General features: G+C 39.7%; 3 protein-coding genes across 3 annotated transcripts; 1 reads left to right on the top strand and 2 right to left on the bottom strand.

Annotated features, from left to right (window-relative positions):
- Positions 1–446: 446 nt before the first annotated feature.
- LOC129113647 (ankyrin repeat domain-containing protein SOWAHA-like) lies at positions 447–2,644 on the bottom strand. The gene has a single exon (XM_054626057.1). It carries the CDS (start codon positions 2,512–2,514, stop codon positions 1,075–1,077), a length of 1,440 nt encoding a protein of 479 aa, XP_054482032.1. The 5' UTR covers positions 2,515–2,644; the 3' UTR covers positions 447–1,074.
- Positions 2,645–4,245: 1,601 nt separating this feature from the next.
- septin8a (septin 8a) lies at positions 4,246–35,085 on the top strand. The gene is made up of 10 exons (XM_054626054.1): positions 4,246–4,465; positions 13,969–14,083; positions 14,296–14,491; positions 17,309–17,495; positions 22,416–22,577; positions 23,952–24,048; positions 30,875–31,043; positions 31,185–31,317; positions 31,952–32,121; positions 33,905–35,085. The coding sequence occupies exons 1-10, from the start codon at positions 4,436–4,438 to the stop codon at positions 33,906–33,908; spliced, it is 1,263 nt and encodes a 420-aa protein (XP_054482029.1). The 5' UTR covers positions 4,246–4,435; the 3' UTR covers positions 33,909–35,085.
- Positions 35,086–38,511: 3,426 nt separating this feature from the next.
- On the bottom strand, positions 38,512–46,416 carry ccni2 (cyclin I family, member 2). Its single transcript, XM_054626055.1, has 7 exons — positions 46,110–46,416; positions 45,265–45,421; positions 44,930–45,064; positions 44,460–44,534; positions 44,163–44,303; positions 40,529–40,828; positions 38,512–39,574 (listed from the first exon to the last, which is right to left on the bottom strand). The coding sequence occupies exons 2-7, from the start codon at positions 45,376–45,378 to the stop codon at positions 39,248–39,250; spliced, it is 1,092 nt and encodes a 363-aa protein (XP_054482030.1). The 5' UTR covers positions 45,379–45,421; positions 46,110–46,416; the 3' UTR covers positions 38,512–39,247.
- Positions 46,417–60,948: the final 14,532 nt, after the last annotated feature.

Here is a 60,948-nt window from a genome sequence, read left to right as displayed (position 1 = left end):
GTACCAGGAACCATGACAGACAGGAAACAAGGCAACACATGATAATACTTTTTCAGCCACCCACATGCAAACATATGCTCATTCCTAGTCAGCTGCTCTTGTGTCTGAATCACAGCTGTCTCAACAAGCCAGAGGACGGATTCAAGCCACAAGTTTTGGCACGCAAGAGCGATCTGAAATGATTGATGGAGCACCTGCACACCCTTTCTATGAACGACACACCCTTTGCTTTTTCAGATAAAACACATTGTAATTCAGAGAAATCCAATGTTTGCCTTCTGCCAGGGAATTTGATTGGGATGTTTGCTTTTCTTAAATGCCTCTAAGCGTTTAATAATTAATCCATGACAAAAGAGACAAGTCCTCGAAATCCTCCACTAGGCATACATTTTAATTCATTTATGAAATAATTATGTTACTTCCAGAAGTTTGAATTACCTCATTTTTTTAATTGTGCATGTTTGCCTCTGGGAATCAAGAGGATGACCACTTTATTACTCAACGTCATCTCAATTACTCAGATATGGAAACACACAAGTCCAGTCTTGATTCCTCTGCTACTTCAGAAACAGAAGGTATTTGTCTTATTGATTCATTTTGATTAAAAATAGATAAAGAGAGAACATTTACATTTTTATATCAAGTCACGTGTGTGTTTCTCAATCTAGAAAAACGGGACTTCATTGAACACAAACATAAAATAAACATATTGTCTGTTATATTTGTAAACTCAGTTACTAATTTCCCAGCAAGCCTCTCCTGAAGGTGAACTGCAAGAAAAGCAGAATGATGACGAGGCCTTTCAGAGACCACAGACGTTGTGTAATAAGACGACTCACAGGACCCGCTAGAATATTCCATGAGTCATGTTTTAATTAACACCTGTAAAAGATGCAACTCGTACAGGTGACATCGCCCACAAAAACTGTCTCAGTCAACCATGGCTCAAGAGAATTTTATGTCATCTGGCTAAATGTCAGATAATATATGAAGCATAAAAGCAAGAAAGAAGTCGTCGATTTCTTTGAGAGATGTTTTGTCATTGTTGAAGAAAGGCCTGTGAATCCTCTGACTTTACATGAAAACATCTGATACGACCCTGTGTCTGAGGCTACTGTCTTCTCGTTCCTCGCTGGGCTCTTCGCTCAGGGAGTAAAATCCCAGCCTCTGCTTGTGCTTCTTCTTGTGGCCCGTCGCGTGGGGCTGGAAGAGACGGCTTATGGAATACAGGCCCTTGGAGAGATCCGGGAACAGGTCCAGCTCCTCTTTCTCCTCCGCGCCCTGGTCCTGAGCCTCCGGGGCTTTTGTTACGCCCAGCATCTCCTTCAGCGTCTCAGAAACGCCTTTGCGCAGATAGTGGTAGGCCTTCTTCCCGCAGTTGTCCCTGACGCTCGGATCGGCCCCCAGCTCCCCCACCAGCATGGCCATGATGTACTCTTGGTGGTGCAGGGCCGCGATGTGCAGAGGAGTGTACCCGCCGTGTGTTTTGGCGTTTACGTCGATGTCAACCCCACCTTGCCTGGATAGGTCGACAATCTTCACAAGCATTTCGCTGTTCCCACACTTGGCTGCCCAGTGCAGAGCGGTGAACCCTGACATGAAGTCCCTCTTCTCTGCCAGCTGGTTGTCTCTCAGCAGCAGGCCGTAGACTTGGCTCCAGTGGCCGGCGGCGCACTTGACCAGCCATTCGTGCTCTGAATGCTCCAGGGGAACCGCGGAGGGGGCCCTCGTCTCTCCGGGCTCCTCCGACTCCTTGCTGCTCTTCACTGACCTTCTCAGCTGGGGTGAGCTGACTTTCGTCTCCCCTGAAGAGGGCCGTCTCTTGCTCCGGAAGGAGTCCAGTTTGGGGCTTTCAGGCGGGTCTTCCGGGGCCGCTTTCAGTTTGCGGATCTCCACTTGGGTGGTGCTGGCTGGCACCCTCAGAGGTAAGGCGTACGGTTTGCTCTTTGTGGCGGTGGGCGCATTCGGGGCACCCCTTCTTGAACCGTTATCTCCATGTGCGTCCTGCCTTTTGATCTCAACACTCAGCATTCTCTTAACTCTAACATCTGGATATTTGCTCCTTTGCAACGCCAGCTGTATAGGAGAAAGTAGTTCTGCAGGATTGTCTCTGCTTTCACCTGCCTGCTCCTGATCTGGCTCTGAAACAGCTGATCTGTCCCCATCTGCACCATCACAGCCTCCGGTCTTCTCAGTCCTCGCAGGTGGGCGCTGCTGCTCACCTGTCAGCGGGGTCTCTTTAACGTCGGGCTCTTGCACACGGCTCTCCGCAGTCCTGGCTCCTTCCAGTAAATGCTGATGCGTTTTCCTGACGACCACGTACCTGACGCCGTCGATTTCTTTCACGACTGCGACATTGTTGACATAGGTCTTGAAAAGCTCCCTGTTCCGTTCTTTCTCCGCAGGATCCTCGCAGTCTATTGAGTCTTTGAATTTCCCCACCAAGTCGGATTTTTTTACTTTCCCCCCCTCCGCTATCAGCAGAGACAGGACGGATTCTTGCGTCAAAACCATTGTTACAATAGAAAAAGGTGTTCAAAGTGATACTTTAAGCCCAGGAGCCGCTCTGTAGCCCTGCTCCCTTTGTCCCGGTGAGAGTGCAGCAGCCTCACCTGGCCGCTCACTCCTCTCCTCCCCACCTGGAGGAGGCTTTTCCGGGGCAGAACGCCGACGTGGACACAATTTGAATAATATATGCATATTGTTTTCTTACAGGCAGAGTGAAAGTTAAAACAAATTTTAAACTGAAGACGATTAAAACTTTGTTTATTATTTTTTTTCACAATAAAATAAAATACTTTTTTTTCCTTTTTTATTAATAGAAATAAAGTAAATGTATGTTTTAACAGACCAAATAGCCTACTCCAAAACACCACAGAAACTATTACCCTAGTCTCATTCCCATTTAGAGGCTACTAACCCTTTGACATATAACATATTTAGTGCATTTGTATCTACATATGGAACACTTATACTTTAAGTATTTATGGGTTATATTAAGGGCTATGTCCATAACTTATCAAATAAAATAAAAAAACGTGTGAAAGGCTAATAATTACCAGTTTTTCGAAACTTTAAAATATCGCCTATACACTCTCAAAATCCAGTATGATGAGATAAAATAAAATAATCCTTTATTAGTCCCGCAGCGGGGACAATGTACAGGATTACAGCAGCATAGGTTATAGTGCAAACATAGACATAGTAAAATAAAAACAAGATAAAATAAAATAGTATTATAAATAAGCAATAAAAAACAGTGAATAATCCACAATAACTGAAATATTATATGTACAGATAGAAAAACTATTATAGCTATAATTGCACAGTGTATTTGTATTGCACTGGTTTTTTCTACTGGGAGCAGAGTTGGTGGTGCAACCTATGGGTCAGGCCCTTAAGACACACAGCACAGCACAATGAACAGCAATCCTACAGTTAATTAGAAGGAATATCAGATGGCTTTCTCTGATTGGCTGGGCAGCACACCCCAGCAATCTGTGACCTAATTAACTCATTTAAATATTAATGACAAAGACACACACACACACACACACACACACACACACACACACACACACACACACACACACACACACACTGTTAGATACACTGAAGTGGTGATTAGGTGTTAACTCTAGCACACATATTTGTGCTCCCCTCTGTCATCCTGCGGTGCCTCTCTGTCCTGTCCTGGCTTGTAGTGTGTTTAACATGACATTCCTGGACTGAATGGGAGTTCCCGAGAAGCGGCCATATTGGATCGTATCTGTCACGCCCAAAGATATAACCCGAATGTCAAGATAGTTCCCTTCCTACATTAACGTACATATAAACGTTGAACATTACCCAGGAAACGCCATTAATCGACTTAAACTGCTCCTTAAATTGAAAATACATCAAATAGTATTATATTATATATTAATAATATATTATTAGCTTCAATAAAACCAGAAGCTAATTCAAAACGTGGCAAATATTCTTTAAATGTATGACATCCGCATTTCTACGCATGCGCATAACACTAGTATATTAAAACAACTATTAGGGGATGTTTACTGATGTATTTATCTGCTGTCCCGTGCTACATAGTTAACATACAAGTCAAAGAAGCTCTTTTAGCACAGTAACCGACTCGCAGCCAGTGTGGAAACGACGAAAAAGACAAGATTTAGCCTGACAAAGCGAAACAGGGGCCGGAGCAGCAGGGAGTCATCTCAACGCCAAGATAGTAGCCTCCCTGCCCAGCTAAAGCAGCTCGTCTCCGTGTTGTGCCCATGTGTGTGTGTCCCTCTCCCTCTCCTCTCTCTCTCTCTCTCTCTCTCTTCCTGTGTCTCTCTGTCAGCTCGGCTCACTAGTTTCCAGCAGGCTTGCACGGAGAGACGAGGGCTGCTCCCTTTCGCCTCTGCACAGCAACACCATACATCCCCGCACCATGGCCGCCACGGACGTAGACGTGTTTGCGGTAAGGAGAAAAAACCAACATATTATTATTTTTTTTTTAATTCATTCAGCCCTTTGCAATCCAAAAAATTTGATTTGCTTGGTTGTGATTCGTAGAAGTGTTTGGTGAATAGCCTCCCCCGCCTGTATAATGTGGCTTCAGCAGAGAGGGTGGTGGAGCAGATCTCTGTGGATGGTCACTGAGGTTTAACACACATTTAGATCACCCTGATGTGTGTTGATTATGTTTAAATGTCGTGTGTTTAGTCCCCTAATTGCGTTTTTTTTTATCAATGAACGCGTTGCTGCTCATATGGGTGCAGCACATGACACCATTGGACTGTTTACTGTTGACAAGTGGCTGTAAACAACAAAAAAACCCATCTGTAATGTTACTGTATCATATACATATGTACATTGGCTACATACCAGGTACAAATACTACAAAGTATGACACTCAGTTGATCCACTGTAGTGTGTGTTACTTCCTGTCCAGTTGTGTTGTATTATTACACGTAGATTGCAGTAACTCAAGTGTGATGAGTTTCTGTCCTACATGTGGTTTCATTGTAACTTCCTGTTCAAGGGGCTGCAACATTACACTTGTGGTCCACTTTTCAGGTTTCCTGCATGTCCGCTTTTAACCAGCCGTGTATGCCAAACAAGTTGTGCCCACATTGCTGATGGCCTTTGTGTCTCTATACAGTGTTAGGTTGGGCAGAACAGAGAGAGAGAGAGAGAGAGAGAGAGAGGGAGGTAGAATTAGTGGGAGGCAGAATGCATCCTGCATTGTTTTCCTTGTGGCAAACCCTGTTATCATTCAGGTGTGACCCTGTGCAGTTTGGTGATGCAATACGAGCTATAGAAAATGCCACTGACACAAACTTGATAGTCAGCTCTCAAGCATGTCAAGAATTTACACAGTCGCACCAAAAAAAAGCCATTTGGAAAACCAGTATTCTAGTGACAGGGCGAATACACACAAGGGGATTTGAAGACGGTGATTAACTTTTTGGCAGATGCTTAAAGAGATCTTTCGCGGTAGTGAATTGGACAGTAATCGGCACCGAGTTTCAGGGATAAAGAGATTAAGAACACACTCCAGGGCCACTCCTATCACTTCTTAGGGCAACACGCGTCTGGTATTAAGGAAAGGATTTCCAAAGAAGAAGGCTTAGGGGGATATTGCACACTTGGCATTTCTTAAACGAGGTAGGTGTTTAAGAGTGTGGGCAGGTTGCAGAAGATATTGACCACTTGTGACTTCTAAAGTGTCTTTTTTCTTTGGAATATAAAATTAGAGAATTGATTAGAAAAATGCTGAGAATGCAGGGAACCAGGCCAGTGGAACAACAGACTGTCTGTCCGACTTCCTGTCTAACTTTCAAGAACTAAGTGAGACCATATTGAACAAACTGTCAGGCTTGCAGGGCAGTGTGTGAGTGTGAGTGTGAGTGTGAGTGTGTGTGTGTGTGTGTGTGTGTGTGTGTGTGTGTGTGTGTGTGTGTGTGTAAAGGCCAATGCTGTTAATTATGTGCAGCTATTGATAGGGATGTGTGGTCGGTTGCATTGTTGGCCCCCATCAATCCAATCCAACAGACATCCTAGTATTGGGATAACTTATGTAGGCCAGAGCAATATGAGGCGATCAATGGAGCCAACTACCCATCTATTGTTTTCACTCATTGATTGCTTCAGAGTCTGTAGCATATAGAGAAGGATGTATTTAAAATGGTTATGTAATGAAATGCGCTCCAACATATTCATCGTGTACAGTGCTTACTGACCCTGACGAGTATTGTCTCATCCCGTGAGGCCCGCATGCATAAAATGAAATTAGCTTCACAAAGTGCTTAAAGGCAAGAGACAAGGAGTCAGGAATAACAGGCAAGGCGCTTGCACTTTAAAACTGCAGCTTTGCCTTTTTATTTTGTGCAGAAAGTGAGTGATATTAACTTGCAAATACATAATCTACATATTTTTGCTTTATTCTTTGTACATTTTAAACACATTCCTTCAAACCTCAGCCAGTGTTTCTTCCGTGTGGTTCCACTTTGTGTTGCTCACGACAGATTGCACTGATGTTAGCTGTATATAGAACATGCAGAGAACTGCCCGGAGGCAAACCTGTCAAATCGGATGTTGTAGATTAATCTTGACAGCCGAACTGCTCTCTGTGTTGATGAGTCAATATCCATCTATAGAATGGGTCAAAATTCCTGTCCAGAGCCCAAATTGTGATCCTCTAAGATTAAAAAAGCTTTTTGTAAGCAAAAGCTGAAAGTCATTTTTATTTAGATGTTGAAATACCATTTGCATTTTCTCTGTTTGAACAAGGGAAGGAAAGTTCACCATAAAGCATAGTCCACATTCAACAGCTGTCGACAGGATGGCCTGGAAGTTGGAGACTGTTTCATAACCTCATAAGTTTAATACTTGCAGCACCAAGCAGTCATGTGTGTTGTTAAAAGGCTCTACAGCTTAAAATTCCCTAATTCTAATGTTTATCTGCTTCACATGGGAATTGGATGTATTTTATTTTGATCAGCTGTTCAAAGGGCTGAACAGAGTCCCAGTTTTTTTTAACTCCGATTTCGATTCTGAACCATGCAACTTGCATGAGCCCTGTGAATGCTGACATGGCAGCTACAGCTGTAGCAGGGCTGACAACGGCACAAAACAGAAAATAATAATACATAAAAAACAGTGGCTTATTGTTTTCTCAAGTCCAAACTACATGTATTTGTGCATGATGCAAGAAATCTCTCTTGATTTTTCTCTGACTAATCACTCGTATCAAAACAAAACGAAAACAGGATTTGTTGCATCCAAAAAGGGCACAAAATATTAAATGTTTTTGTAGGTATCCATCATTCAACAGCAATCAATGACATGCATAACAAGTCTAGCTCTTGAATACTTAGCACATGTGACTGTTTTTCATGCATTTGAGATAAAAGCACACCAAGTTTTACCTCTAATCCAAAGAGAAATCATAAAAATGTGTGGCTAGTAACATAACTGACAAAACTATAAAAAATATTTTGTGATAACACATTTTTATCTCAGTGATAGTAAGGAAACTGTAAATATGAGTGAGCTGTCCCGTCTGTCTCGTAAAATGGTTCCTGTCTCCTCTCCTGTCTGTCTCACTGCTTTTCTTTTGGTCTTTCCTGTTGGGCATAGATGAGTGATGAGGCTGAGCAGCAATGGGGCCGTCCATTTTTTGTGCATGACTGTGAGACTAGAGATAGATAGAGATAGATAGAGAGAGAGAGAGAATAGGCATTTTAAGGGTTAATAAACAGAAAGCTTGTTTCATATCTGTGCTCGTAAATTCCTGATGGCACACACGTCATCCAAATCTCAACCATCAACATTTCTACGGTTAAAACATTTCCACTAGCTAGCACAAGTAGCAGCAGGAGAACAACTATTGCAGTACACACAATCTGTAGGTGTGGTACTCAGTGCTGTCAGTATTGCAAAAAACATCATACCCAGGTATATACCTCTGGTTTGATGACATCGGATGAGACGTAAAATCCTTTGTGCTGCAATTCATAATCCAAAAAACAAAAACTTTCAGATCTCAAAAGCATGATATGCTAGTCCACTCAAAATTTTATTATAATTCAAAGGTCGTCAGGCACTTTCATAAATCTGCATGACCGTCATTGGACGCCTCATCTGAAGAGGACTGAATGTGCGTGTGGGTTTGTCATTGATGTTATCATGTGGTCTCCTCCAAACGGCCCCCAAACGGATATTTTCTCTGAACACAAATAAAGTTTTGTTGCTTGTAGTGGGCACACTGAGCCAATCACAACCAATGAGAAGACTTATTCTTTAAAAAACAACTGAGTATTTGTCATTGAAAAATATGTCATTTATATGTCATGCTCCTAAAAAGCAAACTTGTATGCTTACATTTTTATTATAAGTTCTTTAGGAACCTTTCTGAGTGTATATATAGGCCTTAAGATATTGAACATTAATAATAGATATAGAATGCAGAAAATGCCTGAATATATATATATAGATGGTATTCTATATATATACATATAGAATACCATCTAGCAGTTGATCTGTCCTCTTTAAAATTTAACGTGAAAACAAGACTTCTAAGGGAATCTGGTTGCACACAAAGTGCACCTAAAGTTATTGTAAAAATTTGAAGCCTTTACAAAGGCCTCCCCTCAGTGTGTGTGTCGCCCCCGCCCCCCAGCTACAGCAGTGTGTGTCAGGTTGCTGCTGTCCGTCAGGTGGAGGCTCACTGAGGCAGAAACAGGCTGAAAACACAATTTAGACACAAGTCAGGTGGGAAAGAAGGCCAGAAGGCAAGAAGGAAGCTGAAGAGGGGATAGAAACACAGCAGGAGGGGGGGATCTGAAGCAGGAGGGTCATATAAGGACTGTTTGCCCCCAAATAATGATTGGCTGCAGTGAACATCTTGGTTTTGCCCTCAGTTTATGTCCGGTTGGATCTGCAACATATTTATTTAACTTTGGGTAAGTTGATGTCAGAGATGATGCCCTTTGTCTTGCCTTCTGCCAGGGTATTCACTCCATGTTTGAAACGCTTCTGTTTGTTGCATTGAGTTGCAGTTTAAAGACAGAACTAAAACAAATCGTTTTGATCAGAGGTTTTTCAAACTGCGAGATGTGACGGAGAGGTCAAAAATGGGGAAGTGCAGGGAGATTTTATGATGCACAGATACTTCATGAGGTGAAGGGACAGGTGAATACCGGAAGTTATATTTCTTTATTCATTTTCACTTGCGCTTCCCAGAGGAGATCATTATCTCCAATGTTCAATGTGAAGAAACATCCACAAATCTGCCTAATAATCATAGAAAAAGAGGCTCCCTTTAATACAAAAACTGAGAATGTGTGTGCTTTATTAAATTCCAAACAGGAATAACCAATAGCTAATGTTGCTAGTGTTTCAAAATGTAAACAAATATAGGTTAAAAAAAGGCATGTATGTTTTTTTGTCTGAGGCGTGGTGATGGACAGTGTCAGGCCCTCGAAAACCTCTGTTTTAGATTAAAAACATTCATCATATTAAAGTCATTGATTTATCATAAAATGTTTCAATTTGCTCCAAAAATTGTGATTTTCACATTCGTTTTATAGACTTAAACAACCATTTAACCAGCAACTAAATTAAAAAAAAAAAACCTAAAATGAAAATAATTATTACATTTATCCATTTACTGAACGGTCTACAATGACAGCTGACACTGTAATAGTCCTTAAGAGCGTGGGAGTATTAATACACTGTGTAGCTCAGTAGAAAGACATACTGTGACCACACTATGTTTGGTTAATTCATATAAATGTAGTGTTTTTGCTCTGTATACCTGGATATATGGTTAAAAAAAAACGTCATTTGCACTGTAAAAATATATTTTCAGCTCTTTATCTGTCATTGAGGGGCCTTTTCACTGCAGACATTTTGACTTGTCATAGTAGGAAAAGCACAGGTGTTACTAATAACATTAACGACGGGCTCTGTTCCATTCAAGTGTCCCAGTAAGCCGTGACAGTGTGACAGCGAGCCAGCATGCACAGTACCATGAAAGTGAGAGGACTGTGTGAAAAAAAAAAAAAAAAAAAAAAGCCTTCTGGTGACAGGAAAAGCAGTTCCCATCAGCCATCTACAAACACGCAGCACTGTGAGCTATAGCGTGCAGCTTAAATGGTTTGCGCCTCATTTCACTTTTGACCCACCTGGGGCCCCTCTGTGAGGCCACTTCCTGTTGGCCCCGGTGATACCGCGGCCCGAGAGCTGACTGCTGTTTCCTCGCCGAGACAGTTCAGCAGAAGCTTTTCATTCCTGTCATACTTTACGCTGCTGCTCATCTCCTCCCGGAAGTAGCTTTCGGAGGGTGGACACATGCCTCGCGGTTTCCCTTAAAGCTGCTGCTTATATAACTAAAGCTAATGTGTGTTGTTAGGCTGTTGTCTTGAAATGTAAATGTTTCGGGTTTATTTTTAGATTCGTCATGCATGGTTCATGTATCCGGTTGGTCTTGGCAGGGACTTCATAAGATGGAAAAGTACTTTCTTTTTTCTTATAGTGAGCTATGTAATCATTCAGCCAAAGTACAAACGAGTAAATGACCAAACATGGAGATGTTTTCACATGACAATGATCACAGACTGTATCTGCATGAAAACATAGACTTACATGCAACCTAAGTCTGCTCAGTGTTTCATTTTCCTACTACCATATACCTCCGCTCTGCTACATTTGAAAGGCAAATATTGTACTTTGTACTTCACTCACATTTTTTGTTGACACAAGTTCCTGGATATTTTGCAGTATAGGATTTTTCAAACCAAACACATGATCTACTTCTTCCTTCTCTTCTTCTGCAAATCTTGTTTTTATTTTAATGCGTGAAGAAATCTGCCAGTAAAGCCAGAATATTGCGACTAGTTTTTTAAAGCAAAGTCAACTTTTGTCAAGTATTTTCTAATAATCCAGTTTAATTATTTTTAAAACTACATTATTAATTTTATACAAGCAGATTTGAAGGAAGAATCAGAAAATTCTACTTTTCTTTTTTTTAGGAAAACATGTTTAGGACTCTACCACTATATTTTCTAGATTAAAATAAGCATTTCTTTCAGCATAATGAGTAGCCCACTCTTTCTTTCCATACTGATTATATTTTTGTGTCTGGTAATACCTGTATTTGTTTGTTGTACTGCTACAACTTCAGTAAAGGATCTAAGTACTTCCTTTCCCACACTCACACTTTCAGTCTTAGCTTTTGTGTCCACGTCTGCAGTTTTCTGTCTGATCTGTAAAGATAACACTGTTGGTCAGGTCTGCGTGCTCTTTTTCTAGCCCTCAGTCACTGACCCATCTGCCTCGCTCATGATTTACACACAAAGATTACGCGCTACTGACAGCTCGGTCTGGTTCAGTGTAGGAGGTCAACCTAGAATTATCTCATGAGTCAGGAAATTTGTTATTTTTCTGAGAGTTTCACCAATGTGGTTAGATAAATTTGGAGCAAAGTCCAAAAAAATCTAAAAAAGTATCACAGAAGCTTGCTCCTTTTTACTTTGGCCAATGCTTATCTGAAAGCAAAGATATGTATTGAAAAGGCACATTTAGTTTCCAGAAGTAAGCCTGTGTGATCCGTGGTGTAAATTCCCAGGCTTGTGGTGTTCTTCGAAAAAAAAAAATCCCCTCTTGCACAAAAAATGTTGTCAAGGTGCCCTCTAGCAAGACGCCTAATCACCAACTGTGTGCAGGTAGGCAGCTTCCACGCGTGAAACTGTAAACGAAACAGGGTGTTGATGGGAAAAAGAGCAAGCAGGCCTTTATTTATCTTTCCCTGGATAAATAAAGGCTAATATAAATTGCCAACTTCTGCTATTTTAAACACAACTCACGAATCCAGTGAGTCACTGCTCCGGTTTCCTTCCAGAGATCACACCCTCCCCCCCGCCAGCAATCTGTCCCAATATCTCACAAGCTTCATTCAGCAAACTGAATACCAGAGGGAAGCATTAATGTTGTTTGACAAGCTCTGAGTTTCATTAACAAACAAAGAAATGGCCACTGCCTCTTCCTCACCCCTAACCTACTCCTACCGAGAACCAGAAATGTACCCTGATTTGGTCGATGATTTTTGTTTAAAGCGACTCACAATATGTTCATTCAGACTCAAAGGGGACAAAAGAAGCTGTATGCACTCCATTGTTCCATTTTATATAGCTTATAGCATTTAGACGGCTGCAATGTTTTTGTAGAACAACACGGGAAGTTGGCATCGCACTGGTTGTTCCCTCGACAAAAAGAAAAAAAAATTCAAGTGGATTTTGGATTATTATTAAAAAAACTCAAGTTCATCATACTTGATCATTTTCAAAAACACCACTGTTATGATTTTTGACGAGTGGATGCAATCGGCAGTAGTAAGACGCTAACGTTAGGCTATAATCCAACTATACAACCGTCGCATGAGTTCCAGTTTACACAATGAGGCTGTAAACGCCATTAGTCCGCATGATTTTGTAGTCTCATTTAGTCAATTGTTAGCAACTGCCTTTTTTAAGACACGTAAAAGCTTCAAAATTATTTAGAATTTTATAATTATATTTCATAGAACAAAAGATAAAATATCTTGAGCTTGTCTTGACTTCGAGACGGAGAAGCGGAAGTGCAAAAATTCTTACTTATTTCTGCGCTTTAGGACTTATTCCTGCATTAACTATTTAAAGCTTGTATAGATTTCTTTACAATTGAACACAGATGTCAATGTAATGTAATAAACCCACAGCGTGCTTCATCTCAGTATTGCCTAGCTCAGCTCACGTCACGTCAGATTACTCCAGTGGTGTTTCCTGACACATTAAGCCCCAATTCTCTTTTTTTTTCCACACACAAACACACACACACACACAGACACACACACACACACACACACACACACACACACACACACACACACAAACACACACACACACACACACACACACACACACATCCTTTTATTGTGCAGTTCAGTCAGGTTTACAACAGATGCAGAGCCTGCCTCCACCTCTTAGTTCAGTATAGTCTGGTTGCATTCAGCTGGTCTCAGCTCTGCTCTCTGGCTGCCTGTGTGTTCAGTGACATCAGCCTTCAAATATGCAGTCCTTCGTGGCTGAGCCAGCCGAGCTCGGGTGGCCCCATTCATCTCAAGGTGCTGTCTGTCTGCTCCTCTCCGGCTCTGACACGCTCTCTCTTGTCACCAACTGCCTCTCCTTCAGATGGGTTAGATAAGGGAGATCAAAGGGGAAAACGCTGACAACCCAATAGTTCTGTCTGTCTATCTTTAGTTGGTTGTGTATCGGCAATCTTTGAGCATTTAGTTCCAGGAAGTTCTTTCCTAAATGCAGATTGATTATAGAGTAGTTGTGCGGGGATTTCTGGAATAATTTCCTGTTGCAGTGGTGATTTGAGATAATTTTAAAGTTTTGTTGGAGAGCTGCAGCTTGTTGCATTTAATGTCAATGCCCTGGAAAACATGATGATAATGTGGCTAAATGAAGATGGATGGTTTTATATCGTCTATTCACATTACTTGTGCTATGTGGCTGTGCCTCATCTGTGCTGAAGTAATAGAAAGGAGAAGCTTTGAAATGTTTATGTTGTAATTGTTCCAAAGACCTGCTAAACTTACACCCTGCAACTCTAAGCGACTTTCCACACTCCGTATCAAATGTCTGAATGAGTTAATTTGTCTAATCTTTTTTCTGTGTGGAAATGTCTTTAGTTCCTCATTCTTGTGAAGGATTATTCATGAAGCTCATCCTTTCAGGCCCTGCTTATGTATACCTTATAATGTTAAGCGATGAGTTTCACATCTGCAGAATGCAAGCAGGGTCTTTCATTTGCATAGGAATGTGATTGCTTCAACTTCAGCTCTTCCTACCTCTGACTAATGTCCTCCCCATGTGGGTATTCCATCTCATGCAGCCAGACTTTTAATGTTTTTGTTTTGTTTGTGTCACTCAGAACGAACTGAAGCGTAACCTGAATTTGGGCGGACATGTTGGATTTGACAGCCTCCCTGACCAACTGGTCAGTAAATCGGTCACACAGGGATTTTGTTTCAACATTCTCTGTGTAGGTGAGTACCAAACGGCAGCGTGTGAGCATTCCTCTAAAGTCATTTTCCCTCAAGGTTTAATTGATTGGTTTTCCTCCAGACAGCGTGTTTAACTACAACAGTACAGCAGCAGCGTTCTGTTGTTTCTCCTCACATGACAGAATGAGTAATTTAACTCTCTCTCTCTCTCTCTCTCTCTCTCTCTCTCTCTCTCTACTTCCTACCATCCACAGGGGAGACCGGTATCGGCAAGTCGACGTTAATGAACACGCTCTTCAACACCATGTTTGAGAACGAAGAGGCGAGCCATTACCAGAATGGCGTGTATCTGCGGCCGCGAACGTACGACCTGCAAGAAAGCAACGTCCACCTCAAACTGACCATCGTTGACACCGTTGGCTTCGGTGATCAGATCAACAAAGAGGACAGGTGAGGATGGTGAAATGATAATCGATGATGTGAAGACGGCGACATGATGGGATGGTTGACACTGATTTACAGGTCTAAAGCTGCATAAATGCCAGGATGTGAATAATGTGTTTAAACAGCGACTATATCTCAATGTGAAGCTGCTCCTAAGTACATGTTGAATGCTGACACACTCAGAGATCCCTTTGTAAATAAAAGTACAAATACTGCAATGTAAAAATACTCCATTAGAAGTAGAAGTCCTTAAAAGAACAGAAGTATTTTCAGCTAAAGTACTTCTTCGCAGAAACCTAGCGGTCAGGCCCCTCCAAATTGTCTCAAGGTACATCTGAAAGATCGTGGGATGATTAATGGGAGAGGAAAGAACAATAAACAGTTCTGCTACACTACTTGTATATAATTAATGGATTGATATACAACACTTTTGTACAGAATTTAGCCCAGTTTTCAAGCCAACCGTACAGTCCGTAGTTTAAATGAAGCCAGTGCTGAATTTAGATGACAGTGTGTATAAAATAAAATAAAATGTAGTAAATCTGTTTTCCATTTGACTCCTGAATGTGCAATGACAGATTTTTCCTATCAGTCCTTATCCAAACCTGCCTTTCCATTTTCAAAACAACATAGATTTGTCAAGATTAGGTCCATGAAGCTTTGGGATACAAATGAGAGAAAAGGACACAAACTGATATCAGTCCAGGTCTGGCTTTTCTCTGTAGGATGGAAAAAAGACGAGGAGGGATAGCAATAAAGAGGAAATAGCAGATTTTTTTTTTTTTTTTAACATGCAGCTGTGGAATGGAGTGGTCTTGTTGTGACCTAGCCAGCGAGCAGCACTCTCACGCCCTTTTGATAGCAGCTTTCTCTGTGGGCCGTATAAACCAACATGCTGAAGGACAGACCCTGCAGTGGACTGTAAATGCACAGTGAGAGAGCCTCAAAAGGTCAGAGTTGGTGCATTCCTCAGAGAAGATTTACGAGAGATGTGAAGGAAGAGGACAGATGACTGTAAACATGCTGCTGGCTGAGGATACGCAATATATATTTGGACTTATGTCTCACTTTGAGCTGTAAAATGTGGAAAGACTGCTATTGAATGTATTAAGCTCACAAAGAAACAGCTTGCACTTCTTGTAGATTTGATCTTATCGGATGCACTTCAGTCTCTCTGAAGCATCAGGGATTCCCTGTGACTGATGGGAGGTTGATATAGAAGGTGTTTCAAATATATGACATTGCTCAATTTAAAATTGCCTTTAAACACGTTTGATGGTCAGTCTTGCCAGTGAGAGCCGGAGGAAACGTGAAAGCAGAGGCTAAGGTGGTCGTGTGTGGTGGAATTATAGAAATGCATTGAGCATTATATGTAGTACCGAATGCCTCGTTATGTTGTGAGAACTAAAGTATGCCTGTGAAACTGGTATCTATGGCGACTGATGAACCACAACATTTCTCAGAAATGACGTGCATTTCAGGCAACTATGTTACAGTTTAGCTGCACGGTGGTGTAGTGGTTAGCACTGTCGCCTCACAGCAAGACGGGCCCGGGTTCAACTCCCGGGCTGGACAACCTTCTGTGTGGAGTTTGCATGTTCTCCCCGTGTCAGCGTGGGTTCTCTCCGGGTTCTCCGGCTTCCTCCCACAGTCCAAAGACATGCAGCTTAGGTGCATTGAAGACTCTAAATTGCCCGTAGGTGTGGATGTGAGTGTGAATGGTTGTTTGTCTCTATATGTCAGCCCTGTGATAGGCTGGCGACCTGTCCAGGGTGTACCCTGCCTTCACCCATTGACAGCTGAGATCGGCTCCAGCACCCCTGCGACCCTTAACTGGATAAGCAGGTTACGGAAAATGGATGGATGGATGGATGTTACAGTTTAATAAATATGTGGCCGGCTGCTAATAGTTTTGTTCTCACCTCTCCAAATGAACTGAACTAAATGAGTTAAAGTTGCAGACTCAAATAATAACTGCTCAATACAAACTTTATTCATTTTCTGTATCATTTTCTGTACTGTATCATGACCTCACATTTCAAGCTCGTGACCGATTTAGGATTAAAAGACATTAAAGACAGTTTACAGAGACAAACTGTTCTGCTGCATTTGGCTCAACAGGGCTACACGATGTATATTATAGTGCAGCTGAAAATATTTTTCATAAAACATGACTGCTACTGTAGTGGCAATGTGTTAAAGTCATGTTAAAACCAAGGATTGTATTGTATTGATAATGGTTTCCATGCTGCCATCCAGATTTGCGTCTGTAAGGTGAATTTTTAATAAAAGATCTGGAGAATTAGACAAATCAGATGTCACATCCAAATAACAATCTATTATTGGTTCATGTCAGAGTTAGTTTCCTCTCGCAATGCGTTGAATTCGACCTTCCTTTCTGGTCTTGTTTGTTTAGCTGCACATGCAAGATGCTCATAAGCAAATGCTACAAAACTTTGATGTTTTCCCACCGCTTTATTCCTGATTGCTGTGATTTACCGGTGACACTGTAGGCTTAAAAAAACCATCAGATCACTGTGAGAGAGGACGGGATGTTTTGCATCCTCTGTGATTTGTTTCAATCAGACTCCCATAAGAGCACACATTTCATGCATTACTAAGCTTGTACAGCTCTAATCCGAGATCTTGGCATTGAATCGGATCACACAGTTACTGAAAACATAACTGTCTTGGTTCATTTCCCCAGTGACAAGTCCATATTTCCTCTCACATTCATTACAAGCGCATGAATAAGAAGACAAATATTTATGGTTTCACCCACAGACGTAAATCATCACTGTTTTTGTTTTGCTGTCCCCACAGTTACAAGCCCATCGTTGACTACATCGACACCCAGTTTGAAAACTATCTCCAGGAAGAGCTGAAGATCAAACGCTCGCTGTTTAACTACCACGACACCAGGATCCACATCTGCCTTTATTTCATCGCCCCGACAGGACATTCCCTCAAGTCTCTGGATCTCGTCACTATGAAAAAACTGGACAGCAAGGTACGCACAATCGACACACAAAAAACCCCTTCATATGCTGTGGCCTTGCCCCTTTAGAATAAAAGCACACTCACAAACCGCTGATCCTTTCCCATTGTCTGAATGACTGAAATCCGACCTCCCTTTCACTGTCACCGGTGTGCATTTCACTGAGATGTAGGGATCGCTGATCTTTTTTGTTGGCGCTGGAGAGGATTTCAAGAAAAGTTCACAAGACCTTCCCTATATGAGTTTTCACACTTAAAAAGCCATTTTGTTGCATATTTTTGCAAGTAAAAATGTTTGATTTGCTGTGTTAAGGTCCAGCCCACTTTCTGAATTGCCATATAATACAAAACTGTATATATGATTTAAAAAAAAAAATCAGTTAATTCTTGTGAAGCAGTGATATACTGATGTAAATAGATACATAGAAATTCCTAAAATGCATCCTCCTAATACTGAGTTCCAGTTTGGCATATATTTTGCAGTAGTACAGCAGTCAATAATCACATTCAGAGCCACATTGATTTGTGAGTTTTCGATTGCTCTAGTGTGAGTATTTCTACACAGATTATTGGTCAGTGGATCTGTGTTTTTTGATTTGCATCCGATGAGTGCAGCTCAGCAGAGGTGCAAATCACTGGCTTGGCCTCAATTAGAAAACTGGTGGGGAAAAAAAAAATCTCATCACAGCAGTGCTTGGAGCGTAAAAGAAGGGGAGGGGGGAGAGAGTGAGTTTTATTGGGGGAGGACAGTGTCAGAAAGGGCAAGAAAGCCACTTCTAAGGCCTAAGTTGGAGGCATGTTGAATATGTTGGGTTTGTATTGTAATATTGGGGCTTTCTTTTTCTTTTTCAGACGTTTTCTTTGAATTTTTTCTTGTGGCTATTGCTACTTATGCTACCCACCTGTCTCTCTTCTTTGTAATCCAAATAAATATATAGGCATGAATATTTAACAACAGTCTTTTTTTCAGATGACTGCTTTCTGCTCGGTAACGATTAAATTCTCTCTTGCTGACATTTTGATAACATGTTTTGCAAAACGGCTCAGCGATAAACACAGCTGAAACCGTCGAATGTTTTTTTTTTAATCCTAAATTTTGGTTCCAGTGTGTGGGAAGTGTGGAATTTCAAGAAGGAAAAAGTGCCTCAAAACATTTTTAAGCACATGTTCACAAAGCCCAAAAGAGGAGAAACAACAGAGAAAGAGGCAGTTAAAATGCAAGAGTGAATGATTTGTGCGTCTTCAAGTCTGTCTGTGCTTGTGCTTGTTCGACCTAAGGGCGAGAAGGGTTTCACTGACGTTTTGGATATCTACGAACGCTAACCTGAGAAAGGTTCATACACATAACAGACAAAGTGTATACAACTACTGATCACACTGGTGTATAAATGGCAGCTTCAGCTCTACTTGTGCCTGCTGATGCAATGATAATGAATCCAGAACAAAGCAGATGGTCAGCTTGTGATCAAAACCTGCTGGCTTACCTCTGCCAACTTTCAATGCATGGCTGCGCTTCTCTGCCAACTTTCTCCTCGTACTTAACAAAAAACGATGAGCGGATACTACAGCCAACTGTCCCTCTCAAGGGTTTTTTATGAGGACTTCAGTAAAAAAGATGCTGTCATTGTAACTCATTAACTTTTGTAGGTCTCAATGACGTTTACAGTCACTAAACATAACATGTTGATTTAATATTTAATTTAATTTAAAGCAGTTCAAGCTTAAGACATTTTCTATACTTTAAAATATTCCAATTTGAGCCATCTTTACTACTTAGGACACCCACGTTTCTCCTGAGGACCACCTCTATTTCTAAGGCCAAAGTTACAGACCAGTATATCTTTCAGCAGAGAGGACTTCATATAGAAAGGGCCAAGATCCAAATTATGCACTTTTCTTGCTATGAGGTGCCAGCACTGACCACTAAGCCTCTGTGCTGTCTTTACCAGCCAATAGAGTGATCAAACCTGGCACCCTGCGCTGGCCAACTGTCTCCTGATGCCATCCAAACCACCACCGCCAACTCTCTGTATCGTCCTTACCTGAGCTAAATAGATTATCCTTATATGAACATGAGCTGAATGTGTTTGCTGTCGTATAGCAGAGTGCAAACAAAGCATCTTACCTCGGCTAAATCTCCCCATCCGTTCACGTGAACCAAACCTTCTTTCTTGTGAACCCCCTGTATGTCTGTGAGGAACATTTTGGTTCTGCACAGGCCTTTTTTTAGTTCCACAATGCCAGGAAATGTTGAAAGTGTGAAATAACAGCAATGATGGCGACAGGAGCTTTTATCCAAAAATGATTTACAGCATTGAGAGTGCCGTAGTGGGTTGTAAGGCTGAGTGGGTGGCCACGGTGAACACCACTCTCCGACCCATGTGGCTCCGTCCTAGCAATCTTTCCACGATGTGAAATATGATCACTGCTTTGTCTGAAAGCAAGCCAGTGTTGAGGGACCACAGTGGCAATGTGATGCTGTTTTTATTTTCACAGGTTTGATAGGGTGTTTTATGCAGTGGTCTCCTCCGACATGAAATAATAATGTCGCAGGGAATATTTGCAGCTACTCACCACATACTGTCCGTCTTTGCACATTTCTACAAGATCTAGAAGGCTACAGGTCGACCACAAAAGTACCTGCTTTGCTTCTATAGACCTAGAGAAAAGCCGTCGCAAATTAACTAGGGCTTTTACTAATGATTATGTTCATCATACTAGTTATCTTTCCATGAACTGATTCACTGTTTAGTATGTAAAATGTTGAAAATACTGAAAATGTGTTTTTACGTTAACACTTTTACATTCTGCTTACAATAGATGTATATTTTATTTCCACGAGAGGCATAGTTATGCTCCCATTGATGTGAATATATGTAAAAACTACTCTGATGAAGATTTAGCCACTATTAACTAAATGTGAAAATGAACGTTTATCTGGAAACTAAAGATAAATGAACAGCTCTGTCTACCAGATAGCTCTGACACAGGAAAACCAGGAAAGCAGACCGGAGACAACTGTTCCCTCAGTCTGTAGAGTTTGTTGTCGAGGCTAGACAATGGTGTTTTTCTAGTAAATGGGGTCCGATCCAACCCTCCCTACAGAGGATGGTTGAAGGCACATTAGAGTGAGTGTGGTTTGTGGTGGATGAAGGCAGGAAGAGAGATAATGGTCTGAAGGAGGTGTCCTTTCGTTTTTAAATATTTTTTTCTTAAGAAGGAGGAAATCCTTTCTAGTTAATTATCTTATAGTAGGATGTAGACCATTCAGTTTGTAGAGGTCATTTGACAAACATGGATTGATATTTCCCTCTAACCTTTTAACATGTCTCATAATATGCACTATAATCAGTTTAAATGCTTTTTTGGTTAGATTGTTTTGCCTGTTTGCACCAGATCAGAAGTTTTGAAGTGTGAGTTGATAAGGAGGCCTTGAGGGCAAATATACTGTGTGAGGTGAAAGAGAGTTGTGTTCTAAAAGCATAGAGAAGTTAGTTTTTGTAGTTTTGCAGTTGGAGCTGCTTTAAATTCCACCAGTGCCCAATTGTCGCACTTTGCATCAAACTTCGTACTTATTCTCAGAGTCATAACTCAGTCATCTATAACTGATATCCATTGCGAGTAACTGTGACGTCCATAAATCTGCTTAAAAATCATCAAGTTTTTAAGCTTTCTTTAGTATCAAAATAATCCATTGGTAGTTGTCTATACACCCATAGTTTATTGCAAACATTAACTACTACTAATAGCTAATTTGGCTTACTTTGAATGGTGCCAATTTTCAATTAGAGCTGAGCAGCTGATGATCATCTAAGTTGAAGTCATCATTAAAGCTCAGAATGTATCAGCATGGTTCCTATATCCCTTGAACTCTGACACACTCCTCTTCCTGTTCATATTTAGATATTTTACCTAATCAAGATAAAAAAAAAAAAAAAAGAAGCCAGAAATATCAGGATATGTGATTTTTTTCTTCAATGATAATCTCACAACAAACCTGCTTTGATGTGGTTACAGTTACCCATCGCGTGCTCCCAGTTGTTCTGAACAAACACTGAGAACTATTTGGGAATACTCTTTGTCCAGCTGGGAAACCGACGGTTGTGGGAAATGAAGAAACCTAAATGTCCCCTCCGATTCTTCCGTCAGCAATGGATCACCATTAGTGAACTGGGTTTGTTAATAAGGGTTAAATCACTATACTGGCTGCCCTGCTGTAAATTAATGATCCCATAAAGTATGATGAGCCTGTAATTTGACTCCTAACAAGCTCTGGCTCTGAGGCGCACTATGGAATTGATGAGTGAATCCGCGGGGATCCTTCTCATCCTCCTCATCCTCCCGGTTAGTGGTCGGGGTAATGCAGCCGTACAGAGGAATGCAGACAAACTGTGTGTTTATCTCTGCACATCTGCTGCTGATTGGAGATGGAGCCGAGTTTGTTTTCATAATCACTGTTTGTTTTATGTATCTGTTGGGGATCTGACTGAGCTCCTTCACTGTACAGTGTTGCCGCATATGGTCTTGTAGGCCTTCTCAGCCATAAATAGCAATGTGCTGAGTTAGTTTTTTGTTTTCAATTCAGTCTTCAATATGTTCATCGAGTGTTTGGTTCATGACCCTCTGACATAAGGAGGTTAGTTGCTCTAATCTGAAATTTGCTGAAGACATTGTGTTGATGATCTGTGCGTCTGCTCTGATCCTATTGAGCTTGACATCTGCATCGTGTCTTGTCATGAAGATGCATGTCAGACAAAAAACAATATATATATATATAATGTATTCCACGTATTTGCTTTAACACAAAGCAGCTTTCAATACATAAATGCATGTATATTTTTGGCAACCAACCATAAAAACAAGGACGATGCTCTACACATTCAATAACTTTGATTATTAACCCCCCCCTCTCTTTTTCTCATCCTTTCCTCAGGTCAACATTATTCCCATCATTGCCAAAGCGGACACAATCTCCAAGAGTGAGCTCCATAAATTCAAGATTAAGATTATGAGTGAGCTGGTGAGCAACGGCGTCCAGATATATCAGTTCCCAACAGACGACGAAGCCGTCAGCGAGATCAACTCCTCCATGAACGTAAGTCGCGCTGTGATGCTAGCAAAGTTCTCTTACAATCAGTCGTTCATTCATTTTACTTTTTACAACAAATGTCAGATGTGTTTTTGTTCGCACGTGAATGTGTTGACTGATGACACTTCTCAACATTGTTGGATTTAAATGGATCATGTTTGTGCCTACTCACTAGTAACATCTTGTCTTTAGCACCACATGTGTTAAACATCTGGTAACAGCAGCATATGTTGACACCATTTAATTGCTTTTTAACACGTGCTGGAAAGTGAGTTTGTTTCTCTTATTTAGACACATTACACAAATCTCTGAGTGTATAGAGGGAAAACAGTAAAAAGATGTGCAAATACCAGCTGACCCAGGGCATGTGCTTGGACATACCGTATATGCAAACATTATATAGGGTTTTACACAAAACTGTATGAATACTAGCTCTGTTTGATTGCACCAGTTGCCCATTTCTCAGTTCTTTCCATTATAAAAAAGGTTTTATGAGCTCAATAGCAGGATGCTTTCCTACGATTGGCTTTATGTCTGTTTGTACATTTTCCATTGTCAAAATAAAGCAGTTATATAGAAATAATAATAATAATATGCATTTAGCAATAAAACTGAATATACACTTTTAACTTCTTCCCATGAAGCCAGCACTGTTTTAGCCTTTTTAAAGTTCAGACTTTATAATGAGGATGATGCATATAATCACACTTTGCTTAAGCACACACCCACACAGATCCACTCATGGATAAATAAGACTTCATTTGCTTTGCCCAGACACAGTCCTGGTACAGTTTTCCTATCTATTATTAGTCGGTTACATCAGTGCCCACACTCACCAGCTTGTTCCTCTGGCTTGTTCCAGCCAGCTGGTTTCAACTCGCCACCTAATTTTTGAGGTTGCATATCGGGCATGTTTTCCCCCATGATGCTTCACTGTCGATCCTTAACGAGGCGTAGTAGCTCTGAGAGCAATAAGAAAGTGAGTGTGTGTTTTATCACTTAAAACAAAATAGGCCTCAGTTGAGCCACATGTTAAACTTAAAACCCAGGTCTGGTGCAGCTCACATGTCAACGCGGTTACACTTCTCTCTGCTGTGGTCTGGTTGTGAACAATAACAGAGACAACAGCCACATTAGAGCTAGATTTATTTGAAAGTAAACACTTGATTTTCATTGATCCTGTTTGCTGTGTTATTTGTACATCACAACATGTTTGTGTCTAGTGAAATGATTGTAGTCCTACAAAGGATATCAGCATGAAGGAACTCTTTAAAAATAGAAAGAGAGAGCTGGGACTCAGCCCCTTGTTAATGGCTCCAGTTACATCTGTCTCCCTGTTGACCTTTTTAACACGCATCTTTTTTATTTTTTTCTGTGTAGGCTCATCTGCCCTTTGCCGTGGTGGGCAGCGTGGAAGAGGTCAAAGTGGGTAACAAAACAGTGAGGGCCAGACAGTACCCCTGGGGTATCGTGCAAGGTGAGAACCATTTTCAAGCAAGTTGATCTGTGTGTGTGTGTGTGTGTGTGCGTGTGCGTGTGTGTGTGTGTGTGTGTGTGTGTGTGTGTGTGTGTGTGTGTGTGTGTGTGTGTGTGTGTGTGTGTGTGTGTGTGTGTGTGTGTGTGTGTGTGTGTGTGTGTGTGTGTGTCAAGCAAACCCAACAGTGAGTACATGAAGGAGTCAGTGGAGGTTTAACTCCTTTTATATACAGTAGACTGCCTCAATATGAATATTTTAAGCAATAAGACGGAAGGAGTGCCAAACTGTGATAAGTGTCTATTTGTTATTATAATACAGTTCTTTTAAAAAAAATCCTAAATTGATTGGACATCTATGTAAAAAGACTTTACTTTAAGATGACAGATAAATAGTTCTATTAAAAAAGCTTGATTCCATAAAGTGCCAGTTAACTATTGCTCAACCACCATTTTTGCTGATCACTGACCAGCTCACCCACGACTTCCCTTGTCTGTAATTAAGCAACAGAAAGGCCTAAACAGTAGTTGCCTGTGTCTTTGTTTGACAGCCAAACACCATTTCACAAACACAAATCATTTGATTGGTCGTCATAAATAGCTCAAATTTATTTTTACCTTTCATAAACCTGCGGGTTAGTTTTTGTATCCACTAGCTGTTGTCTGGTTGTTAGGTTGCTAGGTTACAGGTATTAAGGTATATGAGAGTAGAAATGCGGTAGGAGTGCTATATCATGAGATATTGGCAGTCATTCGAATGCAATCTCAACAAATCAAGACACAGTGTCAGTACTCAAACTGTGGTACAGTCTTTTTTTTATGGCATAAAATGAGTGTGCATGCATAATGGTCATTCAGGGATTTTATTGCATTGTGAATGCATCGGAAAGTGGTCATGGGTGTATCATTTTTGAGGAAGTACATGGCTCAGTCTCTTTCCGGCCCCCGAAGCCTTTCTCTGTTCACTCCGCCTCTCTTTGGAGAGCTAGTGCTATGTTTAGGGCCACCTCAAAGCAGAACATTTGGATTGAAAGTGGACAATAAAAACTAGAGCTGCAACAATTAAGATGAGATACATTTTTTTATTGATTCCCAGCAGGGGGACATTCTGGATTTGCAGCAGCACATGCAACCGCAATGATTAAACTTTTATATTTCACAGACCAAACAACCTATCAAGGAGATAATCGGCAGATAAATCGATTATGAAAATAATCGTTAGTTGCAGTCCTTATACAACTATCTAATAGCAATATGCACCAGTTAAAGATTTACCAAACAACACTGAACCCGACACGGAAGTGCACATGTGGGATAATTGAGGAAACATGCGAATAACTTCCACCTTTCTACATAGCAAACGTCATTTTGCCCTTATGGAGAAACGGCATGCAATAAAACTCCGCAGCTGCAAAAGCAATGCATCTATCAGTATCCACGGTGACAGATGTTTTCCTGCTCGCAGCAGGGTGGCGAGTGCGCCCCACAGTTTGCCCGTTTTAAATATACCCTCCCTCTTAATGCGGAGTGCCCTCCACAGCTGCGAGTGTGACTTCATGCAGAGTGACACTGCAAAATGAAGGACGTGTGGGTAGATGTTGTTTTGGGAGCATGTGCGTCATATGTCTCCCTATATATTTCTGCCTCGGTGTTAGTCTGTATGTGTGGCGTGCATATATGCCTTTATGTTTGCACGCATGCATAGCCCCATGGAGACATCTTTGTTTCCCACAGCTCATTCCTCTGTGCTTGTCAGGGAGAGTAAACATTTTAATTTAATAATGTCACAAAGAGTTGTCCTGTGAGAATATTACTGCTCAGATGGGAGTTGCAATGAGACCCTCCCTCCAGCTCTCTGTCTTCCCTTCCTTTCCTCGGTTTCCTGCTCTTGTGTCCTCATCCCGTCTTCCTCTCCTCTCTCCATTCTCCCCTGACCACTCTCATTCCCCGACCCTCAGAGGGCATTCTATGGTTATTTTTATAGCCTGCTGTGTGTCTCCTAGGGGACAGATTGCTTCTGACTACATAAGTCGCTGTGAAACTAGTCCTGTCCAGTAAGATAGAGAATAGTGCCATCTGCAAAAAGCTATCTCAGGTTTACTGTAAACTCATGTCTTTGGAACTGGTCTCCATCGCAGTTATCTTGTTATTCTTCAGCAGCAATTAACAACTGGTAGATTTTGGCTGGGATAGGTCTTTAAGCTGATATAAATACAGCAAAATGGTGATTATAGAATGTAAAAAATACATGGGTGTCAAGGGGGAAAGTAATGTGCAGATTGTTATGTAACCAACAACATTAAACAACTTAATCTAAATTTAAAAACATTTTTTCTCTGATGCAAACTATTTTAGCAGTAAAACGTAAGTTTTTAAATTGTGATTAGTTCATAGACACACACAATGCCAGATGTTGCATAGAACGAATACTGAATGGGCCTTTAATTTAAACTGAAATATAGATTTTTTTTTAGACTAATGTGTTTGTTTTAATATGCCATCATTAAAGCTGCAAGAAATGCTGCTGCAATGTTAACATGAAAATCAGAAGATAAATGTATTATTTCTAGAGAATAAACTGACATTGTCATTTGTTCTTACGTTTTTTATTATTATCTGCATCTAATTATCTTATCAACCTTGTCCATCTCTGCCTAACAACAAAACAATCTCCTCTGATGAGATGTATTACTAGAAAACTACTCGGCTTTTTGTCAGCCTGCTTGTAAACTGATGGCCCATCATTCATACAACACACTTTGTCACAGTATCAGACGACAGGGACAGAAGAGGACAGCAGTGTCAGTGTTTTACTCCATTTGGCCGACTGAAAGGACGGCCTGTGTCTATGGAAACAGTTTGCAGATGCCAGATGTCATATAGACGGGTTATGGTAACCTCTTGAAGAGCCATGGGAAATTTCCATCCACTTGAAGGAAGACAAAGGAAGGACTGTCTACTGATAAGAGTAATTTAAGAGGTGTGTGTGTGTTGTGTGTGTGTGTGTGTGTGTGTGTGTGTGTGTGTATCTTCCCTCAGGATCTTGATGCTCTGTTATCTCTGAACTCCAGTGACATCTGTGACATGTAGCAGACCCCCGTCATATTTCTTCCCTGCAAGCTTCTGTGTTTGTTCAACTGTGCACACTTGTTGTAGTGGGTGTTTGTGTGTGAACATGGATGTTTTCAAGCATTGACTTGACATTTGAGTCTCAGTCTTCCATTCTTCTTTTTTTACTATGCTTGAGTGAAAGTCGGCCCTGGACTTCTGTCTCAGACTAGCCCACCAAAAAAACCTGCCTGGAGATAAACCTGCACTCCTTCAACCATACACGACAATGATAAGAAATACATTCTTTGTGAAGAAAAGGAAAAGAATGAATACGTCTAGAATCACAAACCTCTCAATTGCAAAAGTGATGTGTAAATCAAGACATCTAACCCCTGTCAGATACAAAGTACTAAATGTGCGAGATTGACATAATCTGTAAGTGTTTGGTAATTCAAACAGTATTCAGTGTGTAGTCTCTATAGATGACGATGTTGATCCGTCAGCAGTTGGTTTGTCGGTCGAACAACCACTTTGTTAAATACGGATCCATCTCAATAACAATTTGTACTGCCATGACATTTTGTATCGATTTTCATGGTCTCCAGAGGGTGAATGGTTACTCTTGTGATCTCCTGACTTTTCCTCTAGTGACAAAAGCTGATTGACATGTTTACAACTATTGGCTGGATTCCAATGGGAATTGGTACGGATATCCACACTTTTCTCTTAGAGCCCACAGCAAGTGAAAGTTTCCAATTAGCCAGTGAAATATCTCTGTATCTGCCAAAAGGATTGACACAGAATCTTTTACAGACTCTAACGGTTCCCAGAAGAATCTTTTGACTTTTGATCTTGCACCACTACGAAGTCCACATTGGCTTAAAGTTAAATGTTTAGAGAACTATCAGATGGATTTTAAATACACATTCATGCCGTACAGAGCTTCTAGTATGTCTGTAGACTCCTCGTTTTGCTGTATCATATTTTCTGTAAATGCTGCTGATATCTTGCACAAGACTCCAGATATGTTAACATTATTCACAATGTATTTTAAGAGCGGCTGCCATCATGTTAATATATCTGCTTGTCTACCACTCAAAAATGCTTTAGCCTTACCAACAGCACAGTTACAAATGATCAGCCGAGGGACACATGGATCATTTTGATGTATTTTCATTTTGCACAGACGTCTATTTCCATTAATTATTTTTTTTTAACTCCAGATTTATTGCAGCTGTGTCTCTGTTCACTATTAGAATGTTTCTGTTCTCATGCTGGCGTGTGTGTGTGCGTCTGCAGAGCCCTGAGCTTTGATATCTTGAGGTCTCAGTGCTGCAGTCAGTCAGAGGATTGGCCCTCATGCAGCCCCTCAGCGGGGGGGGGCAGTACAGAGAGACTATTAGATGCCAAATGAACGGGCAATTTCAGTAGCCTGGATGCAGCCTCAGAGAACAGCCCACGTCTGTTTTTAACTTGTATACTCCCACTAATGATGTGTGGTTGACCAGCTAATTTGAGTAAAACTAAGAGTGAGTGATACAAACAGCTGCATGCTTGCCACTATTTCACCTCTTTTTAAGATGTGTTTTGGGTCCAAAAGCGTTTAAGTAGACGAGGGCGAGCTAGTGCTTATTTGCTTGCTGTTTTGTCTAAGTCTAATGAAGGAAGGTCTTATTTCTTTGGGTGCTCAGCCACTCTGACTGTATTATGTTGCACTTCTTTGATGCTGCTATCTGGCACTGCAGGCTGCCTTCCCAGTATTTTCCATGAGGAGAAGCTAAATGGCATGCTAATTGGGGCTTTTTTTTTTCAATATCATTATTGCCGTCTTCACATCCTCAGAGCTCACAGCTTGTGGTGGTATTTAAACACAACATACAACCCGTTCTCCTCCACTGCCACCCCCGAGGGTTCATGGCATATGCTACAGCCGCCAAACGCCACGTGCTTCCGCTCTGCACATGCTCTCGGTCACCACATACGCCAATCTGAGACAACAGAGAAAGCTCTTCAAAGCATCTTTCTGAGGTTTAATAACAGGTTGATCACATTAAATTCCGCCAAAGGGGGAAGTTATTTTTCTTCTGACAACACTTTCCCATTTCAACAAGTCACAGCTGCTTTAGGTTGTGCGTCAGGTTTTTATTGCTTTAACAGAAATTTGGCACTCCAGTGGGCCCTCATTTAAAGATTGGAGGAGATTGAGCATATCACATACTTAGAAGTTCTCCAAGTTTCCACATAGGCTACGTATTATTAAGTCTGGAAATGGGGGGGAAAAATAACGTCAGTACGAAAAACTTTATTTTCAAAGAGAGGAGTGATTTTTTTTTTTTTGATTAGAACAGTGCAGAATGGGAGAGTCAGCAGAACAGGATGTCTGTGCAGCATGTCTGAACAATTAATTCAGATTTTATAGGAAAAAATGTTGGTTCAGATCCTTACAAAATATCAAACCACATAATTTTTATATATTTTTCAATGAAAATTAGAATGACAAAAATGTTGTTTATCATATCACAATTGCAATATCAGTCATAATAATCACACTTTGATATTTTTTTCCAAATCATTGAGCCCAATCAGGTCTCAAAAAGGGTTTCACGACAGAGATATTAACTTATTAAATGTTTTTGTATGACGTTACATACGTAAACTAAAAGTGCAATGCGTGTAGAGGCTTTCAATCCTTTTTTTAGTTTGAGTCATCACTATCGGACCCTTTTGGAAGCACTGTCACTACTGCTAGCTACAGTATCCAGGAAGTCAATTGGTCTTTTTTAACGGGCATATGTCAATTTTAGATGAACATTTTTTATTGGTTAATCCATTCATCCATTTTCTGCCCCTTATTTAATTCTAGGTCTCAGGAGTCTAGGAAGTTGTATCATTAGGAATTATTATTATATACTTCTGAGAAGTACTACAAAACAATTGTATATGTCAGACTTCTTTGGTGTAGGACGTATTGTTCTTACTGGTTTTCCATCATGCTTTTATACTTTTAACTGGTATGATCTCGGTTTATGTTCCTGAACCCTGCAGAAACCCTGTGGCTGACTATAACCCTCGTATATATGTACGGCAATATTATTATTACCCACTGAGACTTCATCCTCAAAGTTCAGTCCACATGTAGGAAACCCCCGCTCCCTTGGATTATTTTAATGTCCAGATCAGCCCACATTGTTGCAATGGAGTAAATGAGGTGACGTGTGAGTAAAGATGCTTCATCAGATTGGAAATGATGCTCAGGGCACCTTACCCTCAGCTGTCAGTCTGTCAGGCAGGAAACGCTCTCTGCCTAACTGTGAAAATTGCTCAGACATGAAACTAAAGTGAAGTTGTCAAAGTCACTCCAGTTTAAAAAATTAACTTAAAAAGTGCAGAATATCTCAGATTTATCAACTCCCCTTTGTTAGCAAAATGTGATAGATCTGTTTTCATTTAATGGATGCCAAATGAGATTTATTCACTTGTTTTTTCGTGACACATTCCTGTAGAGATGTGGTGTGATTTCCTGCTTTTGATGGAGAGGAAGCGAGGGTTACAGGATAACAGATGGGCTGTTAAAATAAGTTAGAAGCAATGGAAAAGACAGCCAGGCTCAGAATGAAAGCGAGAAACAAAGACTCAGAACTTGAAACAAGATGTGACTGCTGCACATTTGTGACTCAAACACCATATCAGAATTTGTTTATCATGTATATGAAAAAGCTAAGATGATCACCTGAACCGCAACTGCTCTCCTGATTCCAGTGTGTGTGTTTTCCCTTCAGTCGAGAACGAGAGCCACTGCGACTTCGTAAAGCTCAGAGAGATGCTGATCAGGGTCAACATGGAGGACCTGAGGGAGCAGACCCACGCTCGCCACTACGAGCTGTACCGACGCTGTAAGCTGGAGGAGATGGGCTTCAAAGACACAGACCCCGACAGCCAGCCATTCAGGTAGAGAGAGGAGAGAGTGCACGGAGAGTGAAAAACACACAAATCCAAAAAACAACAGAGATACTTGAGTGTCAACAGCAGGGAGAGCCTCTATTGTTAAGAGATGATACCTAATCTATTCCTGTCTTTTCTTCTCCACAGTCTTCAAGAGACGTACGAGGCCAAGAGGAAAGAGTTCTTGGGCGATCTGCAGCGTAAAGAGGAAGAAATGCGACAAATGTTTGTCAACAAAGTAAAAGAGACGGAAGGAGAACTGAAAGAAAAGGAGAGAGAGGTCAGTCTATAGTCTATAGATGCAGTATGTTTGATTTTAAATGGTCATTGATATGATCACACACACCAACACTGCAACTACAGAGACATATTTTAGGCATATACAGTACAGTTTTATCAGTATAATGATAATACATGATAAGGTGCCCTCATAAATGAAATAATGGAAAAGATGGGGGCGAGGAACTATGTAATTTTTTTTAAATAATAATCATAATAATAATCTTTATTTATATAGCAAATTTGTATCCAGACTTTGTAGCTCAAATTGCTGCAGGTTAAAAAATAATAATAATCAAAAAAATAAAAAAATAAATAAAAAAAAAATTCACATTTTTAGTACAATTTAAAAAAATTCAACAAATGAATAAAGACTGGAAAACAATTTACATTTAAAATGACAAATAATTAAATAAATGAATAAAAATGTATAGACATATCTTTTTTTAAATATATATATATAAATAAATAAACTTTTTTAAAGTTTGTTTGCAGTCAGTTTGTTCTATTGTTGGGTCCATTTCACCAGTAAAGGGTTAAATTAACTGTTGACAAGTAGCAATTAAAATCTCCTTTCTCTCCTCTGTCACCCCCGTCCTGTCTGTCCATCACCACCCTCTCCTCCTCCCCCTCAGCTGCATGACAAGTTCGAGCAGCTGAAGCGGATGCACCAGGAGGAGAAGAGGAAGGTGGAGGAGAAGCGGAGGGACCTGGAGGAGGAGATGAACGCCTTCAACAGGAAGAAGGTGGCAGCCGAGACGCTCTCCTTATCTCAGCCCCTCAAGAAGGACAAGGACAAGAAAAAGTAAGCCGACCCTTCCTTTTCTGTCACTCACTCTTCTTTCTCTTCTTTCCATTAGCGGGAAGCTGCTTTTTACAACCCTGCTCCTTTTCTTTGACTAATCCTGTTGTCTTTACATTCCGTGCCTTAAATTCTCAAATGATTTCCTTTTTTGTACACTAGCTTCTCTCATCCCTTCTCTTTTTGCCCTCTAACCCGTGTTACAAGTCTTTAAGCAGGAGGCGGGCTATCTGCCAAGTCCAAGTGTCACATTAACGTGCCTTTTGACTGAATGTGCTGTGCAGTTCTATCCGACCTATCTCCAATACACAAGCATTTCAGCTTTTATAAAGGCCTGGCATGTGTTAAGGAAACTTCCTCCCTTTTATTTTGTCCTGCCCGAGCTTAACATTTCCTGTCCTTTCACTCTTTCCTTTTGCCTCGCTCTAATTATTCTGGATATTCAGGGAGGAGGCTTGGCTTATAAAGAGGTGACACAGAGAACAGTTCAAACAGGGCAAAACTGTTTTCTATAGGGGTATGCTGATGTGCATACCAAGTATTCATGATGACTCAGGTATAGAAACAGTACATGTTTTAGTTCACAAACTACACATCATGTATACTTCACTGTACTGCGTTTTCCAACACAAACATGTGTAGATTTATACTTTTCTTCCAGACAGGGATTTGTTTCTGTTCATTTCTGTAGTTTGACTTGCAGACCCATTACTCATCAACATAAAGTTGCATTTTGTTAAAAATCAGTTTTCATTGTATGGAGAGAAATTCCTCCCTTAAAGATGCATTCAAGGAACCTTCCTCTTATTTTTGGTTTAACAACAATGGCCAAACGTATATGGACAGTCCTTTGTGTTTTGGACAATTCCTTTTAGATAAAATTGAGGGAAATCCTAAGGCTAGAGCGTGCAATGATATTTTAAACAACAGTGTTCTTCCAGCTTGTTGCAGCAGATTTCCTCTGTTTCCACCTGACGATGCAACTGTGCACAAATTGAGCTCTATAAAGAAATGTATTTTCAAGTTTGGTGTGCAACAACTTCATTGACTGGCACAGAGACCTGACCTCAACTTCCACAAACACATTTTGGATAGATTAGAATAGCAAGCCATTGTAAATATATACGTTTGGGGTATCTGAAAGCAGCTTTAAAGTCTCTTCTGTGCTGATAATATCTGAATATCTAATGGTTGTCTGGCAGGTTTAGAAATAGTCTTAAATCATAAGCTTGTAGTTGATGTAGTCCTTCTGGCCCTTATCTTTCTAGTCTTCGTCTCTGAGGCTTGTAATTTGAGAATGTAAGTGAAGACGCTTGGCTCCACCTTGTGGCTGCTTAAACACTTTGTTCTCTTTGCTGTTTGAGGAAACTGAACTTCCATTTTGTGGTTTTGTGAAGGACATCCCACAAAACCTCAGTTTTACCTCTTATGTGATTAATTTACTCTCTAAAGTTTGGTTACAAGGCAAGTTGTTGATATCAAAACACTGAATATTCCATATAAAAAGAAGTATTACAGAGGATTCATTCAGGAGCGATGCTTGAGAAGGAAACTGTAGAGCTCCCTCTACTGACAGACTAACCGTATCATCTCATTTAAAGTTTCCCACTATTCCTTTCTATTCACTAACACAAGCAGTGGTATTCATTTTAACTCTAGAACCTCTTTTCTTCAATTCTACTTCATTAGTTTTCTGTTGAAATCTTAATTAATTATTTATTATTTCCACAATGTATTTGTTCATTCATTCAATTTATTTTGTTTATTGTTTGTCATTGTTTTTCAGTTAATTTATGGGCGCTGTATACCCTCCCACACACGACCATGGACTTGCCCTCCATCACCATTGCAACGACAACACCTGTTTTGTATTTGTTTGTTATTTTTGTTTTGACATTCCATCTTGACATTGTGCACATGGACCAAAGACACTGAGGATGATGATGATGATGATGATGATGATGATGATGATGATGAAGCCACAGGAGAGAAAAAGAGTGAAAGATGGTGAGAGATTATGAGGAAAGTAACGTTCACTTGCCAACAGTGGCCATCTCATTTATTCAGGATCTTTCATTCTATGCTTATTTTTTTGGAGACACTTTTATATATATATATATGTTGTGATTCCAAGATATTTTGTTGTATTTTCTTGTGTTTTCCATCAATCATACACACAGAAACGAGAGGTTCAACCTTTTGGTTCTACAGTGTAACACAATGGGCAAGTCATTTGAAACCGTTTAATCTGTATTTAAAGAATTTAGGGTGTGCTTGATTTTATATGTCTGACATTTTAAATGACTAATTGGAAATATCAGTAAAATCAAACCTCTCCCTAAAGTCTTTTTAAATACCTGAGCTGTTTGAAATGTAGTCCAGGTGTGATGTGCCTGTTAACCTTTTTGTAATCATGACAATTTAAATTAACTACATTTCACAGTAGAATAAATCCCTGAGCCTAAATAATACATTTAAACCGCATTGTCAAGCAATACAACTGAGTACCTGTATACTGTTTAAATGACTGCATACACATAGGTACTGACAACCTAAAGCTTAGTCTTAACTCCTAATAAAAAATATATGCAATATTCTGGTGCTGTTTCATATTAACTCAATTAATGTATGTGAATATTTTCTAGAGCTTACTCAGCTTAATATGCAAAATGTACTAGTTTTTGAATATGATATTATTGTAAGAAGCACATATGATGGTAGACATTGTCCACAAATGATGTAACTTTATTTTAAACAATGAGTGACCGCCTTGGTGTGAGTGTTGTGGCAGCGGACACACGCACAAACAAAGAAAGCCAGTATGTATACGTACACACAAACACAGGATTCAGGAAAACATACAAGCCTCAGCTCGCTGTTGAAGAGTTTACACTCGGAGAGAGAGGAGAGCAGCTGTATTTACTGTCTGTCGTTGGAAATAAATGCAAAACACCCCTCCAACTTTGATGTGTGTCTCTCTGCCATGATTTGTTCCACGTTATTCAGCGAGGAGGGAGATGAAAGTGAAACACAGGCAGGTGAAGCTACTTTATTCTGTCACGCACACACACAACCACACACACATACAAACACCAGCCTCAACTGTAACCTCAACAGCTGTCAGCTTGAGATGCAGCGTTTCCTGTTTAGTGATCCCAAACTGAAGAGCTGAGAGATGTTTGCTCAGTCGGCCTCCCATGCTTTCACCACCATGCTGCTGACCTCAGCTGTGTGTGTGTGTGTGTGTGTGTGTGTGCGTGTGACTGCATATTTACAGTGTGTGTTTGTGGTGGAGAGTGTGAAGTTTATTGACTTTGTACCAGACTGCATATTTACAGTGTGTGTTTGCCATAGGTGGAGAGGAATACGTGAAGTTTATTGACTTTGTATGCCTCAGGACCAAGCGTTTGTGTGTGTGTGTGTGTGTGTGTGTGTGTGACAGGGGTTTGTGATTGACGTGTGTGTATTTACACAGTACATGTGTTAACACAATCGGCAGCAGTTTGAAAACCACATGGGAGCATTGTAGCACTCAATAACAGCTTCCTCACTTCATCAACCTGTCAGCTTTTCATCATTCTAGTATGAAAACAGAACAGAAATAGTCAAAGACATGGAACGAATAATGTAGGTTTTGACTAGTTAATTTTGTAAAGGTAGTTCATTTAAATATTAGTTATTGATAAAAATCAAAAAATGGGGGCAAGATTAGGGCAGTCATTTTTATATTCATAATTTGCTTGTTAAAGAGCCGTGTGCTATGGACACTTACATTCAAATCCCTTAAATTAAGACTATCATCTAACAAGTGAAATATCTTTATACTTGTAATCCAGAAAACATTACTTTTTTCACACAAGTACTTCATTGTGTAAATACAAATGTATCTTTTAGGCTTGCACCTAACAATTATTTTTATTTTCAACCAATCTTCCAGTTATATTTTCAATTAATCGATTAATTGCTGAGGCAATAAAGCATCAGAAAACCGTGGATAATATCCATCATTATGTCCAAGATGACTTTTTCAAATGTTTTGAATTCATTTTCCTGTATTGTGTTTATTTATTGGCACAGAATGAGTCATTGCAAACAGACAGAGGAAGTCTCAGCACAGTATTGAGATCTTCCCATACTAATGGTTTTGTCTTTACTGTGAAGGCTCTGCCAGCACTATTATTATTCTGTCCACCACCTGCAGGGCTCCCTGGATCTCATCCAGCAGTACAATCTGTTCAGAGCTCTCTGTTCTCCCTCTCCTTTAGTTCAGAGTGATAATGGCTCTGTGACAGTCTGCTCTACATGCAGGACACCATGATGGTACACTGAGAGCCACACTGAGCCTTATAGGCTTAAGTGCTGCAGTCTCTGTGTTTTGAGAGGTTTACTTGAGGAATTAGGAAATAACATTAGGAAGCACAGCTGTTAACTGCACACTGAAGTCATATGGAGCAGACTTAACCCATACATCAATTTTAGGAATGACGGAAACAGAAATGCTTATGGTCAGTCAAACCTATAAATCAAACTTTTGATTTATAGGTTTGAACTGTATTAGATAATATCTTACTATTTGACATATTATTCTAGGTTATCAATTTAGAAAATTGACTCATTGAAGCAAAATTTGGATTTTCTAACTCAGTCAGAATGTTTATTAATAAGAAGTACATGTGTTAACTTGTCTTTTTCTTTAAATGTTGGGTGTGTGTTTCCAGAAGATTTTACATGTTTGTAGTTTGGCATATAGCAGTGACTAGTAATCCAATGTGTGACTGCTGAAGGTTTGACGACATAAATATTCATCTGATTCAAATTTTTCATAATTTTGACATTGAGTGCTACACCAATTTTGCATTTTTTGCATTTCCATAAATCTTTTGGATTGATAATGGACAGTTGAAAAAATGCTTTAGAACCAGAGATATCGTCCTTTTTTATCCCATGCATTCTCCTTCCTTGTCAAAACCCAGCACCTTCATAAACCACAATGCAAGTTTAAGTCTGATTTAAAATCCAAATTTGAACTTTGTATTTCAGTATTTTGACTCGAGCATTTTTATCATTTCAAATTTTCCATCCTTATGGATATCTCTTTTTCCTGGTTGTAATGGGCCCCTAAACCCATACAGGTGTCTTCAAATACCATGGCTGATTAAACCTAGGAAATCAATCCTCATCTACTATATAGTGTATTATATTTACCGAACACACTGAATGTGTACATTGATGCTCTGTATATTGCAAGTTTTACTTGTGCAAGCTCACAGTCTTGAACACTTGTAAAACACTTGTGTAAGTTGGACTTGGGTGGGTAGGGACAGTAATATTAGTTACAGTGTATACTGAATAAAATGCATTAGTATTACATTTGATTTATGGAGAGGCCCAAATCATGCCAGTATAGTTGTATCTATATAGGAAAAACAAAGAAATAAATGGACTTCAGTAGTTTGCTCAAGGACACTTTGTCTCTAGATGTTAAGAAGGACAACTTGCTCACCCGTTTTTATTTTCTCCATCTGATGCTGGACTAAATGTGGCAACCTTACCATAATCGTAAAGCTCCCCCAACCTTTAAAAAAAGTGACAATTCAGAAAATTACTCTTTTGAAGTCATAGCTTTATTTCTGTGGTTGACCAGTCAATAAGATATAGCTGCCTCAGTAAATGAAGGAATCAAGGGAAAAAAAAAGAAAAACCTTTACATTGGTCACATTTGTAGCATCCAGCTTGCCTGGATGAATCGAAGCAGACTTTTTTTTTTCTTTTTCTTATAGCTGAGAAACAAGACAGCAACCAGTTCACGGTAAAGTTCACATTGCTGACTTCCCTCTGAACACAGTGTGCAGCTGCAGAGTCAGTTCAATGTAAATAAGCTTCAGATGTGTTGCAGTGGAGGCAACACCTCATGGTCATGTATCGGCCAGTTTTTATACAGTAGAAATCGAGAACTTAACATTTAGTCACCGTTTCAGTTTACATGTCGGTACTTGGATGAAACAGAACGAGGTGGCATTTACAAAATAAAAACAGGATACTTTCATCCCGATACTTAAAAAACTATGTATCAATATTTGGAGTATGATTATTGATGCCCTCATACAGTGCATGTAATAATTAATTGAGAACATCAATGCAGGGTCATTAATACGGCAATCTCATGATTTCAAAACCACCATTTTCTTAAATCATTCTGCTCTAGTGTTGAACTAATCTCCCAAAGGTGCTCTTGTTTTCTGTGATATGTAACAATAGTTGCATTTACCAAAATCAACACAGACTGAAGTATTAATGAAATAAAAACATTTGCAGCATTTAGTCAGGAAATTTAAGCTTCTTTTGTGAAATGTAGCTTTTGTAAATAGCTGCTAAATTAAAAAAAAAAAAAAAAAAAAAAAAAAAAGCACACAAATTAGTACATGTCAGTAAGAGATTAAAATAATCACAAAAAAGGTTGTGAAAAAATAGAATTATTTGCTATAAAAAAAAAAAAAAGTTGTCTTTATCTCAAAGTGCTATGTGGATCTAGGCAGGAACCTGAGCACCAAGATACCTTACGACAAACAATATCAGGATCAACTCTCAAACAGAATAAAAAATAAAGAGCCATTCTTGGCCTCAACCACACTCATAAAAAACACACAACTGCCTCAATCTTATCCTTTAACCTCCAACTTGGTAAATAAAAAACATTTGTGGTGGATATTAAAAGGACAGGTAGGTTATAAAAAGTAAAAATATGGCATTAATAATAATACTAATACTAAGTAGAACTCAAATAGACCAATAACTCTTAACCAAAGAGAAACAGGCTCAATGATTCCCCACAATTTTTCCTCAACTGCCCAGCTGCAAACCAATCATGGCATCCGAATAATGCCGACCCATACACACCTCCAGATTCAAGTGTGCACAGAAGAGACTAAAACAATATTTTCTCATAAATCAGTTGTAAATGATAAGTCAGGTAAATAACATCTGGATTTAAGTCTACTTCAGATCCTGTGAAACTTACAATTGAGGTCCTAAAATGTACTGATCTACAGTATAATGGACTAACATCCTCACTTTGAAATGAGAGGACTGCGCTCTTTTGCGAGGAGGACGGTGTGAATAAATGTCCCGACTAGTTGACGGCGGGGTGCAGTGGCGGGCAGGGCGAGGCGCGTTTCTGCTGGGAATCGAACAAACCCTCAACGTTGTTCCCCTGCGGCCCCGGAGTCTTCTCCTCGTCATACAAGCCCCTCAAACCGTCGTAGTACTCATCAGAGTCCCCCTGCTGTCCGCCGCCCGGTCCCCTCCGGAGGCGCTGCGTGGGGCTCCAGGCTCGCTCCTCGTCCGGGATCTGGGCGCTGTCGAAGATGTAAACGGCGTTGGCCGGCAGGGAGAACTCGAGGCTGTGCAGGTACTCGTCCACCATCTCTTTGCAGTGGATGAACTCGCCACTATCTATCTGGAAGAGCAAAAGACAGCACAGTGCTACAATGTCATTTCAATCCAAGCTGGAACTAGATTCACAGTTTATCTTTCAGAAGGATTTATTAAATATCATTTCTGAGATGATCATTGTGGTCGACCGTGAAAGCCTTCACTGACATTCAAAAAAAGGGGTGTAAGTACTTTAAGAGCAGGTTTGTGTTTTTGACGTTGTACATGTTTGTGTCAAAGTTCACTAAAATATCCGTTCCTTCCCTTTAGTTTCCTCAATACTAATGTTTGACGTTAACCATGTTCATGTGTATCAGATTTTGGCAGACCGGAGCATATTTTGATGACCTGAACGTGCCAACATGTGCCTTTTCATCCAAAGCACCCGCCAGTGTGAAGGGAATAAAAGGAAAATCTGCAACGGGTTTTTAAAAAAAAAAAAAAAATAGCATAGGACATCTAAAAGATAAAAAAAAAAAAGTATAATTTGATTTACTGGCAGACAGGCGTAAAGCCTTTATTCAACCCTCCCATTTTCAATTTACCAATACATAAATCACTTAAGTGTTGTATTGAGAAAGAAATATTTGTCTTTTTTAACATAAATTAACCCAAATATTGTTGATAATGACTCAAATTTGGTTAATAAAGATTTGTGACCAAAATATATACTTAGCAGAACATTTTACAAATAATAATAAAATACCCATAATACCCCTGTCAGTGCTCAAACTATGAAATGTTTTAAGAATCACCTCAAACTTACCATTGGCATTCCTGTATTGTAATTTGCTGTTTATTAACCAACATATATTCAGATTCCACTATATTAGCCGGAAGCTAAAATCATCTTTAGTAGACATTCCCCCCCCCCATCGTCATCTTCAGACATGTGAACATATGCAACGTCCCACTCCCTTCACTCAAAGTAGAACCATGCAGAAGCAGCCTTCCCAGCAGAGCGGTGCACTCCTCATACCTGTGCTTTCTTCAGCAGCTCGGTGAAGACGGAGAACCAGTCGGGCGTGACCGCCTCCAGCTCCAAAGTGATGATGGCCAAGGCCAACGTGGAGCCCTTGAACTGCCAGAGCTGGTGGCAGGCCATACAGTGCTGCACCTGCCTGGTCCACAACGCCGCCTGGAAGCCCACGGGCCTCTTCTGACGCTCCTGCCCGGCGGGAAGCGCGTCGGGGTCCGCCGCCGGGTCCCAGCCGGCGCCGGAGCAGAGCCCGATGGACGGAATGAGGTGAGGGTGGCCGGAGACGAGCAGGGCGTGGAACTAGAGCCGGAGAGGAGGAGGAACGAGACCAAAACGTTAGCATAATGATGTCATTGTTGTCCATCCATCGCTCACCCTTTACCTCTAATACTTCATCGTTCATATCAACGTCACACATACCAGTGCATTTAACGTCCAACCTTGCATATCTGACATAAAAATGTCAACACATCTTTCATTCATTTGAGCCCGACCTTCATTCCCATCCACCCAGGTCACTGTCCCTTTACAGGCTGTGACTCTCTACTCTTCTCACGTGTTCATATCTGCATTAAAAGCCACTGTTAACAAACCTGCAGCTCTGTGCAGGAGGAAACTTTGAGCAGATGGAGAATCTCACCATCAGGTTCTACTAATGAAGACCCGCCCGTTGGCCTGAGGACTCATAGTAATCTTGTTCGTATCGTTCGTACGTACGTGCAGTGCTTTTTCTGTGTTTCCCCATTTTGTAGGCAGGAACTGTAAACCACAACCAGAGTGGGGGCTCGATGTTAAAAAGGACGCTTTGAGTTTTTAGTTCATTTCTTCAAACTCTCGTTAGCCGTGATTAGAAAGAGAAATATCAACGCGTTCTTCTAATGTTTCCTTCATTCATGTCGTGTTGAGCTCACTTGCTTTAGTTTGTCTCTTACTCTGTAGCAAAAATAAGCCATGGGGTTTTAAAGAGCGGGGAATTCACTGGAGGCAGAGTCAGCTATGTGGTGCAAAAGTCAAATTGGTAATCCCTGAAACCGATGCTCTCGACGTCTTAAAACTAAAAGTCCCTTCTTCCTTAAGTTTTCATTCTTCACTTATTAATGGGAAACAGTGGAAAATCAGGGTGATGTAGCAAACAAGGAAAATTGTGTGTTTAGATTTGACAGTCCCGATAGACTCACATGGTGAAATATTTGAGCGTCACACAGCTGATTCTACCTTCATTGAAGCATATTGAGAGGCAAAGACAAAGTGGCGCTGTAAATCCTCTTATTTATTCATATCAAGTGTCAGTTTGTGACTAAATAATGATAGATTTTATTGATTGCTGTTTTATAGACTATTGAGAATAACACTTTATTTAGCGAAGGGAATGCAGAATAATTTATTCAGGGCAGGGGGAATGTAATTGTGAGATACAGTATTGTTCAAAAGTATTTATTTGAAAAATATTTATTTGAATAGTATAAAGAGAAAATGTCTTTATTTTATTATAGTTTTAATCAATACATTATGTCTTTTTTTATTTTGAAAGTCTTGGATTTTTTTGCAATACCAATCGTGAAGTGCTGGGACAATAATGGAATAATAATTAGTCCGTCTTTGAATCCAATATCAGTAAGATCCACGAGCCGTAATCGTTGGGGGAAAGTGCCATTTGTTTTGTTTTGCAGAAGACACTGAATCCGTCCAAATGTGCCAAACCGCTTTTTTGGTGATAGTTTATGGTTTGTGGCTTTAAGAAAATGTATCAGTCCTCTCCAAATTTCAATATCACAAATCTAACACGGCTGTCCTTTGGTCCAGGACCGACTTAGTGATTCACAGAAAGCAAGTCAAAATCAAGATCTGCTAAAAATCACTCCCAGATTCATTCCGGAAAAGATGTGCATCAGGAATTATGGCGTCCTTAAAACTGAGGAAGTCGTCTCAATGGACATCCTTTGAATAGTCCCAATCAATACAGTGTGTGTGTGAAAGCGTTTCTGTCATGAAAAGTACGGGCTGTATTCATAAGGCACCCAACTGCTGGCCTACAAACCCATTTACCCTCCTCAAGTTTTCAGATCGTTATGCTAAGTAAGGTAGCTACTGAAGTTTGGTCTGACACATGTTAAGGGTTTACAGTTTAAATAATCAAATTGATGTTCAATGCAATAAACTGATTTTGCATACATTTGGCACAATAGTGAAATATGAAGACCGTTTCCTTGACGGTACAGATAGTGATCCTTACTCATTACGTCTTGGATGACATCTTGTTAAAAGCCTTATGAATACAGCCCGGGGCCCCAACAGCATGCAGGGACCTAAATGGTGTGTGTGTGTGTGTGTGTGTGTGTGTGTGTGTGTGTGTGTGTGTGTGTGTGTGTGTGTGTGTGTGTGTGTGTGTGTGTGTGTGTGTGTGTGTGTGTGTGTGTGTGTGTGTGTGTGTTGACAGTTCAGTCGTTGGTTACTGCCTCAGTCACTGATTAAGTGAGGGTTTTAATAATTAAACTACTGTGAACAGATCCAAGCTGTTAAAACGATATTGTGCCATAAACTCAGTGACACAGCATGGTGATTTTTAACAACGACGTTAGAAACAGTCAACAGTTCACAGCATGTTGGAGATTCGCTAACGATCCAAATCGTCTGTGTTTCTGTTATTAAGTCTCGTGAGGTTTGATAGCATTTAAAAAGGGATCCCATATCTCCACACAGCCCCTCTGGTTCAGCAGGGTTTGGGGTGTCCGCTGAAGTGGCTGCAGAGAAGAGTTAGTCAGAAGTGCCTTGGCCTGATATGCAAACGCGCCTGTTGTTTTGCTAGCAGCTTGCAGTCATAAGTGGAATATACAGCTATAGTCAGACCTTGTGCTTAAATGTGTCTTTGTTGCTTTTTGTCCACACACACACAGGATGTTGGTAATTGGCCTGCGTTACACTGGAACTTGGGTTTGTCCAATACAGCAGATAGCTGACAATGAAAATCTTTAAATAGAGATTGGACATAGACCTTTACTTAGCATTCAAACAATGATGTGACACTAAAGCAGTGATTCTTAGGGTAAGCACTTATTTAAAGTAAAGGGGATTATTCCATCTGTTAGACTTGATCTTTAAAACAATGTCTGTTTTATAGCCGAGGTCAGGCAGCATTAGACCAATATATATCATATTTTTATTATATTAACCAATATTTTAGTCAATTTTATTGTGATGTACTTGAAATCAAAATCAAACATATCCTCTAATCAGACTATGTTTTATTATTTGCATTAGAATTAATTGGTGATTATTAAAAAAAGAAAAAAAGAAAAAAGGGAAGGCACACTCCGACCAGGACTGAATGGAGTTTATAATAAAAATAATAATAGGCACACTGAGTCAAATAAAATTAATGCACAATCTCTACTAGGACCAATTATTTACTGAGAGGGCAGGGGGTTGTGAGTTTTTGTAAAAACACAATCTTGAAGCGAGCATGATGGTGTCATGTGTGCTTTTGTACTGCTGTGTTAACGCAAGACCAGGACCTGAACTGACAAAAGCATTTTAAAGTCCAGCCAGCTCACTCTGAGATGCTCTTGACAGCTCAGGTACACTTAAATGAATAAATAAAAACAGTGATGTTTGCCTGTCTGATCTGCTAACTTACTATGTGAATGAAGTCGACTGGCGTCGCTGTGTACAAGTCCCAGTTCAGCTTGTCTAGAATGATCCTCTCCATGCGAAGAATCTCCGCTGTTGAAAAGTTGCATCCGCTCTGCACAACCAGGTCCTGAACAGAACCTATTACCTGTTTAAAACAGACACCAACAAAGGGAACAAATAAACGTATTGTTTTGAAATAGCATTGTCTCGGGTGCTGTTTTTTTTAATGGTTTTTTTTTTTTTTTACAGCGGTTATTGTTGTTATCAGACACGTTTTTTGTATCCTTAAAGAATATCATACCTCATCTTCTTCGTTGATTTTGGCAGCCAGGACCAATGAGGTAAAAGCGATGCATTTCAGGTATTTTGGTTGGGCCTAGGAAAAGAAAAGACATCATTTGATTCTTAAGGAGCAGAAACAGCAAACAAATTGAAAGCTCCATGTTGAATACTATTGTAAAAACATCAGAGAGAGTGTTTTAAGTCAAACCAAATTGAAATACACTTTATGCAGTCCAAATTGAAAATAAATGGACTAAAGTAAAGACATGATTATTCATGACTCACTGTGCAGCCCTTTTCAGGAGCTCAATATCTTGTAAAATACAGATTAAATGTGTTCCTTTCATTGAATACAGACTTGAACCATTGGCTTATGGGTAAATTGACAAAAGAAGAAATCAAGAATTGTGATGTCGGTTCTGAAAGAGTACACATTAGTTCTTGGACGAATGTTGCTGTGGATAAACGATATATGTTGTAGCGGTCTACCTTGACGATGGACAGCAGTCTGTTGAGGACACAGACTCCTAGTGCAAAGGTCTCTGGACAGAACCGGAACAGCCTGTTCATCTCTCCGAGCCACAGGATAATTTCTTGGTGTTGGGATGAAGAGATGTCAGCACCCTGAACAATCAAAGCAGACAACCACTGGTTAATAAAAGATAAATATTACAAGTCAGGTGCTTTTTACATGCAAATCATTATCTGTTGTTTGGATTAGTCACGTAGGCTGTGAAATGACCGTGTTTATGTTCTAATAACATTGAAATACTACACTTGGCCCCTTTGAACAAGCTGGAAATTCACAGCCCACTTGGTCTCACCTGGATGCGTCCATTCTTGAAGACAGGTGCCTTCCAGAGGCGAGCCTCCCTGACCAGAGCGGCCTCCAGCAGGCCGACCAGCTGGCGGCTGCCCGCGGCTGCTGGGTTCTTCATCGCCTCTACAGCACCGGCCAGGCTGCACCCAGGGCACACACACCTGAGGAAGAGGAGGCAACAGATCAGAGATAACAATGGAAACAAAAACAAAAAAAAAAAACTTACTTTAACATGTCTTAATCAACTATTAAGATATGCACACAGTCTTCATATAAACTTAGTCACTTGGACTTACTCAGAGATCTGACAATAAAACACATCAAGTCTTTTTAAGCTGATATGGGGCTTATCTATATACTATTTATTGGTTATATTAATTAGATGAACATTTCACTTTCATGTGAAGCTTTGATGAGGATACAAAGTAGGCTACATATTAATCAGAGGTAACACTTTGAGGGATTTAAAAACAAATGTGTTGCCCTGACAGAAACTAGAACAGCTCCTTTAAGATTCACACTGGGTTTATACTTTGGCCGACAGTTAATATAATCTGGTAAACAGTTCATGCGCTCTGCAGCAGGAAATCGCTCAGTTTGCAAAACAACATCGCCATGTTTTCAGTGCAGATTTGATCAGCTGCGTTTCATGCAAACACGTTTATATGACTGCTGTGTGACTTTATTCTAGTTTGCAATGCGTGAAATGCTGCACACAGCCCACAGGATCCAGGCGGGATAATGAGTAATGAGTGTGCAGCTGCTGCAGCCTTTTGCACAGTTTCTGCTGCAGTCCTAAAACATTTGTCATTTATTTATTTATTTATTTTTTGTCTTTCTTTTGCTTACCTCTTCGATTTCAAACGCAGGGTATCCCTTTGACGGCAGGTGCATTTATACGTTTTTTTTTCTTTTCTATTAGTCCATAATTCACCAAAGGCAACAAACGCGCAAACAACAGTAGGGCGCTGTTAGAGAATAAAACCCCGAAAAAAGCGCGTTTTGGAGTGAATATACGGGAAACAGCCGCATTATATATAAAAAAAAAAAAAAAGCAAATGAAATACAAAGACGTCAAAGAGCGAAGTACTTCAAATTAACTGAGGCTGTGGTGGAAAAAAATAAGCGCACAAATAAAAAGGCAGGAAGCAAAGAAATCAGGGAGGATTGAGGGCAGGCTGTGTTTTGAACGCGTCTGACTCCGCCCACAACCCGTGACGTCACTCCGTCTATTAAACAGAAATGTGTTAGTGGGTCAGACATACGGGGCCCCTCTCACAAAATGGTCGAGCTTTCACTGGAAATGGAAGATTTCTATAGTGAGTGACCCAGGAGTGTATATATTTATTTGTTATGGGGTGCTGAAATATACAGTACCAGTCAAAAGTTTGGACACATCTAATCATTCAATGGTTTTTCTGCATTTTTAATTTTTTTCTACATTGTAGATTAATATTGAAGACATCCAAACTATGAAGGGACACATATGGAATTATGTGGTAAACAAACAAATGCTCAACAAACCAGAATATGTTTTATATTTTAGATTCTTCAAAGTAGTTGAATGAGAAGGTGTGTCCAAACTTTTGACTTGGTACTGTAACTGCATGATGATTGTTTCTCTCTTTATTGTTATAAATTAATTTCCTCTACAGGTAATCTGACAAAGGCTATACCCCCCCATCACTGCAAAGAGATCTGATCTTGAAATATATAATCTCAAATTATATTTAGCTTGTGCTTGTTTGACACCTTGTCATTTATTCACATTACGACAGCTGCTTTAAATGACTTTCATGTTACCTTTTTCCCTTCAGCTGTGTGAAAGGTAGGCTGGTTTCGACCATGATGACATATACAGCAAATGTTTGCTTTCAATAAATACTCAGACCACCAATTGATTATCAAAATTGTTGACCATTCATTTCCTGCCTATGCATAACTGATTAATCAACTAATCATTTCAGCTCTACCCAAAAGAGAGACTTAACAACTGGCCGACCAACATTGCTATAAGAAGAACCAAAACCAGATGCACTTGAACCACATACAGGTATGTCTAATTCTAATGCTGCAATACCTGTTTATGATGAATTTATTCTTTTAATACACAATTATGGTTGTCAATGTTCTTGTCACTGGATAATATATGGAAACTGCATATAATTAAGCATGAAGGAGTTATAGTAGTTTCTGCAAATTAAAAAAGAACCCATTTTTAATGACTTAAAGGTGTTCAGCAATGTACTTCACCTACAGTGGGTACCTGAAGTATGTCTAGATATAGGTAGGTACACTTTCTATTTGTTTTCTTTTGCTTTCATTCTCTTTTTTTCCTGCCTTAGCTGAGAAGAAAAGGAGTATTTGACGAATATATTTTCAGGGCATCACAGTCCTGACTTACACTGTTTGTTTGCACTGTACCATGATGACATGCTGCACTCAGTTCTAAATATGGGTGTCAAGTTTTCACTAAATGAATGCCACTGATACATAAAGTTAACTCCCAACTTTCTCCAATATCAAAATATAAACACGAATGCCAGAACTGACATTGCAACACTGGAGAATGTTGCAATGCTCACTCAGTATTGCTCAATGGCATTTCCTTTTTTATACAGAAGCTTGCTTCCTCTTTGCTCTGTTTGTAGTACACTTGGTTACTGTAATTATGGACAAAAACACACTTTTGATTGTGGTCGTTTACAAAACTGTCACTTTTATTCGTTTTGGACTTACTAGCTTACTCATTGTTGAAATATGAAAGTATTATTTATGTCCACTATGGGTTATTAAGCTGTACCAGAGGCATGCCTGCTGTTCTACTTTCTTTGTCCCAGATGGAGGTCAGCAGTAAGTAATAGATTGCCTCATGCCACTTTATACTGACCAAGCTTTAAGGATCAGACAGCTTGGTGTACAAACTGCCGACTGTGCATCGGTGCACACATTATATCACAAAGATTGTTTCTGCCTCTGTGCGGTCAGTAAACCTCAGACACAACTTTCAGAAGCATCAGACATTCTGTGTCCAAATATAGAGTCAACAAACTTTACGGAACCCCAACAGATGTCAGCTGAGGGCGGAACGTTTTTGCTTTCCACTCTCTCGGTTCCCTCGAACAGCTGACTGATTAAAAAACAAAGTTGATCAGTGTGTCTGGGCCGAGGTCACGACTGGAATGTTGATAAGGAGAGACAGTCACAGCGAAGCAGCATATCTGCATGTTGACAGAGTGGAACCAGCAGTGGGAACACAGTGGTTGTGTCCTGTATTAAAGTCAGGTTGTGTTTGACTTTTTACATCTTGTTTGTTCTGTGGGCTCTGAGTGCTTGACATGAGAATACTAGTCAGACATATTCTTGAGCTTGAACTGACACAAACAGTAGCTATCTCCTGTCCTCAGCTGCTTATGATGACTGGACGTTTTTCGTGTTCGCACAGTTATGTGTGTGTGTTTACATTCCATCATTCTCAGGCGCAGAAAGCTGTTGATGTTCATGATTATGAGTGTTTTGCCACTCCTGGTTGGTGCACAGAAATAACATAAGCATCTGTTTGGTTGTTTTTAACCTGAGCTCTGTATAACCTTGAGACTATAATGCTTCTAAATCCCATAGGAGCCAGAACACACTTATGACATCATACAGTGCTTAGAGGAAAAAACAAAAACGTTAACCAATATGTTGTTAACTTGAAAAACAAAAACAAGATAAGAAACTTTTTTCAAACTCAAAAACGTACATTTCAAATAGAGGATAAGGCTCCTGTTGTTGTCAACAAATCCCATAAAATGACCAGTTTCTCAATAATTACGACCTTTCCTACCCCGCAGTGGCACTCAAGCCCATTCGTTCACACTGAAGAGGTAAATCCGTCTGTCTGGTGACGGAGCTAACCAATCCTAAATTGTTTTAGGACACATTTAACAATTAAGAATAATGCAATATGATTACATATTTGATAAAATACATTTTATAATCATAATTCTATTTGCTGAAAAACACTTAAAGATAAGCGGGCCTTTATTTTAGCTTTGATTCAATTTTCTTCCGATTTTAAGTATGTTAATTGATCTTGTTTGGCTTTTATCAAGAAAAAAAAAATCAAATACCTGCTGGACACATCTTGAAACTGCTATAAAGTAAAAAAAAAAATAAAGTATTTTTCTTACTTTATAATAAATACTTGTGGGACTTTTCTTGACTCCTTGTCTGATAAATTAAGACAATTTGGCCCCTGGTTACACGTGATTCATTATTTTAAATTATTTTATTTTTGACATTTACATATAAATGATTGATGAACTAAATGTTTGAATAAATAAAGTTGGTTAAATATGTATTAATTGTCAGTTGAAGCAATAATTATGATATGATATACATATGTTTTGCCTAAAAGGACAAACAGCAACTATTCCAAAGAGATAACATGTCGCAGAAATATTGCCTTTAGCACAAATTGTCTTGTTAATAATAAATCAGAAATTCTACACATGTGAATTTTAAAAGATGAAACATTAAGCATGAATAACCCAAAAGGAATATATAATCATATACAGTGCGACAGTAGCCTATATTCACAAGGGAGCCAAACCGGACTGCTTGTACAAGACATGAAAACACTCACAGAGCCTCGGGGGGAACACTGCCTTCTACTTCTTGGATCCTAAGTATAAAACCGAGAAGGAGACTTTACATGTTCAGCTTGATATCTCAGTGATGGTTTGAGCACAGTCTGCTCTGATCAGTTTAACAAGAACTTACAATGTGTCTGCAGACCCCCCGTGTCTCCTCTCTATCCCTTTAGCCAAAGAATGCTCAGCACCACACCATAAATCAATGTCAACCCTGAACCAACTTTGTCCTGTCAGGAAAGCTTTGTGCACTTGGCTGAGCACATTATGTTCCTAAAGTCCCATCTGATCTCTGACTTTGATCACTGCCTGTCGGACCAAACTAAAATGTTTTTTTTCTTTTCTTTTTATCTTTTTAAGCCCCTCTCGAGCATGGTCGCCTCAGAATTGGCTTAACTAAACGTACATACAGATTTTTTTAGGAGTTCACTGTTTGAACACAATGTACAGATCCCTATATAGATAACTACAGAGAAGAAGAAACTGTCTGAACTTGTTCTTGGATCACATCCTGAAATTGAAAATGCTGTAGGATGTGTGCTCTTAGAACATGGTGCAGTATGTCATACTGTCAGTAGAACAAATCTGATCAACTTTGTATTTTCAGCCATGACTAGGTCTTTGGTCCAGACGGAACTATTGGATGGTTTGCCATGAAATTTGTCCAGATATTCATGATCTCCAGAGGATTATGAACATGGCTGGATTGCCATGCAATTTGGTACACACAATCATGTCCCCCTGGATTAATTGTATTAACTTTGGTGATCCCTTAATGTTTTATCTAGTGTCATCAGCATGTTGAAATTTTGCATTGTCCAATATTTAGATTTATGATCACATATGTACCTGCGAAACAAAAGACATCAGCCTCAGGTGTACATCCTGTGTTCTCCAATGCTCTAATATTGTATGTCAATAATAAGTATGTCAAATGCAGTACGCCAAAAATACCAGGATGTCCTACTGCATCCGGTTGTATTTTGCAGTATCCAAGCCAGGAGTCTTTTCTGGCTACTCTGACCCATAATCCTCTACCCAGCAGATGTATGAGCATGAGGATCAAAGCTCAAGTTGTTATCAAGGAGATTTAAAAGGGAAGATGTCACGCTTCATATCATTGGGATACAACACATTCACAGGAAAATCTTGCCCTGAAGGCTCACTAGCTGGTGCACAAGCTTACTACAAAAGTTATGTCAGGCAGAGTGCAACCAAAGAGCACTGGAGCGGACATCATCCCTTTATTCCTAGTGCCGTCTGCAGTAAACCCTCCAACATCGCAGCTCCAGTTACTCTGCCCACACTCCACAGCTCAAGACTGTGTCCCAGCCTTCATCGATTAGCCTTCAATGTTATGAGGAAGTAGCATGTCCCAATTGAATGCATACAGAATTCAACAGTATACACTTTGTTTGGGCATGCAACTTGGAATGCAGGGATTTGTTTGTACTGTAAATCAGCAAATGTTGGCATGCGCACATGCTTAATTTAGATGATGAACACAACAAAGGTTACACATGCTAAACATTAACGTGTCAGCATTGTCATTGTGTGCATGTTAGCATGCTTACTTTAGCATTTAGCTTAAAGCATTGTTGTGTCTGTGAGTACAGCCTTATTGATCCACTAGCATGGCTGTACACTCTAGTTTAGGCATGCAGGCAGATTATTAGTCATGGTTATTTCCTGTTTCCACTGTCATCGTACTCTATTAGCGTTCTACTGGACAGACAAAAGGTTGAGCTTTTTTGAAACACATTTTTAGCTCTAAAAAGTCATATTTTGTGCCTGGTACACATGCCCCCTACACATTACAATCTTATCTGCAATACATTTATGCAAATATCATTTTCTTAAACATTTTATTGCAAATATAATGACAGTGCTTGCAGTCCTCCCTTCTGTAACTTAGGTGAAATGAATGTTTCTTAAGGAAATTATACTTATATTTGTTGTATTTTCAACGATTTACAGGCTCATTTAAAGTCCAGGGTAATTTATCCCTATTGTTCACCTACTTTGTCAAAATGAGTATGTCATCAGACAAAATCAATTAGGTTTGCAACTAAGTTTATGATCACGTATAAATCTGATGATATTTTTTAGATCAAATTCACCTTGTTACCCTTTAATTTGTGTCCCTGCAACTTCCAATGCATCAATACAGATTCATATTTTACATATTTAGCCTTCCTGCTCAGCTATAAGCATCCTCTGTACAAATACAGTAAAACCATTTAAGCAGATTAGCAGATGGTTCCTGGCATTCAGGCCAAACTGTGTATTCCTGCACTTATCCATCGACCCCTCATAGTGCAGATACAGGAGGAGGGACAGGAAGTTGGGCATCAAAAGGCTTTTGGAATCATTAGAGGCAGATAATCTAATGCACTTACTTCCTGCCAACTGACATGATCGTTAACATTAATATCTTGAAAGATTGTTTTGATCTACTGTCCTACCACTGGAGGGAGACAGAGGCCAGATCATAGATGTTAAGAAAGGTGCTGACCATTCAATAGCTTCCCTTAACATAACCCCTTTCATGTTTTACTCTTCATTTTCTTCGTCGTCTTTGTGATATGAAGTTGTGAACTGTGCACCCATTTGCTGCTCATTTAAAAAAAAAAAAAATGAGCAGCAAATGTGTGAAGGGTCCCACTGTGGTTGACTCCCAGATGTCATATCTCACCCCTGCCCAACCTGAAAGGCTTGAGTGAAGAGACTTCATAATGTTAGGGTTAGAGAAGAAAGGACGAGGTGGGAGCAGTGGGAGCAGTGGGAGCTGCCTGTAGCTCGACCATCATCTCAGTGTGGGACTGAATAATACAAAAACACAGTGTTCTCTTCTGCTCTCCTTCATGTCATTATTAAAGGTTGTACACTGAAGGTGGAAAACATCGGGGTAATAACATTGAGGCCGGACTCAATCAATTTCATGGTCTGTTTAATGGAAAAGTGGCAGGTTGTCCTATTACTTTGTACATCTGATGGGGCGTAATGGATGAAGATAGAACAGAGGGAGGTTACACCACCAATCCACATGTCTTATTAATTCCAAGGATTCCAAGAACAAATTTACATCTCAGAATTAAATAGGCAAGTCGTCAGAGGGGATTTCCTCTCTTTCTTTGGTGATTGTTGTTTTAATCACTGTTCACAAGAAAATCTAATAAAAGTGCAAACATTTTTCAAATAAAAGAGCAAAACATTTTCAAATTCTTCAATTATATTAAATAATACAGGGACAGCAGTTTTATGTTAAATTACTTTATTCTTATTCCCTCTTATGATCGCTCAGCTTCTGCCTTTTCACAGAGTGGAACATTCCTGGAAAGAAAATGTCGGGTAGGAGACACTTTATGAAATATACTCTGACTGAGAGCAGTTTGCTCTGGAAACGACCAGGTTCCGGTTATCTTTTGGCAACAGGCAGAGAAGCACCAGGCATGATGCTGTGGTTTTCTTTCTTTTCAATAGGGGGCAGTGTGGTTACACAGGAGCTGTGCTGCTCTCAATATCCTCTGCAAAAGAGCTCTCTTGAGTACAAAGAGAGGAAAATATTATATAATAAAATCATCTTGGAAGCGGAGCAGCGGTCGCCTAGGAATTTCTGGAAACTTAATGTCTTTGAGTTTGAGTTCTCTGATTCTTGTGTCGCCTTTTGCCTTTCATGCTCAAATCTCAATACTGCAAAAAAAACCTTTTCATTTTATTGTGGATATTGCGTTTAGTTTGTGCTGGCTGTCTCTCTTTTGGTAGTTGATATAGTAATTGGAGTAAAGACCTTGGATGTTTACCTTTTAGATTTCGATTGTATCCTTGTTCAAAATACTCCATAGGGCATTTCCATGCCTTAGATTAAAGAGCAAAGAGTCAATATTCTTTTCCGTGAAAGTAGTTTATTTTGGCCTGATCACATAAACTCATATTTTATAATTCAACAAATATTTGGTTCCTTTTTCTGATTGGCTGAGCCACACCTTTTGTAAGGTACCTCCTAACTTTAAAATTAAATTCTAATCGCCAGTCTCATGCAAGTGATTTAAATGGAATAAGCAAATTTCCATTTAAATCACTTCTCTGTTGTATAGCACCTTGGGTGAAGAATTAAATTTAGGCCTAATCAGTATTGAGTGCGGGTTTACTTCGGGCATTAAACAAATTAAGATTTATGGCATCAGATTGCTTGGCTGAAGCCACCCAGAGTATAATAATCATTATTGCACAGCTAATTGTCCACCATTGTACATATCATTATGGAAGTAATACCTGTGAGGGCATTCTTTACTATTATCCTGACTTCACTGGAGATTATAGCGGAAAGTCTGCTCATTATGGGAATTATTAGCAGTTTTACAATCCAAACTAGACAATGGAATCGTGTGGTCAATATGACCTGTTAATATATGAAATATACATTGTTGAGTTGCTGCATAATGTATTTTCCCTTTGTGAAATCAACAGTATCTCCATGTTGAAACACCAAAGCAATTTCACCAAGGTGAAGGAGGAGTTGCAGCTGCTGATTTTTCATGCCGCACCATGACCCTCTCCAACTGTTTCTCATCTGCTCGCTTTGCCTCGTTGTTTTTTATAGGGAGTCGTCAGCGCCCATTAATAGCCCTGGAAATGTGACATATGGTTTCTTGATTAACTTCAGAGTTTTTGGAGCTGTTTCATGAAGGAGAATCTCATGACTCTTTAGTCTTTGCAGTGTCTGGTGCGTCGGTCTGTCCACCACTTTTGTTCTTGAATGAAATATTTCAACAAATATGGAATGGATTGCCATGAAATTTTGTACAAACACTAATGGTGCCCAGAGGCAGAATCCTGATGACTTTGGTGATCCTCTGACTTTTCCTGTAGCGCCACCATTAGCTGCACATTTGTCACTTGGAATGTAATGCCTTGACATTTTGGTACATTCATGTCCCCCTCAGGATGAATTCTAATAACTTTGGTTATTCCTTTTCTTTTCATTAGCGTCATCATCAGGTCAAAATTTGTCCAATACACTAGTTCATGACTAAATACATGCACAATTTATTACCTGCAGCCTCAGCTGTATTACTGAACCCATATTTTGAGTTTCTTTGCACAAAGCACAGATCATCAGCATCACTTTACTTAGTACAAAACAGTATGTTGATTTCTCATAAATTACTTTTTAAAACCAGAATACCATAAAGATTAATATATAGTACTGTAATATTTACAATTACTATGTATTAAGGAATTGGAATACAGCTTTAGTCTTGTTTTCTTTCTAAATTGCAAACTTCTTGTTGTGTCTTACTTTAGTTTATATATAGTTCAGAACAGCAGAGTCCTCCTACTCTAACTCTTTTGGCTTGTAACCCCTTAAAACAAAGCAGTGTCTACTTGTGTCTCCTTCTCACATGTCAAAGCCTTTGTTGTGATCAGTTGAAACAAATGTATCTTCCTCAGAGTGTTTTATTTTAAGGAGTTTTAGAGGCCTGAAGATGTGAAAGTATCCAGTGTTGTAGCAAGAAAAAAGCAACACTTTTGAGAAAAGCCCTTTGATTGTGTTGTGACCATTCTAATTCATCTTTGGACCTCTTGAGAAGCCTTGACCTACAGTTTGGAAACACTGGTTTAGGGTGCAGAAATGAATTTATTCTTCTGGGGCCACATATACGTACAATATATATTCATTGCATTGTAAAGTGCTCCCATCAAAAATACATGATATGCTATTTAGAGAACATTTTATTCAAGGTGGGTCGTCAGAAGGAATGTTTAGATCACAAACACCACAAAGCAAAAATATCTTCTAACATGCTTTTTGAATGAATGAATCCAACAGCATCTCAAGCCTTGTTGCTACATCTTATAACCATGACAACCTGTTGGTCATATCAGTACTTCTTGGAAAAAAAGTCACCTGGGGGAGGTTGCATCACAGAGAGTGGCCATGGCGTAGGAGGCGGAGGAGGAAGCAGAAGACAAACCAACCATCACCGTTCTGAGGAAGCCAAATACATGAAAGACAGAATGAAAATTACAGGAAAATTCAGGCTTTTCTCCTCAGAGGCATTAAGCAGTGAGAGAGATATGAACTGCTGGTTTGTTAGGCTCACTTTATAATGAGACTTTGGGCTGCTACCATCATCTCTCATCTCTGTGGAAAGGAGAGCACCAGTCCTCATCAGAGCAACCTGCCTGGAAGGTGCTCATTAATGAAGTGACACACACACACACACGCACGCACACACACACACACACACACACACACACACACACACACACACACACACACACACACACACACACACACACACACACACACAGAAAAATACTCACATCTACACTCATGAGCCCTTTCTACTTTATTTACTCCAACAGCTCAAATAATTGTTTTCCATCCCATTTTTAAATGAGCACAGGTTTTTAACAGCTGCGAGATAACGCCTGCCTGAACGATCTGAGCATGACAGGACACACACACACACACACACACACACACACACACACACACACACACACACACACACACACACACACACACACACACACACACACACACACACACACACACACACACACAGAAACACACAGACACGCATGCTTTCAAAATGAAGGCTCGACATCTTAATTATCATGTTGAAGTCAGATTTAAGGATGCTATCAACCATTTCATTCTCTTCATCGTCTTCATATTCTCTGAAAAAGATAGTATAGTCAGTGCAAACACCTAGCATGTTTTATTATTTTCATTTTCATTTTCAGGTATAGAAACACAGCATTGTTTACTCACTGAATAGGGTTATTTCTTGGCTGGTTGGTAATGGTGTACAAGGCCAGCCTCCACCTCCGACCTTTGTCTACCTTTTTGTAAAACAAACATTAATAGTATCATGGGTTACATATGGGCATTCGTCGCCCTGGGGATCAGCTGGGGTAGATAGACTTTATTTCAGCTATCCTTTCTCCTGATTTAGGAGTTTAAGTAAACTATTTGTATTTTTGGTTTCTTGTTTTTGTTTGAGTTGGTAATAATAGGTTGGTTTGGAGTAATAAATACTGTAACGTCCAAATAACCTTGTTGCTGCTGTAATGAAATCACACATAATGCAGAAAATTCTAATTTTCAATAAAAGTAGATCAAATGCATCAGATAATCACATAATCAGCCACAGTAACTGATACAAAATACTGAGAGTTTTCATATTATCATTGAATACATGGTGCAGGGTTGCTTTGTAGACATTTACTCGACATTTGTACAGGAAATTGTTTTTGTCACATAGATAGATAAACATATCGACTGCATACATAAATCTGCAATGTGACACAATGTGGATATACATTGATATATAAACTAAAAATAAGTGTACAATGGACAGAATTCTGTGAGATATGAAATTATTTTACTCTACTACAATAATGTAATTGCAGTCAGTACAGACTACATGGCATACAAATGACAAACAAAAAGCAAGTAAGGCTGACTCTCCATTTAATTATACTGTATGTGATACATATACTTAGATATGTCCTATTATTAATTTGTTTTCAAGCTGCTGGGCTGCTTCTTCTTTCCTTTTTGATGATTGAGATATAATGAGATGATATTTTGCCTTCCTAGATCTTTTTACAATGTAATAAAAGTATTGGAGCTGCACAATATTTCAAATCAACCCATTTAGTGATGGTGGGGATATTTATCTATTTTACTGCTTTTTCTTAAATTCAACATTAGTTTCACTGTCGGAATAAAAAGAACAGCATATTAAAAGCATTTATAATGTGGATTTACTTGTACATTTTCTCAGGCCTGTCAGTATAACTGCTAATAGAATATTGTAATTTGACATTTTAAAGTTTTCCTGGCTGATTCTAAGACCAAGCTCCTCATTTTAGGAGTAATAGTGTTATAAGCATCCCTCAATAAAGCCATTGCTAAATACATGCACATACACACACACACACACACGTACACTTTTGATGTAATACAGTGCTGGCCAGCGCTGGTGCCTCCTCCATGCTAATGTGATTCACTCCTATTTATTTTCACATTGGAGTATTAATTGCTTAAAGGATCCAAGTACTTCTTCCACCACTGGAGATGCACTATTGTATGTTAAAACAAAATCACATTCAGTAATTTCCTCCTTTGGTGCATATCAGTTATGAAAATAAAATGTAAAAATGCATTCCGTCTCTTTAAATTAAACCGTACAACATGCAGCATCAAATGAATCCACACATGAACAGTAAACAGCTATTTAGAACCATAAGATCAATCAAATGATTTGTATGTTTATTTCACACGCCCCGCTGATTATATGTAATCACACAAGCTCAAATAGATATGCTATTTGACTCAAGCACATTTCAAATGTTATTGATGCTGCTGAATCTATACCATCATTTTACTGTCCCATCAGATTAGCCACAGTATCCAATTACTGAACAGATTTCCAGCCCATAGTCATCTGATGCTTCTGAACTAAGTCATAAAACATACATGGTCCAGTGGTGGGATTTTCCATTCCAATAATATTGATCAACTATAAAACATGTGTCTTCATTATGAACTAATGTCTTACTTTTATAAAAGGGCTTTCAATTGTGCCAGATATGAAAGTGGAGAATAAATATATGATCATGATCATGTTTTCACTTTTTGCCCCACTTCAAAAAGCAAAAGGTCTTAGAAAGTCTCTCAGGTTTATGAAAAATCAAAATGTCCAAGCTTTTTTGTCCCGAATATGGGACAATCTCCAACAACAGTGGGTTCTATAAACTTCCCATAATGCAGTGTCCTGACAGCTTCTTTCATCCGACCATACTTGTCTTCCAAAATACACACCCACAGTTTATAGCACAGGCTTTCTCTTAAAAAAAATCTCTGAGCTCAAACTGAGACATGGGACTGACGGGAGTGCCCCTCTAAGTGTGATGTACTTGTGTGTCCTCGTTGCAGCCTCCTCTGGAAGGCTTCTTGCTCCTCTCGCCCCTGAATAGCATTTTGTCATGTACGGAACTCACTTGATGTCTGCGTTTGCTGATGGACTAGAGAAAACAATCTAATGAAATAGAGAAGAACTGAGAAGAACACTTGTTGCAAATAGACAGAGAGAAAGAGAGAGAGAGAGAGAGAGAGAGAGAGAGAGAGAGACGTGGGACTGAGTGTGAGCAGGGCTAACAGGGAGCTAATGGGACATGTGTTCAATGTGGTCACATGGGTTGGGGAATTACCTGTGGTAATTGGGGAACAGGGAAGGCAGCAGACAGATTGTATTACCTGAAGGACTTACACACAAACTAGGTATATATACACACACACACACACACACACACACACACACACACACACACACACACACACACACACACACACACACACACACACACACACACACACACACACACACACACACACACACACACCAGACAACTCTGGGACTAGCAGCTCAGGCAGCTTTTCTATGTGTTTGTGTGAGGGCTGATATGCCTAGTTGGTTAAAACCATAAAAAAATGGATCGTATGTCTCAGGTCTTTGTGGTACAGTATAGTTTTTGGATCCAGGTCCTGTAGAGCTTGGCAGCAGCTGGGAGTTATTTGACATCATCTCTGATTCACAGTCTAAACTCCAAACACATTGGAGTCCTCATGTCAACGTGTTCCAGGGCAAGATACTGAACACCACATTGCTCCTGAAAACTGTGCCATCGGTGTGTGACTGGACGTGAACAAGCATTTAGTTTAGATCCTGATGAGCCGTTTGGTATCTTTTATTGAAGCCTCTACCATCAGTGTATGGATGTGTTTGTGAGTGGTTGAATGTTGATATGAAGTGTCGCTTTGAGTGGTCGAAATACTAGAGAGGCCCCCTATAAATGCAATGCCATTTACCAGTTTTACGCTTTGCATCAAAATGTTTGAGGTAAATCCAGGTAAACACAACCAGTGGCATTTTTTCACAACCGTTTTCTCCACGCTAGAGCGTACTTGAAGGCATCCTAGAGTTTGAACTACCTTTGGGACATCCTAGAAGACTCTTTTGCTGTTATTTGTTTGAACATGGAGACACTATCCCTTCCTGATTTTATGTAAGTATGATGAAAATACAAACAGCTATAATGACAATATTCTATGAAGCTTGGACTGAAGTAGGATCCTATCCTTTAAAACAATAACAACGTTTATTTGTATAGAACGTTTCAACATCAAGGCAATTCAAAGCTCTGCATATGAAAGCAACAGAGCAACCTAGAGAATAGGAAACAAGTATACAGGTCATCCCCCCCACACGCCTGTATTCAGGCTGTGCCATAATGTGTACATTAGAATTTAAAGTATCCGGCATTACTGTTTAATGGCGCTGAACCAAATTAAACATTTAAAAGGCTCCACCATCAAAGTGATGTAAAGTGGAATAAATATTTATGAATGAACCAACACTTGGTTCAAAGGATTGGAAGCTGGGAAAATTAAAAGGGAGCAAGGGTCTGCATAAAGAAGGATGCTCGGTGGGGGAGCGGAAGGGGCTTGATTCCCCTGAGACCACAGACATAACTAAATGCATGAATTCATGTAACTGTTAGTCATGTTGGTTTAAAGCACATCTGCTGCAGTGCACCAAGGTGCATAAACTCATGTTCACAATCCGTCATTAATACATGACAATATCTTGTCTCCCGTTACATGCATATGAACAGGCTTTCATCCATACTTTAATCTACACTTTTATTACATCCTATATTATCATATATATGACCTGCCAATCTCATTCTGTATAAGGCTGCATTTCAATGTAGCCAGATATGTTATGTTATTAAATAAATACATATTTACGTCATAGTCATGTAGCACAGACATTAGTTTAATGTTGAACAGTCTTATCATTATTTCACTCCACAAATCAATTAAGAATCAGCAGATAGTTCAAAAAAGTTTTTATTAAAGCTTATACTTTTCTGATAAAAATGACAAGTCATTTATAGGATGTGTAATAGGTCATTTATGTGTGTTTGTATGTGGCCAAGGGTGTACAGGTCAGTCCATGTGGTAATGT

Source organism: Anoplopoma fimbria, chromosome 24 (genome assembly GCF_027596085.1).
Source record: "Anoplopoma fimbria isolate UVic2021 breed Golden Eagle Sablefish chromosome 24, Afim_UVic_2022, whole genome shotgun sequence".
Classification (NCBI taxonomy): Eukaryota; Metazoa; Chordata; class Actinopteri; order Perciformes; family Anoplopomatidae; genus Anoplopoma; species Anoplopoma fimbria.
This window is presented reverse-complemented; position numbering and strand designations above follow the sequence as displayed.

What these genes read in the sequence shown, in the direction of transcription:
- septin8a (XM_054626054.1), top strand. Translation starts at nt 4,436, where the DNA reads ATGGCCGCCACGGACGTAGACGTGTTTGCG. An exon ending in TTTCAACATTCTCTGTGTAG is followed by an intron (nt 14,084 to 14,295) that starts GTGAGTACCAAA and finishes TACCATCCACAG; the next exon opens with GGGAGACCGGTATCGGCAAG. An exon ending in CCCGACAGCCAGCCATTCAG is followed by an intron (nt 31,044 to 31,184) that starts GTAGAGAGAGGA and finishes TCTTCTCCACAG; the next exon opens with TCTTCAAGAGACGTACGAGG.
- LOC129113647 (XM_054626057.1), bottom strand. Translation starts at nt 2,514, where the DNA reads ATGGTTTTGACGCAAGAATCCGTCCTGTCTCTGCTGATAGCGGAGGGG.
- ccni2 (XM_054626055.1), bottom strand. Translation starts at nt 45,378, where the DNA reads ATGAAGAACCCAGCAGCCGCGGGCAGCCGCCAGCTGGTCGGCCTGCTG. An exon ending in GACTGCTGTCCATCGTCAAG is followed by an intron (nt 44,535 to 44,929) that starts GTAGACCGCTAC and finishes TTCTTTTCCTAG; the next exon opens with GCCCAACCAAAATACCTGAA. An exon ending in CAGTCGACTTCATTCACATA is followed by an intron (nt 40,829 to 44,162) that starts GTAAGTTAGCAG and finishes CTCCGGCTCTAG; the next exon opens with TTCCACGCCCTGCTCGTCTC.